A 72089-nucleotide genomic window follows, 5' to 3' on the forward strand; every position below is an offset into this window, starting at 1 on the left:
CTTGAATCACAACGTAGTAAACAAAATACAAGTATGAATAAAAAACTGTATGTATGGTATAATGTATAAGTAGGGTTTGTTATGAGCTGCTTCTCTCAAAGAGAGATTGTAGAGTTCCTGAATGATGCAGTCTGCATGAAAGATTTCAACCATCCAAACATCATCAGGTTGACTTGGAATTTAGCTCAGGACATTTTTCCAAGCCCATGCTCATCCCGCCATTCATTAATTACGGAGATCTGCATATCATACTTCTTCATTCACGCCTCGGAGAGAGTCAAATGTTTTTGCCCACTCAGACACTCTTAAAGTTAATTGTAATAAGCTGCATGCACAGATATATACGGTCGTATTTTCCACGGGACATTTTCCAATTGTTGCACAACCGTAGCCCTGTTTCTCACTGTGACATTGTGGATGAACCCGAAGATTTATATAACCAACCCACTGAACTGCAGGTCCATAAAGGACTTCTTCCCAATCCCTTCACAAGGAGACAGATTCAGATTGGTTCAGTGGTGACTGAATAGCTGAGCCTCCACTCTCTTTTCTTGTTATTATCACTATTACAATTAAAAATTTGCATTCTTATCACTGATACAAATCTATTTCTTGCTGTCTCTCCCACCACTCCTCATTAACTTTCTTTTCAACTCATTTCCCACCAAGGTTATGGTTAATTCTTAATCTTTTCACTTAATTTAAACTGTGTGCCAAAATCCTACTTTGTAATTATAGGGCATTAATTATATCTTATTCATTAATAGATCAAATACAGCCTCCTCATGCCAAAAAAAACCCCTTTTTTAATACTGAAAATTTGAAGCCAAGCCTTCACAACCTCTTTTTAATTAAAAAAGGGAAGAAAATGATTTTTGCTTTTGGGGCGAACATTCAAGTAGGACGAATGCCAAATTCTTTAAAAAAAAAAAATCTAATCTATTTGATGATTATGATAGAATAAGTTATAATATACACATTTTGGCACATTGTAAAGTCACATGAAACAGACACAGCTTTATTAAAGGGAAGACATTATAAGATTGTCTAATGAAGCAGGGTTGCCATGTCATGTGTTTTTTAACAGCTCTTTTTATGCAACAAAGTTACAGAAACAGTGAGACAGGTGTCAAATACTCATAATGCGTCAGGGCAAATATCCTCAGGTTGCTCATAGTGAAAAATATTGTCAAACAAATAGCAATGAAAAACCAAGGGGAAATGCAAGTCTGTCATACAACAATAGTGATGATGTGTTTTTTAGATATTGTGACAGACACTAAACCCTCACACAGTGTTTTTTTTTTTTTTTTGGTTTTTGTTTGAAGCACTCCCCAGAATCCTGCCAGAGAAAAACACAACAGCAGATGGATACATGCCCTAACACAGCACAGCCACCGGAATCATTACAGGAAAAATACATAACAATTGTGTTTATGAGGGCATTACATGGTCTGAACCATCAACATCACTCAGTGACTTTCAACCATGCTACATAATCACACTGCAAAAAAAAAGGGGGCTCATTTATATACACTATGAAAACTACAACACACCAGGACAGGAAAGCTTTTCAATGTCTCATTTAATGTTAGATAAGAGCATGGTGTAAGGTCTTGCTTTGGTGAATAGAAAGTTCAAACCCAGCAGGGTAAATTCAGATTGAAGTGAAATAGCCAGCCCTTATCTCCAGCTGCTGGATGGCGGAGAGGTCAGGCTGAGGTTGTGCTGGGCACCAGGTGTGAAAGTGCACGGCCTCTGTGGGATTGTGGGAGAAACTGTTTCCTTAGATTACCTCCTGTCTTGTGCTTAAAAGACCAAATGAAGAAATTCACTTGGCTGCATCGTGACGAGCAACGGTTTGTCGTCTTTTAAATTAAAACTGGGTCAGCACATGATCAGAAGTGTCAGTCTGTCCCTTCTAATTAAACATCAAAGCAGAATAAGTTAGATTCTCTCTCTGTGAGCAGAGTGAGAAACAACAGTGTCTCGCTGTTGCCCTCTATGCCCTTAAAGAAGAAAAGGCCGCCTTTACACACACACACACACACACACACGCACACACACACACCACACACACACACACACACACAAGCCGGCAATTACAACTGTTAGCTGATTCTTTTTCTGCTCTATCAACATGTCAGAGGTGGAGTCTGAGAGGGCTGAGGATGAAAGAAGACACACTGGACAGTTGGCAGAATGAAACAGCAGCAGCGCTGAGATGAATTAACAATTGGATTTTCTGTACGTTTCAAATATTGACTTTTTGTGGGGGAAAGAAATTGACGTTCAGTCCAACTTATCGGCATATAATTGAGAATTATTGATGCGCTGTTCAAACATATTGCACACGCGGCAAGACGACTTGTGGTTGAACTTTCTTCAGGCCCTGCCCCTAAAAGTGCCCGTAGATGCCCGCACGCAGCTTCAGTACCCAGACTTCTTTTCTTTTTTTTAATAGGATTTATGCAAAAATAATCTTCATACTCATTTGCACAGGCTGCTCACTGCCTCGCAAGTGAAAAAGTAACAATTCTCCCCTCCAACTCCCACCCCGTTTCTCTTTAATTGACTTTTTAATGAGGCTGTGTTCAAGTTGACCGGCTTCAGCCCCTCATTCCTTCATTCCCTACCACCACTCACAAACATATACACTTCTTTTATTGGCTGAGATGGAAACTCATTAAAAGTGTGCGCGTGTTTGTGCGATTGAAATGAGTATAAATACACAAACATGTTTATGTGCATGACAATGCCGACCTCTCCGTCTCTGTCAGGGATGGTCAAGCTCAATAACGTATTCTGACCAAGATGCACACATCCTCACGGGAGGATTTCATTATTTCAAGCCATTAAAGTCATAAAATATACCAGAGAGGTGTCTCTCATACAGTTTTAGGTCTTGTGAGTTATACATGTGAGCATTATAAATGATCATGCTAAGAAAACGCAAATAATACTGAGAGAGGAAGAATTATTTGAATTATTTTTAATGTTATTGACTTGAAAATGCATACGAAAACTAATTTTGTATACATTTAAATCCACGTTCAAAGTGTAGATTGAGAATATCTGGTTAAGGAGCTATTTGTTAGTTTGATAGTTTACCCCTCTAGTGAGACAGTGCTTTAACTATTTACATTTAAGTTATTTAACAACTTAAACAAATACCCATGTTCATTTTCAAGATTTTTTTTCCCCCTTCCCATCTTCTCCCTTTACTTATTAACCTGTTTGAGATGCTGCAATGCTGCAGGATAGAAACCAGCCCAAGGGGTAGGTTGTACGTCTAACACATGACTTCAGTGGGACTTAAGTGATGCTATCGTTTCCTCTGAAGTCTGTGCTCTCCCTTTGAACACACTTTATCTTCACATCTCTGTACTCGCCTGCCTGCAAATGTAGCCGCACACTGGGGGTGTTTCGAAATGAATTAACAATAGGAAGGTGCGCGAGTCACTTCTGGAGCGTACTTAACTTGTGTAACATAAAATTAATGTTCTAAAAATAAGAATCAGTCGTTGCAGCCTTCGAGTGAACTCACGGAGAGCTTGACACAATGGAATCCAGGACGGCATGCGAGATGACATTGACAAATTAACAAAATGTCACCTTCCATTCCCGAAGCGTGTCAGCCAAGAAACCATGACACAAGTACAGAAAAAGAAGATAACTGAACATACCTAGTGCTAAAGCATCCAAGCAGCCTGAGATCCCTACTGATGAAGGAAGCAGTGCAAAAAAGACTGACAGGCTTCAAAGGAGCTACGAGAGGCCCTTTTGCTTTTGTGTTGGTCCCCTTTGCTCCTTTCTGTAGTAGCTGGAGAAAGCAGTTGTCTGACACGTTGCTCCCATGGGCCCAGGCTGCTATAAGCCAGCAATGAAATGCAATGCCTTCTTGCCATGTCTGTGTACTCAAACTGGTGTTGTTTGGCTGTGGAGGAATCAGAGCGGGGACTCGAGGCTGCACTATACACCCAAAGGAGAGCAGATTTCATATTCCAGAGTGAAATGCCTTCTGGCACTTTTTCACCAGCCCTTGATTTGAATAGACAAAAGCTGCTAGGGAGGATTGAGGGATAAAAGAGGCTGAAGGAAATAAGTGACTGGAGCCTCAGGAACAGACACGGTCTATATGCTGTTTCAGCATTCACACGCGTGTGGATGTGGAGTGCTCAGTATGAAAGTGACAATAAAAATGAGAGTGTGTCTTGTAAAGCCTTGGCTAGAAAGTACCACAAATGTAATGTGGTGGAGTCTGTTGACACCCGTTTATGTGTAAACACGTCTTCTTTTGGGCTTGTGATACTGTGCTGTGTTCCCTATCAAAAGGTTATTTTAACAATATCCTTATTGTTATTAAAATAGAAACACAAAACACATACTCTGACTTAAACCCTAAACTGATCCAGGTTCTGAACCTGAACTGATTCTAGCTGCAGATTGTGTTCTCCAGTTTTGATGACATGTAAAATACTTTCATGTTGAGTGATGTGTAGATGTTTCCTACTGAAATGCACTTTGGGAGCTGTTACTTGATTTAAAGAAACAGATATTTACCACAGTGGGTTTTCTTTTTCTGAGTAAAATACAGAGATGAAGATAGGCTGGTTTAGGTTGAGCGCGGTCTATGAAATTAAATGCTAAAAGATTCCATGACTATTATGCAAGGCGTCAAGGGGACAACAGTCACCGAGATGTTAGACTCAAGGACAGCACAACCTGCAGCAGGTGATGTTACACTGTCAGGTGCAACAGGGAGCGATGCTGAACAAACACCTACCAAAACATCCTGAGAAAGCAGAGGGAAGGAGGGAGTTTTCCAACAGCTATTGATATGTAAAAATCTGCTGAAGACAAATTACATTTAAAATGCTAACCCACCAAATTTATCAAGAAAAGGCCACTGCAATGAAGTCTGTTGATGACAGAGTAACAAAAAACAAAAACGCCACCAAGTTGTTCCACTTACACCAAGCAGTATCTAGGTTTTCATCAGGGTTTGCATATACTTTGAGTTGTGTGGTTTGTGAAAAGCCTTGAGAGCTGTAAGTTGTATTTTACAGATAAAAAAAGGAAAAAAAAATCTGAGAACGGTCAGGAAATCAGTGATCCCACGTGATCCCGAAGTGTGTATTAGCATTTGCTTGTATGGAGACTTATAGCGTGAGTAAATTGGCTGTAAACGATATAGTACTTGTCAAGAAGAGCTCTGAATCTCTGCATCAGTGAATTTCTATTGACATCCTGTCTCCTGCAGAACGGCAAGAGGTCAGCTATTGAAGCACTTCAAGCAGCATCATCATGTAGGAGCTGCGCCTCATTTTACTCACTCACACATGCTGACCCAGACAGTTTTTACAATGAGCCTTGCATTTGTAGGGTTCATCTCACCACAGTTTTTTTTTTCCCACCTCGCCTCAAAGGATTAATCAGGGAGCTTTTATAATGCAGCTGCAAATAAGCAGACATGTCTTTCTCTCCTCCTTTTGACCCGAATGCTACAGCAGCAGCAGCAGCCTTCCTTCCTACTTTAGTAAAGACTGTCGTGGGAGCACATCAAGCACCTGCCCTCTGCACCTGAGGCAATGAAAAATAAATCAACAAACAAATGAATAAGTAATTACAAAGGGAAGAAACAAAGAGCCTTTAAAATATGCACAGAAACATGTTTATCTTCACAGTTCTTATATTACAGCCTTTTGTGTTTGTGATAATGCGACATTCATTTTAGGAATCACTAAACACATCACTTTCTCATTAGATTTATGCAATGTTATTATTTGTGCCGTTCCTGTCAAGCGACATGTAAAAAGGCTTCTGTGGCTTGTTTTTGTGCACAGCATTGTTAGCTATACATCACCTTCCACTGGCTTATTGCATTTAAGTCTCCAGAACAGAAGTAAAAACATTGTATTCCTTTTGGCTGATGTCTTGGCTGGAATCACTGAATGAGATACTTTTTTTTTTTGTATTATGCTGCAACATTTCAGGAAAAGCTTAGTGTTGTTTGCTAAGAGGTAATGTGTTTGACTGTGTGCACAGCTTTGTAGAAAAACTAATTTAATTAACAAAGATGCTCCTTCAGAAGTAAAGGACTGTATCACAGATCATGCAGATTCTGCAATGTTTTGTTTTTTTAAAAATGAAGAAATTGGCACCTGTATGCAACAATTCACTGACCCATGTTGTTAAGAGCACAAGTGCTGAGCCATCAGCCGACTGTTAATGTGGATTCGTTTGCGCCACTCATGTTGACACAGAAGTCATTAATTGAAATCCAGGACACTTCTGTAATAGACTTGTATCGCACAAATACAGTGGCTGTTAGTTTGCAAACAGCTTAGCAAGCAGCAATCGTTTCTTGTGCTTTGATTCGATGCTAAGTGCTTCATCAATCACACTCCCAGACAGATCATTAGAGGCTTCTCACGATGACAGGACCAGCCAAAACATCTACAGCAGTTCGCCCCAGACCACCCCTCAAACCTTTAATTACGCCTGACGTTGGCAGTTATCATAGACGTGTAGTGATAAGTGACTCACTCAATAACTGCAGCTATTAGTTCAAGCAACTTGTTAGTGTCAAGGGTTTTAAATGATTTACCTTGGAATAAAGTGGACCACAGCAACATGTTGTGTGTGTGTGTGTGTGTTCTGGAGGCTACGTGAGGAAAAATTAAAGGTCCAGTGTGTGGGATGGTGGGGTGTGCGTGTGTTATGTAAGCATATGGCACCACTATGCTATTTGCAGGTAGCATGGCTGTATGCTCGTGTTCACGCAAAGATCACAGTTTCCACACTGGTTTCGATACAAAGAGACACATGGTAGGACACAGTCATTGTAACTTCTTTGTTTTTATTATAATTAACAAATCTCATGAACAAACTAAAACTAACACTGTTAAATAAAAGCTTATGCCTACTGAACCCATAAAACATACTCTCGCTGCAATGAAGCAAAGATATGAACTTAAGGGGATTGGCTGATAAAAATAACCTTATCCTTAAACAACCCATTGCACCTCCTCAGAGTCCAACGTTAGACAGCTACATGTGCACTATGCAGCTCCCGGCGTTTCTGCAAACAGTAAGCAATATACATAGTCAACATAGCTGCAAATGAGGAGCACAGACATGGGAATTTGTTTAGTATGTACTCACTTACTGTAAGCAAAACATGCCCTTTTGTCCTTCCTGCCCACCTGCTTAATGGAAACACTGCTTCACAAATGTATCACCTTGGGAACGACTGGTGATGCGTGTGTGTGTGTGTGTGTGTGTGTGTGTGTGTGTTGTGGTGCAACGAGGCTGTGCCCTAGGACAGTTTGTTCTCTTCCAGATGAGCGGCTGGGTGATACATACCAGCGCAGACAGACGTCAGCCTGGGTCACGAGGTAACTGTCACGAGCCTTCACCTGTGTGTGCACCGACAGAGGGAATCCTAGAAAGGCTATGACTATGTCTAGACACATTTCCTCACCATTGCCTCATGAGTTACTCTGGGGTCCGAGTGCCCCCTGGTGAACAGAAGGGAGTAAAGTCCCTGAGCAAGTTCAACTCTGTGGGGGGGGGGGGTTACTAATGACATTAAGAGTGGCTACAGTTCAAATGTCCCAGTAAGACATGACAGTGAGCCAATGTGGACAAATTCCAGAGCACTAAAACTGCAACCATTTTTATTCATACCCTTCATTTGTGTCGTGTGATGAATATTCCTAATTAACACCACTTCTTATCCTACTGTGACATACCAAAATGTCTGCTGTGGAAAAAAAGGCCTACACGTGATTCAGTTAGCACTTAAAAAGAACTTGTGTATGTTTATAAAAAAATCACTCGTATGATTTCCCGTCTAATTACAATTAAAAACTGCAGATCACTTCACAATATCCATATAAACATTAAGCATATTTCTGTATGGCACACGGCTACAGTATATTACCCCCCCCTCTCATGTTTTGTTCTGGATATAGATCCAAAGTAGCATCAATGACTACTTGCCTCAGGAGAGTTATTGTGCTTATTCCACCAGACAGAGTGGGGAGATCAAATGAATATCAGTTCCCATTGGAGCTGTAGCTTTGGCTGCTGTTTAAAGCCAAATCAATGAAAGAAACATGACCCGTGTCTATCTGTTGTGTATAGACTAGAAGATGTTTCTGGGAAAGCTGCTTGCTATGTATGATTCTGGAAAAAAAAAAATCATTTGTAGGAAGAAAAAAAAAACAACATTTACACAGATACAGTATCATTTGTAAATGATTTACAACACTGTTGGGCATATATTTTAATGACTACATTTAACACCTGAGCAAACTGTTGGACAGCAGCAAAATGCAACAGAAGCTCTGCGGATTTGTGCTTGCTGACGATGGAGATTTGACTGATTTAGCTGCAGGCGCAGGCTACCTTCACTGTCTTTAGCCATTAGTGATTCTTGTACTGCTAAAGCGTTGCTTCAGGGTCCCTATTGCCTTGCATTAATGTCTAACTTTCACCACAGTATATCAAAGGCTTACTCTATGGCCTCTGTCCATCGTAGTATACTCCACCGAATAACAGGTTCGAAAGCTCGGGGGCTTTTGACGGCCAGAACAAAATGGAGAGAGATAGAAACACGCCATATTTCTGTTACATTTGAGAGCAGAATAATTTATTATCAAGAGAATGAGAATATCAAACAAGAGAGAGGAAAAAAAGTTCACCAGGTTCATAAACTTGTTTTTTTCGCTGATAACATAAACGCTTCCAGCAAAGAAAGAATGACTTATTAAGCTGTTTTGAGATTCTTCCAATCACTTTTATGCCTCTAGTTACTGCATTTGGTAACGTTTTAGATTAAGGCCCACAATTCACAGTGTAACCACTTTAAAGTCACAGTGTAAACTTCAGTATTAATGTGCACCAGTACAGTACTTACAAATACATTTTGTTTCCCAGCGTGTGCACTACACATGTATATTGGAACATACTGCACTGGAGTACCATTAGTACAAAAGATTACAGAATAACTGGAGTAGATGCTCTGTCTGCTGTGGACTGTAGTGTAAGGTGTTACCCTGTCTTTCATACTGTTCTGCCTTCTTGTGTAAATAGAACTGCATTCTGCCAAACAGAGATCACAACAGTAGCTGTGAAGAGGCTATTCAAAGGGGTCGTTAAATGTCAGTTCTCTAAAGTGCTTGGTGCCCCATTTTGTCCTCATCATGGAGAAGCTAGTAGTTCCTTGGAGTCTCAGTTGTGGTCTGGGTTTCTTATTGCCAGTCAAAGGTACGCTTCACCAGCCTGAAGAAGGTTCGGTTGTGTTCCTGTAGGAAAGAGCGGAGCTGCTGGAGCACAGTGCTATTGACAGGTGGGTGAGGACGTCCCTTAGACTCATGCAGACATCGCTCTCGACCGTCACTTCGGATACAGTAAAACCCCTTGGTCTGGTTGAAGTAGAAGTTGGAGGACACTATCCTTGGGGGCAAATTGAGGAAGAGCTCCACCTTCTGAAGCTCTGGCAGGGGGTCACGGATCAGGGCGTCCCCATCTACGATGTGTATTTGTTCCAGGGGGAAGTGACGCAGCCAGTTACGCAAGTGGATGTCATAGAGGCTCCTCTGGATTGCTTTGTATCGAATATTTAGGGCTCCATTGCGCACAAGCAGGTTCTCAATGGCTTGCACTGGCTTGTGGTTCTCTAGCCGGTTGAAGTAGACCTGGGTGTAATCAGATATGACCCGCTCAACCGGGTCTCGCAAGATCAACAGCAGCTTTATGGAGGAGTTCATGGCACAGATGCGTTCTGGTGCAAGGGCTGATGTAAAGTAACCTGGAGTTTTCTCCACTGTGATCTGGTGTGGGTAAGAGTAGGGCATCAACTCACGGTACCACTCAAAGCCCTTGGCATAGTTCTCATCCCAGTCAAAGAAGTGCACCTCAGTGGCAGCAGCAGCAACCTCAGGGTGTATGTCTAACATTTCCAACAGTGCTCGTGTGCCCCCTTTCCGTACCCCAATTATTATACTATGTGGGGCTCTTTTGCTAGTTCCTGGGGGTGGAGATGATGGCACATCTTCAGAGACATTTACTGGTAGCCCAGAATCCAGATCCATGGCATCCAATGTGACATCATACCCTGGCTGAACAAGCTCACGTGAAGCGGCATATGTCTGGAGAAACAGAAGAAAGGCTGATGACAGGAAACAAGCCATGACGTTGGACTGAAAAATGGTGGCGACAGAGGCAAGAAAAATAAAAACAGGTTTAGGTGTGGACCAGCTCTGTCTTTATGAGCTCAGGAGTAAATGGAAATGGAGAGCGCAGTCTTTGTCTGCCATTGAATTTGAACTGGAGGAGGCGGAGGAGGAGGAGAAATCGTCAGCAGTCCACAGCACATCTGTAGGGGAGAACAAAGACAAAAAAGAAGAAAAGGCTTTCAGGTTTCAGTCTTACAGAGCAGAATGACTGTTTGGATTATACTGAATTGCTCTTTTCTTATTCTACTGAAAAGGAATCCAGCCATAAATAAAATCCATGTCAGTGTAAGTGTCATGTATGTGTATGATTTCAAAAGGATCATTTCAATTCATCATTCTTTGAGTCACTTTTCATCTTTCCTCTTCTCATATGCTTTTTACTCTCACTCTATAAAGTCACTTCCAATTGATACTGTAATTCCTCCAGCTAAAAAACATATAGCCGGACAGCTCGTTAGAAAATGTGTTCGAGATATGCAAGTGTGGCTGGGGGCCAGGAGTCAAGGCCAGAGTGCTTTGTCTTCCTTTACCAGGTCCAGATCCACACCAGAATCAATATATATATATATATATATATATATACATATATATATATAAATATATATATATATATATATATATATATATAGAACACACATCTCAAGGCATAGACCTTGAGGTATTTGGAGATAAACAAAGACAAGTTTATTGCAGGAAATCACATAAGATCTCACTTCTATGTGACTTTGTTTTCCTATATGTGAGTGGATGTGTAAAAGTGGAAACAACAAACACGAAAAGAAAGACTTAGAGCTTTAAAACTATTCCTTCAAAACCAAAAGAACATCAAAAACCTTGTTGTCTTTTTTACTTTTTATATTTTGTTCTACAAGTGATATTTGATATGATCGCTTTGCTCCCTTCCATCCAATGGGCCTGTGATATATGGTTTACTTCTACTTAACTAAAAGAAAGAAAGAAAGAAAAAGAAACGTTCTTGTGCAGCCCTGAGTTAATGTCATAGAATTAATTTAAAAACATAAGTCCTCTCAACAGCCCGAGAAAGCCACTATAGTCACAACAACCAGGCCAGGCTTCCACACTCCACACTCAACAGCAAAGGTCACTCTTATGTATTCTAAACAAATGAGTATGGTTGCTGTGTAGGAACAGATTGCAGCATATGCAAAGAACTAACAGAACAGAGAGTATTATACTTTTATTGTATTATTGTATTAGTATTATTGCTGATGTGTCCAGCACAAACCTCACTTACCACTGTGAGACTACGATCAACCCTCCACCTGACCTCCAAATTTCGTTTCGTCATTCCAATAACAATCCTTTCCTTTATACACTGACATTGTATGCTATTGTACTGTATATTAGAGCTCACTTAAATACATTTTTGAACAGTTTGAAACATCTGTGGAGGACACTTGCAGGGGGTCATCATCTTTGACACTGAGACAGTGAATGTCTGCGCCACGTTTTGTGGTGTCATATGCTCACGAAAAGCACAATTCAATTCAAAATACTCATCTCTGCTTTTGTCTCAAACTAAATGTATTTACATAAGTTCTAATTCCCCCAATGAGGAATAGAATGACCACAGTGCATCGCACCTTTGTACAATGTGGCCTTTCCCTCACCTCACAGAGTCATTCAACCATATAAAGGCAATGACACATGCCCCTGTTATTCGTTACTCTCTGTGGCTGGAGTGTGAGGACATAGGCCTGTGAGATAAGCACAGGAGAGTTGACCTGCCCTACAGGGCTCGAGGTTGTGTAGGGAGGCATTTATGTGCTGTGACAGGCGCGCCTGCCTGTCAGCATGTCCCTCGCAGAGAGCTGCCAAGTCCAATGCTAACAGCCAGGCAGCCAGACGAGCTTTCTGTCTCCTCCAATTCCCCCCTCTCCTCTCACAGTACAACACCACCTGGAAAGAGCCATTGTTTCACATTCCACCGGGCCTTACTGCTTATTCAGCGTTTGATGCGTACCTTTCTAGCTTTTCATTTGGCACACAGCAGCCACACTACGTGGCAGACCGCTTAACCAAGACTATTTCCTCTATGGGAGGTTACACAACACAGGGTGGCAGGTCACAGTGAAACCTGGAAGGAGTACAGATCATCAGTGCGTGTGTCTCAGAGCAGCAAGAGAGTCTGCATTCAAATCTCTGCGGAATGCATTTGTATGTTTTGCCTCTCTGCATTTAGTCCTGGCTCTTCCTAGTCCTCCACAGCAGCATGAAGGTGCAGTCAGACCAAAAACTGACAAGATTAAATTCCACTGAGGCAAAATGCAAACAGAACTTCCAATGAACTTATTATTTCACTTGACAATTCCATAAATTCATTCACTTTATTCACACCAGTCTGACACTATATATTAGACATCCAATATCTACTCTAATGTGACTGATCCACTTTCTTTGTCAGTGTTGATATAGAATAAAATGTTGGATACACTCAATCACACATTTAGCAACCAGCTTTCTACCATAGCAATGGCTTCACGTTAAATGCCCCCAAAACATGGTGTTACAAGGTGTAAAATATTATAAATAAGTCTTCTGAATTCCACCTATTGCTATACATTACTAATATTTTTTGTAATTTTAGTTTCAAGTTAAATGAAGAAGTGAAGAACCCAGTTTTAATACATGTGTGTTTGCAATTAGGGCTGGGAGGTATAGCAAACAACCTTATCACAATTAAAAGGTTTCAAATTAATGTCGATAATTGTCGCGATAAAATGTCAAATCGTCGAAGAATGTGTTTTGCTCTTGAAGGAATGTTGAAGAAACCAGATAATTGTGGTTTTTAACTTCTTATCTACAGAAAAGAATCACAACATTGATAACAATTATTATATGTTATATATATGTACAGTATGTACAGTATTCTTTCTGCCCTGCATATAATCCAGCATCTCTTTGCCCCCTTTTATGAAGAATTAAAGAAACAGTATTCAGTACAGTCAGCCAAATTGCTGGATAAAAATAAATAAATAAATACATCTGTGCATTTCCACTTGAACTCACAATACAGAGACTCCACACATGAGAGCCGCACTTGCTGACCATTACGGTTTAGAACTTGTCTGGCACCAGAGCAAAAGTGCTGCCTACTGCTCGAGCTGACAGCACCGCCAACAGATCTGCACGAGTCATTATATCCCGCCAGGCTACGAGGAGAGCTACACAGGTTCTCGGCGGCATGGGAAACCAGGTTCCCGCTAATTAACCCAAACAGCCGCTTCTATGCATCAACAGAACAAACACTCATTCATATTCAGCAGGGGCCCCCCTGCCATTAACCGTGGTAGGTAGCAGGTATTATACAAGACGACTTTGTTTTTTATCGTACTCATTAAAGATATTAGTACAAAATAATTATTGCTGCAATAAAGCCTGATAGCAAAGGATGATTGTACTATAAAAAGGATAGATTACAAATGAGCAAGGTAAAAGTGTCTATCAGTCCTAATGTTTTTTTGGTTGTTCTTATATTTTTCAGAGTATACGTCCACAGCAGAGGTTGGGGACAAAAGATGTGTAATCTGAAGCAGAATAATTGTCTGCTTTTTTTTAAACCAATTTCAAGCTTCAGCATCTCAGTTCACTGGACCACAACTCTGTTATTTGATCTCTTGTAAAATGCACTGACCCTTCCTTTTCAAAAACTATCACCTGAAACGCAGAAACACACTCACCTTCATTCTATTTTCCTTAAGCACTTTCCTCTTTTGCATCTACTGTATGTCTCTTCCTCAGCTGTTCTCTTGCCCTCAGACACCAGTACAATATATTTTCCGCCCACAGACTTCCAACTGTAACTCTGTACTCCCACATGCAAGATGTGTTTTAAATTATGAATGCATTTTATTTCACTGTGGGATTACTGGATTTGTTTATTGATTCCTGTTACAACAATTTAAGGATTTAGCAAGTCACAGAGGAGCGAGATGTATCACTTCTTCCTTCCTTGACCTTATCCGTGGATCCCCCCCCAAACTCCCCAAGCCAACACAGCAACAAAGAAAATCATTCATGTCAAAAATCTTTCATTATCACGCGTGTGTTATGTTTCTAAAACCCTAAAAATACACTCTGCATCAGCATGGAGGGGGTTTTAAAGGGGCACCTTGAACCCTGCTGGGCATTTCAGTCCACTCACAAAGCTTGACCATGTTAAGAAGTAATGATCATGTAGTCCCCATCCATTTAAACAGCTGGTCTATTATGGTCATTTACTGGGGGAGTGTATAGGGTGGAGGCCTTGGTAACTTGAGAGTAGAGAGTTGCCACTTTCAATCTCTAAGCTGGTCAGGAAAGTGCGAGTGTGAGGAATGAACAATGTATTCCCTTCTCCAAAGCTCAAAATCATAGCATTTAACCTCCCTTTAGAGGTAAAGAGACATGACACTAGATGTTGAACGTTACTGCAATGGTTAACGAAAACCACCATCTTAGTTTTTTTTTCTCAAATTGTTTTTGCCAGTTGTTCTAAAAGTATGAACATGTCTTTATCTCGTACCCACACTACTTTATTATGTTTATGAGTATGTTTGGCGACCAGTGGAGATCCAAGGTGCTACTCAGTTCCTCAGTTAGGTACACTTAGATCAAATCATTCATCCTGCAGTAGTTTATGCTGCTGCTAATCATACATTTTTGCAGAGTGATGTCAATGTGGTGGTGGACAGCACAACAGAAACAACACGATACAATTAAACAAGCATGGAAAACTGCAGGTACTAGGTACTAGGCGTACCTAACCACTGCAATGCAACCAGCACCTGTATTACAGTGACACTCTCCTCTGGGGCCACCTGGTGGATGAGCATCTCAAAATAATACAGATTTTTATTTTTTTTTTCTCTGTTCAACATCAAAAACATTAACAGACCAGGACAGGTGCTTGTCTAATATTGATGCAGAAACTTCTATAGTTCAACACACTATGAGGATGGAGAGACATGATTTTCTTGTTTCGATAGGACATCACATTGCAGCTCAGATGGCGAGCGGTATTCTAGCTATTTCAGGAGCGTATGAGTAACACAATGACCTAATCCACACCCACATGTCAGTAAAGGCATTCATTAAAGACTTGAAGAGGATGTAATCTGTCATTTGCTAGTACATCCAGACACATGTGGCCTCAGGCACTAATTACATTCATTTTACTGTGATCCTCTGTACACTGAGTTAAACCTTCACAGTATAGCAGTCATTTCAGCTCATGTTTTCCCCCGCAGAGTGGTACACTGTGCATCGTAGAGTCTTCCTTCTGCCCACTGCCATCTGTGCCAGAGTAGAGCCTGAGCTGCACAACATGATGAAGGTCTGTGCCTCATAAACAAATATATGTTCTTGCTTACACTGGCAACCATTACATTAGGATTTGTCTCTACAAGCAACATCTCACACCATTTGACAATTTTGATTGGAGTTTATTGGTTTTCCTGATTGTTGTCGACATCCCATGTGTCAGACAACGCTGCATATTGCCAAAAAAAACTGTCATTTCACTATGACAATAAGCCTCCTGTTACCCAGCCTTAACACAACACAGTTCAACTAGTATGTCACTTAAGCTCTGGCCCTGGCTTCCTCCAGTTTATGTGTGACATTAGTCAATACTGTGAGATTTATTTCGAGCATCAAGTGGTATTTTCTGCAATCCCATGGGGCATTTTCGCAGATAAAATAGGCTGACTTTCTCATCACTCTTGGATGAGTACAGGCAACCAATGCCAGGGACGGTGACTCACTCGGGGAAGTGTCCTGCGGTCGGTCAGATACAAGAACAGCCCATGTGAAGGAATTCAATCAGCGAGGGGCCTGATGAGCCTCATTCAGACTGCCACTTCTGATAAAGCACCTGTGCCTTCCACAGAGTCAAGATCCTCCCACTGCAATATAGCGTCCTCGTGTAGCAGCACTACAATAAGGCTAATTCTGCTCAGCCAATTTAATGTTAATGTAATTCTTATCATGCTTTCCCCATCAAAACTTGCCTAGTTTTCACAATGAGTTTGATCTTCAGCATGTAAAGTAATTGCGCTGCAGTTCATCGCAGGGGGAAATGCAGACTTAATCAAAACAAATGCACCGACTTTACTCTCTCTTCATGCTCTCGTCTAAGCTTTTGGAAAGCCAGTGCAGTTCTCCAGTCTCGCAGGCATCCCGCAAGCTGCAATATACACATGCATTATGGATGAATTACTTTATCAAATAAAAAGCAGAGAATCTTGTAATGAACTGTAAGGATACTCTTAATCTTTGATGAGGCCAATCTGATGAATAGCTTAATGAGGAAAAAAAATATGAGCAGGCCGACTGCCTGCTGACAAAGAAATCAGAGCTCTGATGAGCAAGCTGCAGAGACTATGCACAATTTTTTTGAGAATGTTCCGCTCTTGTAGAGTTGTTTATTGAATGCTATCGATCTTGCGGCTCATGAACAGCGAGTGATCCCACCTCCCGCCTGTGTACTGTGCACAGCTGCACATTTCAAGTAAGGTGTGGCATTTTCTTATAGATCTTGTGCTTGTTTCCCCAAACTACAGCTGGTGTGTGCACTCTCACTGGCACACCAGCATCACATTGGAAGGCACCCGCTACAGACCTGCCAGTGTTTCCCTGCCATCACAAATATGTATTCAGCACTGCAGAACTTGAGGTTTTGTATTTGGACCTTCTCTGATGTGCTGTTGGCTGCCAAGCACTAAAGTGGTTCAACACCCTGCTGCAGTTGTTGAGTTGATAATAAAGCACTCATCTTTAAAAAAAACTGTTCCCGACAAGAGGTACTATATTTGTGCACAAATCAGAGGTCAATTGCATTACACTGTCAAGTGTCAGCAATGGTTACAGTGTCCCCTGCTGCATACACCAGTGTACATATATAAATACAGTAAACAAACAAGAGCAAGAACACTATGTAGCCAACCTGAATATACAATATAGTGAGCAGAACTAACTATTCCGAGGCTGAAGTACTGTCCAGCAACCTGCCTCGTAATTTCACTGGAGAAAGTCAGGGAACTTTCAGTTGACCTCATGGTTTGATTGTCATTAGTGCACAGCCTGCTGAGCATCATTTGTTTCTGCAGTATGTGTGAATGGCGAGTCTCGCCAAGCGTAACTGTTGGGGTATGCAGATCAGAAATGGATCAGCCAAACGTTTGCGTGAGTGAGTGACCTTGGACTCTAGCTTTCTCCTAATCTGCATAAGTAATTCGAGTTGTTGCATCATATGCCGGTCATTGATTGTAATGTAATCAGGTGGAACAGACTGTGTGGGTTGAGTCTTGTCTATATATCACACATGTGCCAAACTGAAAATTGCACACGCAGGAGAAATTGCTCACATTTCTGCCGATTGTTTGGTTCATATCATAAACGATCGCCCACGTGTTTCAGTACAGAGCTGCTGGTGATGTGAACACAAAAAGAAAAATGTGAATATTTTTGTTCTCCTAGACTTATTCACTTAGCTTCACTTTCACTTTGGGTTTAGTACTCCAATTAGAATTTCAGAGCTGAAGCACAACCTCTTTTTCCAAGTCGACAATTTTTCAAGTCACTCAATTTAGGAGGTGTTTATGTGCAAACTAAAACCCTTTCTGGTTTGTGTTAAGTGATACCTTACTCATGTGTTTCCCCATTTGAGTATATAAGGAAAGAATGTGTACTCAAGCTTGTAGCACACTGTGCCTTTAGAAGATATTGGGATCAATAAAAGGTACAATCAAATAAATGCCTTCTTGCATCTACAGTAACGCGGAAAAAAATATTATTAAATCAATTATTAAAATAGAAAAAACAGCCTAGTGGTCAAAGGTTATTTATGTAGCGCTTTTAAAAACACCCCTGTTGCCCATAGTGCTGCACATAGTGCAACCAATTTAAAATCCACATAAATTAATAACAAGTGGGATTAAAAGCCATGGGTCTGGATTAGGAGGTCTTTTTCTGTTTTGATATATTACCTTAAATTATACGAAACACACATCAACAAGCAGACAATTCTGAAAAAGTTCTAAATCCTTTTCTGTCAATCAACTCCTAAATGATTCAAAAGACTGTGTTTGTAAGTATTTAATCTGCGCACAGACCTTGTACAGCATCATTCGCTGAGCACAGTTTGCGACCATGTACAAACTGGATGTAAATGAAAGCCGTAGCCTCTCTGCTCTACTTTGAGCAACATTCTTGTAATTTCCCACTCGCAGGGTAAACTAAATTGTAAGAAAAAAAAACGTTTATCTATAATAAAAAATCTCCTGCTCTATTTCACCCTGCCGAGTTTCTGCCTCTCTTGCTGGGAGGTCTGTCTGGCAGAGAGGGAGGAGGAGGCGTAGAACATATAGCTCTATGTAGCCTTCGTATGTTCTATCATTGCAATGCATATGGCATCTCTTTACGCCATTGTGTATTGTTGCTGGTTGGTTTTTACCTCCGAGCAGAATCTCCACGCAGCCTGACAGGAGAGGAAAACTCATGTCAGCTGGGCTTTACATCTGTTTTTTCATCTTTTTTAAGCTGAGTTTCCAGCATGGATCTGTTGACTGTTGACATTTTCAAGGAAGGCTAACCACATGTCTTGGCATTGTCTGTTACTCTATGCTTTCTCCTCGTGTTCTTTCTGGTGAACATAACACTCAGCAGCGTTTTGGCTGCAGTCGCACCACACACTTCTTATGTTCAGCCTGCGTAGCGAGTTGGGATTTGCCATCAGTTTAAATCACTAGAGCATGCATGAACTGAGATGAGATGTGGGTTTTTAAAAAAATAAATCAAAATCTTGTATTTAACTGAATTTAATGCACATGCAAAGTAAAACAGAGCTCTTAAGAGAGGTACATGTAGAGAATTTAAAGGCTTTAAAATAGACCTGTCTGAGACTTAATGACAATTTTTTTTTGTGTAAGTGCAGCTCTGGGTATGTGACAGAATCAGGTTAAGAAGATAGGAGGAATAAAACATTGTGCATTCAGCAGGGCGACTCTTCTTTGCAGAGCAGAGCTTTGATTCTGTGAGATGGTAAAACCACAAGCTCCTTTTTGATCCCAGGTAAAGCTAATAATGTCATATCATGTTTAATTACACAGATTGTTTGAATACTCAATTCTATGGTTTGCTATTTCTGCGTGAAAGACTGCTTCTAAGTAAAAAAAAAACAAAAAAAAAAACATGGGATGTCAGGTGAATCTGTCAACATAAACTCACTGATCGACCCCCTGTGGCAAAACCATCTGGATAGAAACATGACTGCGACCAGGAACAACAACAGAACAAAAACTGATTGAACTAAGAAAATCTTCAGCTTATTCTAAGAATACACATACACACACACACACACACAGACTCTTATAAAGAAAACCAGCATTTTACGTCACAGGACACAGGAGTTGTTGGACCAGTGCCTCCATCACTAACTTCTGTTTACTCTGTGTCTTTGTTGTTTTAAAAGCTTTGAAGTACTTCACAACCTCGCTGAAAAATCACTATCAATTTAATTTCAATTCAAAAATCAAATCAATTTCCACCCTCAGCAAAAAGGAAAAAAAAGTAGACAGTGTGGACAGCACTGACACAGTTGCAGCCCCGTAGGTGGTAATATTTCATTTAGCAAAAAGCAACACAGTGTTTTGTCAACAATGAACATCATTTTTAAGTCAGTGTCGTGTCAAGATTACTTTTTAATAATTTAGAACATTTGTGGCATGTTTTTGCTTCATCCTGCATCATTCTTCACTCACTATCCATTAGTAACCTTCCCGACAAAGAAGAGAGCACATGCACGCTGTGTTTTATTCCCAATCACAACGCTGCATGTCCTTCTACATTGAAGCCCAGGCTGAAGATAAAAAAAAACAAAACACTTCTGTGAGACAACTGTGAGACAAGTTATGTCAGAACTACATAACAACTTAGTGCAAAGACCCACTGACAATTTCATCTGCGCTGCTCTTCATGAATAAATCATCCGTTCCCTGCACTGTTCCTCTTTGGCTTACTGCTCGCCCCCCCACCCCGTCCCCCCAGCCCTGTAAAACCTACTGAGGTGTTTATGAGAGACAAGAGGCAAAGGAGGTCACAGGCCCAATAACTCCCTTTATCACTCCACCTTCTGCAGTGAGGGCCATTTTATGGCGGTTTTTTTTTTTTTTGTTTGAAAAATAATTCTTAATTAAAGAAGTTTGTGGACCTAATTGAGAAATTAGGGAGAAAGCATCTGTAGCACTCCTTGTTGGTCTGCTATTTGATATAAAATGAGAAAACAACCATGTGTTCTCAAAGCAATATCACTAAAAAAACGGCCTGTTAAAATTTGGCCTGTGAGGCTTGTTTGGTATGGTGTAAATGTGGTGTTTGTCTAGACAAGTCTTTTTGAAATTAGTTCAGGTTATTGATTTACTTAGGGGCTTATCTTTATTAAAGAGTTCTACCTTGTCAAAGGAATTACTGCTTTAGCCATTAAGGTGAGCTGATTCTATTTCCCATTATTGTAAATTCCAGCTCAAGACACGGAAAAGGCTTAGGTTAATAGGAAATGAAATGTTTTGCCCTCAGCTTTCACAGAAGTCCAAAAGTTTGAAAGGAATTAAACTAACAAAATACAACTTATTTTCTGAACTTTTCAAAAGCACTAGAGACTTCCTCAATACTTGCCTGGTATTATTTGAATGTTGTCTGCAGTTCCTTTGGCTATGAAATCAACTTATGTATAGTTTTGTTAAGTTGTATGTTTGTACAACATATGCATTAGACCTTGACATTTGTGATGTTGGAAATGCATTTGAAAAACGTTTTTGTCTTGACATCATAAAGCACAGCCTTTAGTAGCTTGAACAGGATGTGAAAATGTGTTTAAAGGTTCAATATCCTGTGCACATCTTGTGCTCTGAGTCATCTGCATATTAACTGAAGGAAAAGGAGACAATTAATTACACTCTTTCCGAGATAGGGGAAGAGGTATCTTGTCCTTGATTGCATACTTTTAAAACTCCATAATTATCTCAACTCCATAGCAACAATGAAAGACACTGAAGCACATAAATTATATGTTCTACTGCGGACCCCTCAGTCCCAAAGCAGACTGGGACATTACTGTGTGTGTGTGTGTGTGTGAGAGAGAGCGTCTTGGAGACCAAATTCAGCTTAAAAACCCACCCAGAAAAGAAAGTGGCACAGTCCCTTTGGTTAGCCGAGTAAAATCAACTACATTCATAGAGAAACAACAGAACATTCGTCGATAAATGTGACGCAATCCCCCGCATTGTTCGCTTGTCAACCTCTGCTGAAACGCCTAGATTAAGCATCTATCGTTTAGCGAAAGGATTGTTTTGGGGTTTGTCTGATTATATCTGTCTTGAGCACACCCCCCGCTCCTACTGGTATTTAATGGAGATTAGCTTTAAATTGATGATTAACCTTTGTAATCCTGCGTGCATATTGAAAATGGCTTGCTTGTCTTTACCACAGCCACCCAGAAGCGAGGCTGCATTATCGTTCAGGGAAAATTGAGGCTAAAAAAGCAAATGAGGCAGTCTTATCTGCCTGGTGTTTGGCTGGATAATGAAGACCTATCTTCAGACTAGAGAGCATCTCATAATGAATCCCAGCAGATGATTTTTGTTTGGGTTTTTCCACACATGCACATCTTTTAATAAAACTTTGCTGTAACCACCACGCTTATCTCCAGACGCAGAATTTGCATGTGGTTGCTATTGTTTAGATGGCTGTATTAAAAACTAATCGGACATTAAATGAGTCGTTCAATATTTAACTCCAACTGGGGATGTAATGGTTTAATAGTTTGTGGGTGGGCATGTGGAGTGCTGCCTGCATGAAATGAAAGTCCAATGCAGTTGCATCTGTTAAATTCTCAATATGAAAATATAGATGCATAAACTTCCTTGTGCAGAATGCTAGAATATAATAAAATGTAATGCAACAATATAATACAAAGCAAGTGGAATGAGGGAATGTTTGACATCTTTGCATGAAAATTTCAATTACTACCAATTAATTTTCTGTCTTACTTCCTTTAATGATCTATAAACTAAGCGACATTGGCTGAAACCACCTCCTCCTCCTCTGTCCGCCTCTATACTGATGAATGATGAAATAAAGATGGTATATTATTCTTTTCAACCTTGGAAGATGACATCAAATGCCATCCCTTATCCCCCACTGTACTCCAGACCCCTGGGGCAGATGTACGCCAACAGCTTGTAATCCCATTGCAGTTTATTGAGAGGATATGATGATGTAAAAAGTAAAAGGTCTGATGAAAACAAATTTTCTTAGGTGAGAGCCAGATTCTATCCAATTCTGATTGGACTGAGCTGGCCTCCAGATATTCTGTTCAAGGAAACTATTACATATTCACACTTTGAACTAAATGAAATGTAGAAAAAAATAAATATATTCTAAAACCTGTGTCAAGGCATGGTACGGCTGTAATAAATAATACATGCTGTAAAAGAGAGAAAAGGATGAATCTGTTTGTCAGTTTGCTAGAAACTATGTTTCTGTATGTGGCATAACTTTGACAAAAAATTACAGATTAATCAGTAGGTAAATGCACAGTAATAATGGAACACATCGCAAATAATCCACTCTCAAATATACTTGAAAAATAAAACTTTTTTTACATTTCAGGTTGTGTATTATTTACTGTGTTTGAATCTACACATATATTACTGATATGAAATGCTATTAATCGTGCTTATTGTACAACATAAACTTTAATCTCGATATTTCCAATCAACAATAAGTTTTAAATCTGTGCGGCGATTTAGTGTTATGGTAGCAATAAAAGATGCATTGTGTTTCTGTCCACAGAAATGACAATATAGTCAGACACTTTCACATTTCCTCTCTTTAATATACAGGTCATTGAGTTTTGCTGTGATGACACAGATCAGGGCTGCAGCAAGCTGTGACTATAAGCCTTAATACAAAACCGCCAACAAAAGGGTAAAAATGACAAACGCTTGCTTGTTCTCCGCTACACTTTCACAGCGCTCTGTTTAAGGCCTTATCATTTAACATTTTATAACACATTGACTGTAATAAAACATCAAAATAAAGAATTAGGTGGAAAAATATGCAGAAGAGGTGCCGCTTTCTTCCCTCCTGCTTGTTACGTTTATAGCTACAAATGGAAATAGCCGACATTTGAGCGGAAAAGGGCAGAAAATGAAGATGATGACCTTGTTTTTTTAGTCAGCGGATGTGCAGCAGTAATTTAAAACATAATTAATTGGTCTACTGATAATTTGTCCACACCCAGATTTTTAATTATTCTGATGTCAGATAATAGTGAAAAGTTTGTGCCTTTGTCTTTTAGTAGTCTCAAACCCCAAACATTCCACTGACAAGCATTTACGTCAGACAAAATCACCTCGTCATTGCAGTTGTGAAGCTGGAAGAAGAGACGGATGTATGTAGTATGATGTGAAGCCACTTGTCTTTCAGCAGCCGCTGATTATTTTCAGTCAGTTAACTAAAGCTTTTTTGTTGACAGTGGTTTTGCAAATGCAGTTCTTGTCTTTGTGTCAAAACATTCAATGTGCCATCATTAATGAGAGGTACATGTGGTGCTTTGAATATTTTTGCCTCACATACAAATGATGTACAAACAATATTAGTTTTAAATATAAATGTACAAAGTATGTGCATGATGGCTGAAGACACACCAATGACCCTCATAGGGTGTCAGTGTCAGTACAGTGGTGACAGAATTGTCGTTTAAATTCCATTACACCATGCTGTGTTTCTGTTCACTGTGGAAGTCTCTCTGGTGAAATATGCCGAGTCATTTAATGAAAGGTAAAACTGCTATGCAGCATAAAAAAGGACAAGGGGCCACTGCTCTTATGACTTCAGAGTTTTTGTATATGGCATAGACTTGAAAGGATAGTCACCTTTATTCTCTTGCTGTAAGGTGACACCCAGATGCAGGGAAGAGAGTCAGCAGCAATGCCCATACTTAGTAGGGACAGGCATGAATATTGGACTTCTTTGATTGTAAAAAGTTGTTAAATTAATGTGTAAGAAAACTGAAAAATGTTTTTCTTTTCCACTGACTGCCTAATGTGTGGTGCATCTTTTATCAGAAAGTGGCATTGGACAGTTTGCAGAACTGATCAAATTTAAGAGGTTCCTTGAATGCATCTTGAAGCTGCTCCGCTTAGTTCACCAAGCAGTGAACCCTGCATTACTGTCACTAGCTCTATTACAATATTTGACAAAATAATTCCATTGAATATTCAACAGTTTTGCTGGGAAGGTTCATCCCTAATATTTAATTAAAGGTCCAGTGTGTAATACTATTTCCACCTAGCATGAAGTGAAGATAAACTGTACAATCACCTGATTATATTGTTGCTATTTTTTCACAACACCAGAAAAAGCATTTTATATTAATATCAGAAGCTGGGTCAGCTCTCATGTTTTTGCATTAGCCCACAATTGAAAACTAAACATCTTTTGAGTTTTGATACTAACTGAGAGCTACATAGGTTCTTCCACACACTTGGAAGAGAAGGGTGAACAAGCAACTTCACCAATAAATGTTGCTAAATGTATCTGGATAGCTAACTGTCAAATTTATCTTGTAAATACATCTGATTTTTTTCAGTTTGACATGCATCAGTTAGTTAGCACTTTGCCTTTAATATTGTTCAGTTTGGGAAGTATTTGAGTTGGGTAAAAAGGTTGGAATCCCCCCTTCCAACAGCAAAGAAACACTGTGTCATTCAGCACCAGGGACAGCTCCTAAACCCCTTATCAGTATTAACACTTGTCCGATAGTCGTTTTGTGACGTGCTTACTAACTGAAAACAGCATATTTACTTGGAGGAGCCCTGTTGGACCTTGTGGTGATGTTTCTTTTCCATCAACTACAGCTCATTTCTCTTGAAAGCTAAAAGGTTTGATCTGAAGGACACGGTGAGGTCATTTCTTTCCATCTACTGTGCGCTTAACTTGGAAATCAAAGCACAGATTGTCTGCACTGCATTTGCTCAGTATCTGACCTTCCCACAATAAACTTAAATCAATGTCCCTAAAGATCAAATTACACATCTAGACAAACCTAGCTCTTTGCTTTAAGAATAAATGTGAAAGGTTGCTTCTGGTGGTGGCAAGGGCATGAGCCAGGAGGACCAGTAGGTTGGCATTTAGTTCTCATAAGCATTCATCTGCTCCTGTGAAATTACAACCAGTGATGTGTAAAGAAAAGGAAGAGCAGACAAAAGATGAAAATGGCTTTATACCTCACAAAGTAAAGTTGATTTAACACTACACTGCCTGTGGTTATTTTCCAAATTACAGACCAAGAATTGATCGTTATTTACTCGGGTTACAACAATCAATCGGACACTCCTGAAAGTACAAAACATTCATAAAACCACGGTGAGATGATATCCCTCTTTAGCACATTTGTGAATATCTTGAAAAATAACTATATGGGTAGAGAAATTATTCCATTAGTGAGGAACATATTTCACACACAGAAATGTCAAATCACTATTGGTTACTTTCCCATCCTTAGCCGACAGAACTACAGACACCCACACACAATAAATTAGACACATATGGTGCAGCAGAGAGGCATGTAAAGAAAAGACATCACACTCCACATGATGGGATTGTGATCTCAGCTGCGCTGCTATTTATCTGACAAATACCACTGGACATTGGTATGATATATATATATATATATATATATATATATATATATATAAAAAATGCAATGTATGACATACAATCTGCAATAATGAGGGATGAGGCTGGCATGTGTCTACTCATCTGAGGCAAGCAGGGAACAAAGGTAATGAATAAATAACTTAGCCCTTCATGAAGAGGAATGATAAATCCACTTCATAACACTTGGCAATGATGGCAGCGTCAGGCTTCTCTCAGCGATATGTGCTCACTGGAAGGTGTCACCACCCCCACCTCGCTCCTTTTTCACCAATCCTGGTTTTTGTCCCATTATTTTAGAATTGTCTTAATTTATGCAGGGTAAAAAACCTCACGTCTGACTTAATGATCTGAATTTTCGTGCCTTTATTAAAGCTGAGTCGAGATTTTTTTTGGCTTTTGATGATGAAGATGCAGCTCCCAAGTGCCTGACAATGACAAAGTCCTTTTTCTGTTTTTTAACACTAGTGTTGTTGTTACACAGGAAAAGGTAGCAACAACGTAAATGCAGCATATGGACCAAGGTGGCTCTTCAAACCACTGCCTGCTGCATATTCATGAATTATGAAATTTGGCACGAATATGCAAATCTGGGCATTAGCCTAGTTATGCCCCTGTACTGTAAGTTACAGTGACTTATCTATTATGTATAAACCAAGGATTAGAGTGAAGAGGTCCTGGCAGCCAGCTCCATGGCCCTCAGTTGCTCAATTTCACATCATGAAAGAGAATGACTAGCAGGGGAGAAAGCTCCGAAACACTCGCTTTCTGCAGCCCCGTATCTTTGTACATGGAAGAATCAGAGTTGGCGTCCATGCTCTACTGCCAATCTACTTAGAACAACAATGACTTCCACAGTGTTTGGAAGCCTGGAGGACACGTAAGGGAAATCAGCATGTCAATGTTGCTAATCCTCTCATTTTCCCCCCACAAGGCTGATACGAAATGCAAGTATGATCAGTCTGAGGGGGAGGCAAACAAGGGATCCATGCAGCAAAATTTAACATGCACACACACAAAAATGTTTACTCCACTGACCCAATCATAGCACCATAATTGCCCCAAATCAAGAATGCAGCAGAAATGAGAAGCCACTGGGTCAAATGCTTTATTTTGAAATGATTCACTCATTCTGCTCAGGCCTGGAGCATAATGAACAATTCCTGCTGCTCTGAGATGAACACAGTAATCATTAGCTCAGATCAAAGCCAGTCATCAGGCACATGACAGCTGACAACTTCCATTTAAGCGGGTGAGCAGGATATAATAATACCTGGCCCCCATAATCCATAGTCACTACGGAAACAAGAGGAAACGCTCCTTCACATCCATTTTAGTCACCACCAGTTCTGTTCAGCGAATATTTACTAGAAATCTGAATTCAGGACATTAAAAATTGCAACAATGCTGTCGTGATTGAGCTCTTCTGTTTGTTTTAAGTGCAGTGTCCTGTATGTAACAACTAGTGACATCTAATGACAGAAAATATGTTATGCTTCTTCATTTGCATAGTAAGCTGATGTGTGGGCTGGATTCAATAACGTGATATGCGTCAGCTACATAAATAGGGTAACACAACAAGCATAGCTTGTCCATGAATTCCACAAAGAGGAAGGACCAGACACAGTAAACAGATGGTAACAATGGAGGACATCTAGTATGTTGTGTTATTTCTTCTTGGAAAGTGGCTGTAGTTTGATTCTGGGCTGCAGGCCGCACAAAAACACACCACTGTTGTTTCCCCTTCTGTTCTATGGAGACCAGGCAACAGGCTACAGTGTTTGTAGCTCCGCCCTTTAGGGTTATTTTGGTACCTTTCTTAACGTGTGACAATGGTAATCTATATCATTGCCATTTGATATCACTAAATGTAAGGGGCACTGGAAAAAGTTCACATTTTTGTCTAGGTAATATCTGGTAATTACGATTAAAAAGAAATAACAAGCCCAAAGAAAGAAAATCAAGAGATAATACTTCTGATGTCTTACCAAATATTTTAGTTGCACTGGAATAAGGCCTTGACATTGTATACAGCAAAACTATGAGCTCTTTCATAAAAGATTATTTATCTCCTAATGAGGGACAAACAACTCCCAACGCCCATTGACAAAAGAGAAAAATTCAGGGAATTCATTTGCATTTAAACCAAATACTCATCATTTAATTCAGCAAACATAACTTCATCAAATATTAATTCCGTTCCCTTGTTATGTTCTATCGCTTTTGCTGTAAAAAAAAAAAAAGTTGACGAACGGGAAATGCACTTTTGTTTTTTATGGTTTTCTCATCCTCCCCCTTCTTTACTCAAGTGGAGCCAACAGGATAAACTCCATCAAACAAAACACAATAATAGGAAATTGTAAAAAAGACACAGATTCTATCTGTACCATCACCTCCTCCTCCTCCTCCTCCTCCTCCTCCACTTTCTATCCCTCCCACACAAAAGCTCTCCACACATTATGATGTAACATCCCCTGACCCTGTATATTTGTTCAGTCAAACATCACGGAGACACCTTGAGTCTTCTTTGGGGGATTTAGAAATCATGAAATCTCAGCTGACCACTATCACCTTTACAGCCACATACGTCCAAAGTCACTGTCGCTAGCTTCATCCTCACATCTTGGTTCAAACACAAGTGAAAGAAAATCCACATGAGCTACCAATAAATGGTGGCACCTTTATTTTTCATAGCCAGGTATGAAAATAATGATCGTCATTCAAGTTACCCTTTTGGCCTTTGTTGTTCCTCTTTTTCTGACCAGTTTAATTCCCAGCTATAAAGACATCCTTTCACTATTGTGTGTGTGTGTGTGTGTGTTCATGCGTGCATGCCTGTGTGTGTTACATGACTGCTTTTAACACATCTGATTCAAAGAGCATTGCCATTTGTACTTTCACATTTTTTTAATACAATTACAAATGTATGATCTTAACACCGGCTGACTGTTGATTAAAAAAAAAAAATCTTGTGTGTGGTACTGTTTCCAGTGCTCCATACACACAAAGCAATTCTGAGGACATTGACGCCCCCCACCTCACTTCCAGGACCAAGTTTAAGTGCTGCCTGTCACTAATGCCTGCAATTAAACAGCCACTTTTTCACATGTGACTGGACGGCGCTGCTGCACCTGCTGCTGGAGGAAAACAATGTATTTTATTGGAATTTTATCACAGAAGTTACTGTAGTCAAATAACCGGCTCGCAACAAGAAGTACCAGCTCAAAGAGGCCAACACCCACATGCTCAGAATTAAAGGTGAATTGCACAGCCTGAGGCAATCTGCATCCTGTGACTATACTACGTGGCTGCTAGAATTTCACTTGGCAGGTCTGACACCAGACATTATAAAGGCAGAGGCGATGCAGAGAGGAGGACAACAATGCTACACCAAGAACTGCACTGTTTTCATTAGTTACCATTGTCTAGTCTGTGATTTATATATATATATATATATATATATTTAATATATATGTATTTATATGTATATTTAACTGTACAATACATATAGTGTATTGTAACATTAAACTCACCAAGCCAGTCTTCAGCAGCAGCAGGACTTTGTGTTTGAATCTTAAACTTTAAACATTTCAGCCAAAACTTTAACAAATTGTTCATGTTAATGTTTTCCATGTGCCATTGAACAAAAAAGATTGTTATCAGAGGATCTTCTAAGGTAAATTTGTTTGATGCAGCGTTTTAATGTTGTTTAATCAATACTATGTTGCAGATGATTTAAATGGCAACTGAAGGGGAAACACAAGGCATTTCAAAATGCCAGAGGTTCGCGTTGCTGCAAAGCCATGCCGGATTTATTCAAGCTTAATAATTGATCAATTAATCGCCCGTGAATTCAAACGCACGGGGCATCCATCCCTTTGTCAGACGCTGCAGATTCAAGAGTTGCATAAACGCAAAGTGTTGTTCAGGTAAATCTTTAGAGAAAATGTGGTTACCTCGCACAGGAGGGATCGGTGAGGAGGATCTCAGCGCGGCTCGTGGGTTCGGCTTGATCTCAGGAGCGGAGGAGGAGGAGGAGGAGGACGCTGAAGCATGGAGCGCACTTGTGCGCACCGACTGTCCACATTGAAGAAGAGCGTCGGTCTCTCCTCTTGGCCACTCGCTCTCGTCAGTGACTCATCTGAAAGCAGACACCAGAGGAAGGGAAACGCGAGTCTTTCATTATTCTGAGTGGATAACTCGACTCCGTCTCCTGCACACGCAGACGAGCCTGTGCACTGAAAAGCGGGGAGAGTTGTGTCCAAGCCTTTGCTTTGCATAGCAGAGTGGAGGGAGCGGGGGAGGAGCCATCTGCCGTCAGATGATCACGGAAAGGTGCTGCTGCTCAACAACACCCTGCAACCACCAGCAGCAGCACCAGCAGCAGCATCAGCATCACTTCAGACTTCAGACTATCACAGTGATTCCCATCAACTCATCTACACTCAACTCACTCTGTCACCTTTACTTCCATACTGCTTATGCATTAATAATGTACACTGTGCACACCTTATGACCAGGTGAAAAGGATTTACTGTTTAGCTGTAAATAAAAAAACCTGCTGTATGAGCGACACCACTGTACGACATCACTGTATATTAATATCAATAATAATCCTTCTCCTCCTGAGCTAATTTTTATGTACAAGGGTGATCTATGGTTGAATATGATGGTAATATGATGATAACATTTTGCATTTTATAACTGAATGCTCTTTAATCTGTATGATATCATTACGATTGATTCAACTAGATTTAATGTTAAAGACATGTTGCTACTTATATCAATACCTATTTGTGTAGCTTTCTTTTATTATTGCATTCAGAAAGGTATTCAACTCTAGATCTGTATGTCAAACTCTTTGCATTTTTACATCCTATTTTTTAAGCCTCTTGACTTTGTCTGATTAGTTTGATTATAAATCAAGTCTGATTGTTTGTTGATTTATTGATTTGTTCCCAAATAAAAAGCTGCCTGCAGAAAAAAAAGTGACAAAGGGAGAATTACACCAATACTAAAGCAATGTACTAACCTATGACTTTTTTTGTCACATTTTGGACGACATACTAACCTATGACTTTTCTGTCACATTTTGGACAACATACTAAAGTATGACTTTTTTGTGACATTTTGGACGACATACTAACCTATGACTTTTTTGTGACATTTTGGACAACATACTAAAGTATGACTTTTTTGTCACATTTTGGACAACATACTAAAGTATGACTTTTTTGTGACATTTTGGACAACATACTAACCTATGACTTTTCTGTCACATTTTGGACAACATACTAAAGTATGACTTTTTTGTCACATTTTGGACAACATACTAAAGTATGACTTTTTTGTCACATTTTGGACAACATACTAAAGTATGACTTTTTTGTCACATTTTGGACGACATACTAACCAATGACTTTTTTGTCACATTTTGGACAACATACTAACCTATGACTTCTTTTTGTCACATTTTGGACGACATACTAACCTATGACTTCTTTTTGTCACATTTTGGACGACATACTATAGTATGAGTTTTTGTTACATTTTGGACGACATACTAACCTATGACTTTTTTGTCACATTTTGGACAACATACTAAAGTATGACTTTTTGTCACATTTTGGACGATTTACTGACCTATGACTTTTTTATCACATTTTGGACGACATACTAACCAATGAGTTTTTTGTCACATTTTGGAAGACATACTAACCTATGACTTTTTTGTCACATTTTGGACGACATACTAACCTATGACTTTTTTGTCACATTTTGGACGACATACTAACCTATGACTTTTTTGTCACATTTTGGACGACATACTAACCTATGACTTTTTTGTCACATTTTGGACGACATACTAACCTATGACTTTTTTGTCACATTTTGGACAACATACTAAAGTATGACTTTTTTGGGCTGCCCAAAGAAATTCCTACAGATCGGAATTGAACCCATATTCCCTGGATTAGAAACCCTATGTCTTATCCATTACGCCACTTGGACCGAGTATACTTAGAGGAGTCTTTTTTTCACATTTTGGACGGCATACTAACCTATGACTTTTTCTTCACATTTTGGACGACATACTAACCTATGACTTTTTCTTCACATTTTGGACAACATACTAAAGTATGACTTTTTGTCACATTTTGGACGACATACTAAAGTATGACTTTTTTTCACATTTTGGACAACATACTAACCTATGACTTTTTTGTCACATTTTGGACCACATACTAACCTATGACTTTTTTGTCACATTTTGGACGACATACTAACCTATGATTTTTTGGTCGCATTTTGGACGACATACTAATCTATGACTTTTTTGTCACATTTTGGACGACATACTAATCTATGACTTTTTCTTCACATTTTGGACGACATACTAATCTATGACCTTTTAGTCACATTTTGGACGACATACTAACCTATGACTTTTTTGTCACATTTTGGACGACATACTAACCTATGACTTTTTTGTCACATTTTGGACAACATACTAAAGTATGCCTTTTTGGTCACATTTTGGACAACATACAAAAATATGCCTTTTTTGTCACATTTTGGACAACATACTAAAGTATGACTTTTTGTCACATTTTGGACGACATACTAACCTATGACTTTTTTGTCACATTTTGGACGACATATTAACCTATGACTTTTTAGTCACTTTTTGGACGACATACTAAAGTATGACTTTTTGTCACATTTTGGACGACTATGACTTTTTCTTCACATTTTGGACGACATACTAATCTATGACCTTTTAGTCACATTTTGGACGACATACTAACCTATGACTTTTTTGTCACATTTTGGACAACATACTAAAGTATGACTTTTTGTCACATTTTGGACGACTATGACTTTTTCTTCACATTTTGGACGACATACTAATCTATGACCTTTTAGTCACATTTTGGACGACATACTAACCTATGACTTTTTTGTCACATTTTGGACGACATACTAACCTATGACTTTTTTTGTCACATTTTGGACAACATAGTAAAGTATGCCTTTTTTGTCACATTTTGGACGACATACTAAAGTATGACTTTTTTGTCACATTTTGGACGACATACTAACCTATGACTTTTTTGTCACATTTTGGACAACATACTAAAGTATGACTTTTTTGGGCTGCCCCAAAGAAATTCCTACAGATGGGATTGAACATATATTCCCTGGAATAGAAGCCCTATGTCTTATCCATTACGCCACTTGGATCGAGTATACTCAAAGGAGTCTTTTTTTCACATTTTGGACGGCATACTAACCTATGACTTTTTCTTCACATTTTGGACGACATACTAACCTATGACTTTTTTGTCACATTTTGGACAACATACTAAAGTATGACTTTTTTGGGCTGCCCCAAAGAAATTCCTACAGATGGGATTGAACATATATTCCCTGGATTAGAAGCCCTATGTCTTATCCATTACGCCACTTGGATCGAGTATACTCAAAGGAGTCTTTTTTTCACATTTTGGACGGCATACTAACCTATGACTTTTTTGTCACATTTTGGACGACATACTAACCTATGACTTTTTTGTCACATTTTAGACGACATACTGACCTATGACTTTTTTGTCACATTTTGGACGACATACTGACCTATGACTTTTTTGTCACATTTTGGACGACATACTTAAGTATGACTTTTTGTCACATTTTGAAAGACATACTAAAGTATGACTTTTTTGTCACATTTTGGACAATGTACTAAAGTATGACTTTTTGTCACATTTTGGACGACATACTAACCTATGACTTTTTTGTCACATTTTGGACGACATACTAACCTATGACTTTTTTGTCACATTTTGGACAACATACTAAAGTATGACTTTTTTGTCACATTTTGGACGACATACTAACCTATGACTTTTTTGTCACATTTTGGACAACATACTAAAGTATGACTTTTTTGGGCTGCCCCAAAGAAATTCCTACAGATGGGATTGAACATATATTCCCTGGAATAGAAGCCCTATGTCTTATCCATTACGCCACTTGGATCGAGTATACTCAAAGGAGTCTTTTTTTCACATTTTGGACGGCATACTAACCTATGACTTTTTCTTCACATTTTGGACGACATACTAACCTATGACTTTTTTGTCACATTTTGGACAACATACTAAAGTATGACTTTTTTGGGCTGCCCCAAAGAAATTCCTACAGATGGGATTGAACATATATTCCCTGGATTAGAAGCCCTATGTCTTATCCATTACGCCACTTGGATCGAGTATACTCAAAGGAGTCTTTTTTTCACATTTTGGACGGCATACTAACCTATGACTTTTTTGTCACATTTTGGACGACATACTAACCTATGACTTTTTTGTCACATTTTAGACGACATACTGACCTATGACTTTTTTGTCACATTTTGGACGACATACTGACCTATGACTTTTTTGTCACATTTTGGACGACATACTTAAGTATGACTTTTTGTCACATTTTGAAAGACATACTAAAGTATGACTTTTTTGTCACATTTTGGACAATGTACTAAAGTATGACTTTTTGTCACATTTTGGACGACATACTAACCTATGACTTTTTTGTCACATTTTGGACGACATACTAACCTATGACTTTTTTGTCACATTTTGGACAACATACTAAAGTATGACTTTTTTGTCACATTTTGGACGACATACTAACCTGTGACCTTTTTGTCACATTTTGGACGACAAACTAACCTATGACTTTTTTGTCACATTTTGGACGACATACGAACCTATGCCTATTTGTCACATTTTGGACGACATACTAACCTATGACTTTTTGTCACATTTTGAAAGACATACTAAAGTATGACTTTTTTGTCACATTTGGACAATGTACTAAAGTATGACTTTTTGTCACATTTTGGACGACATACTAACCTATGACTTTTTTGTCACATTTTGGACGACAAACTAACCTATGAGTTTTTTGTCACATTTTGGACGACAAACGAACCTATGCCTATTTGTCACATTTTGGACGACATACTAACCTATGACTTTTTTGTCACATTTTGGACGACATACTAACCTATGACTTTTTTGTCACATTTTGGACAACATACTAAAGTATGACTTTTTTGTCACATTTTGGACGACATACTTACCTAAGACCTTTTTGTCACATTTTGGACGACAAACTAACCTATGACTTTTTGTCACATTTTGGACGACATACTAACCTATGACTTTTTTGTCACATTTTGGACAACATAGTAAAGTATGCCTTTTTTGTCACATTTTGGACAACATACTAACCTATGACTTTTTTGTCACATTTTGGACGACATACTAACCTATGACTTTTTTGTCACATTTTGGACGACTTACTGACCTTTGACTTTTTTGTCACATTTTGGACGACATACTAACCTATGACTTTTTTGTCACATTTTGGACGACATACTGACCTATGACTTTTTTGTCACATTTTGGACGACATACTAAAGTATGACTTTTTGTTACATTTTGGACGACATACTAACCTATGACTTTTTTGTCACATTTTGGACGACATACTGACCTATGACTTTTTTGTTCACATTTTGGACGACATACTAAAGTATGACTTTTTGTTACATTTTGGACGACATACTAACCTATGACTTTTTTGTCACATTTTGGACAACATACTAAAGTATGACTTTTTTGTCACATTTTGGACGACATACTAACCTATGACTTTTTTGTCGCATTTTGGACGACATACTATAGTATGACTTTTGTGTGACATTTTGGACGACATACTAAAGTATGACTTTTTGTCACATTTTGAAAGACATACTAAAGTATGACTTTTTTGTCACATTTTGGACGACATACTGACCTATGACTTTTTTGTCACATTTTGGACGACATACTAAAGTATGACTTTTTGTCACATTTTGAAAGACATACTAAAGTATGACTTTTTTGTCACATTTTGGACAACATACTAAAGTATGACTTTTTTGTCACATTTTGGACGACATACTAACCTATGACCTTTTTGTCACATTTTGGACGACATACTGACCTATGACTTTTTTGTCACATTTTGGACGACATACTAAAGTATGACTTTTTGTCACATTTTGAAAGACATACTAAAGTATGACTTTTTTGTCACATTTTGGACGACATACTGACCTATGACTTTTTTGTCACATTTTGGACGACATACTAAAGTATGACTTTTTGTCACATTTTGAAAGACATACTAAAGTATGACTTTTTTGTCACATCTTGGACAACATACTAAAGTATGACTTTTTTGTATAGTAAAGTATGCCTTTTTTGTCACATTTTGGACAACATACTAACCTATGACTTTTTTGTCACATTTTGGACGACATACTAACCTATGACTTTTTTGTCACATTTTGGACGACTTACTGACCTTTGACTTTTTTGTCACATTTTGGACGACATACTAACCTATGACTTTTTTGTCACATTTTGGACGACATACTGACCTATGACTTTTTTGTCACATTTTGGACGACATACTAAAGTATGACTTTTTGTTACATTTTGGACGACATACTAACCTATGACTTTTTTGTCACATTTTGGACGACATACTGACCTATGACTTTTTTGTTCACATTTTGGACGACATACTAAAGTATGACTTTTTGTTACATTTTGGACGACATACTAACCTATGACTTTTTTGTCACATTTTGGACAACATACTAAAGTATGACTTTTTTGTCACATTTTGGACGACATACTAACCTATGACTTTTTTGTCGCATTTTGGACGACATACTAAAGTATGACTTTTTGTTACATTTTGGACGACATACTAACCTATGACTTTTTTGTCACATTTTGGACAACATACTAAAGTATGACTTTTTTGTCACATTTTGGACGACATACTAACCTATGACTTTTTTGTCGCATTTTGGACGACATACTATAGTATGACTTTTGTGTGACATTTTGGACGGCATACTATAGTATGACTTTTTGTTACATTTTGGACGACATACTAACCTATGACTTTTTTGTCACATTTTGGACGACATACTAACCTATGACTTTTTTGTCACATTTTGGACAGCATACTAACCTATGACTTTTTTGTCACATTTTGGACGACATACTAACCTATGACTTTTTTGTCACATTTTGGACGACATACTAACCTATGACTTTTTTGTCACATTTTGGACGACATACTAACCTTTGACTTTTTTGTCACATTTTGGACGACATACTAACCTATGACTTTTTTGTCACATTTTGGACGACATACTAACCTATGACTTTTTTGTCACATTTTGGACAGCATACTAACCTATGACTTTTTTGTCACATTTTGGACAGCATACTAACCTATGACTTTTGTGTCACATTTTGGACGGCATACTATAGTATGACTTTTTGTTACATTTTGGACGACATACTAACCTATGACTTTTTTGTCGCATTTTGGACGACATACTATAGTATGACTTTTGTGTCACATTTTGGACGACATACTGACCTATGACTTTTTTGTCACATTTTGGACGACATACTAAAGTATGACTTTTTGTCACATTTTGAAAGACATACTAAAGTATGACTTTTTTGTCACATTTTGGACGACATACTGACCTATGACTTTTTTGTCACATTTTGGACAACATACTAAAGTATGACTTTTTGTCACATTTTGAAAGACATACTAAAGTATGACTTTTTTGTCACATTTTGGACAACATACTAAAGTATGACTTTTTTGTCACATTTTGGACGACATACTAACCTATGACCTTTTTGTCACATTTTGGACGACAAACTAACCTATGACTTTTTTGTCACATTTTGGACGACATACTAACCTATGACTTTTTTTGTCACATTTTGGACAACATAGTAAAGTATGCCTTTTTTTCACATTTTGGACAACATACTAACCTATGACTTTTTTGTCACATTTTGGACAACATACTAACCTATGACTTTTTTGTCACATTTTGGACGACATACTAACCTTTGACTTTTTTGTCACATTTTGGACGACATACTAACCTATGACTTTTTTGTCACATTTTGGACGCCATACTAACCTATGACTTTTTTGTCACATTTTGGACGACATACTGACCTATGACTTTTTTGTCACATTTTGGACGACATACTAAAGTATGACTTTTTGTCACATTTTGAAAGACATACTAAAGTATGACTTTTTTGTCACATTTTGGACAATGTACTAAAGTATGACTTTTTGTCACATTTTGGACGACATACTAACCTATGACTTTTTTGTCACATTTTGGACGACATACTAACCTATGACTTTTTTGTCATATCTTGGACGACATACTAACCTATGATTTTTTTGTCACATTTTGGACGACATACTATAGTATGACTTTTGTGTCACATTTTGGACGGCATACTATAGTATGACTTTTTGTTACATTTTGGACGACATACTAACCTATGACTTTTTTGTCACATTTTGGACGACATACTTACCTATGACTTTTTTGTCACATTTTGGACGACATACTAACCTATGACTTTTTTGTCGCATTTTGGACGACATACTATAGTATGACTTTTGTGTGACATTTTGGACGACATACTAAAGTATGACTTATCCCATTTTTTTCTTTGCTAAATAATGACATCGTTGTTGGCAGGATTTGAACCTGCGCGGGGAGACCCCAATGGATTTCTAATCCATCGCCTTAACCACTCGGCCACAACAACACATTTGACAGTGATTCTATGTCAAATTTTGTTCGATATACTATAGTATGACATTTTAGTCACATTTTGGACGATATACTATAGTATGACTTTTTTGTCACATTTTGGACGACATAGTATAGTATGACTTTTTTGTCACATTTTGGACGACATACTAACCTATGACTTTTTTGTCACATTTTGGACGACATACTATAGTATGACTTTTATTCACATTTTGGACGACATACTATAGTATGACTTATATTCACATTTTGGACGACATACTATAGTATAACTTTTTTGTCACATTTTGGACGACATACTAACCTATGACTTTTTTGTGACATTTTGGACAACATACTAACCTATGACTTTTTTGTCATATTTTTGGACGACATACTAACCTATGGCTTTTTTGTGACATTTTGGACAACATACTAACCTATGACTTTTTTGTGACATTTTGGACAACATACTAAAGTATGACTTTTTTGGGCTGCCCCAAAGAAACTCCTACAGATGGGAATTGAACCCATATTCCCTGGATTAGAAGTCCTATGTCTTATCCATTACGCCACTTGGACCGAGTATACTTAGAGAAGTCTTTTTTTCACATTTTGGACGGCATACTAACCTATGACTTTTTCTTCACATTTTGGACGACATACTAACCTATGACTTTTTCTTCACATTTTGGACGACATACTAATCTATGACCTTTTAGTCACATTTTGGACGACATACTAACCTATGACTTTTTTGTCTCATTTTGGACGACATACTAACCTATGACTTTTTTTGTCACATTTTGGACAACATACTAAAGTATGCCTTTTTTGTCACATTTTGGACGACATACTAACCTATGACTTGTTTTGTCACATTTTGGACGACATACTAACCTATGACTTTTTTGTCACATTTTGGACAACATACTAACCTATGACTTATTTGTCAAATTTTGGGCAACATACTAAAGTATGACTTTTTTGGGCTGCCCCAAAGAAATTCATACAGATTGGGATTGAACCCATTATCCCTGGATTAGAAGCCCTATGTTTATCCAGTACACCACTTGGACGAAGTACAATTAGAAAAATCTTTTTTTCACATTTTGGACGAGATACTCACCTATGACTTTTCTTAACATTTTGGGCGACATACTAACCTATGACTTTTTTGTCACATTTTGGACGACATACTAACCTATGACTTTTTTGTCACATTTTGGACGACATACTAACCTATGACTTTTTTGTCACATTTTGGACGACATACTTACTATGACTTTTTTGTCACATTTTGGACGACATACTAACCTATGACTTTTTTGTCACATTTTGGACGACATACTGACCTATGACTTTTTTGTCACATTTTGGACGACATACTAAAGTATGACTTTTTTTCACATTTTGGACAACATACTAACCTATGCCTATTTGTCACATTTTGGACAACATACGAAAGTATGACTTTTTGTCACATTTTGAAAGACATACTAAAGTATGACTTTTTTGTCACATTTTGGACAATGTACCAAAGTATGACTTTTTGTCACATTTTGGACGACATACTAACCTATGACTTTTTGTCACATTTTGGACGACTATGACTTTTTTGTCACATTTTGGACAACATACTAAAGTATGACTTTTTTGTCACATTTGGACAACATACTAACCTATGACCTTTTTGTCACATTTTGGACGACAAACTAACCTATGACTTTTTTGTCACATTTTGGACGACATACTAACCTAGGACTTTTTTGTCACATTTTGGACGACTTACTAAAGTATGCCTTTTTTGTCACATTTTGGACGACATACTAACCTATGACTTTTCTTAACATTTTGGACGACATACTAACCTATGACTTTTCTTAACATTTTGGACGACATACTTACCTATGACTTTTTTGTCACATTTTGGACAACATACTAACCTATGTTGGAAGACATACTAACCTATGACTTTTTTGTCACATTTTGTACGACTTACTAACCTATGACTTTTTTTGTCATATTTTGGATGACTTGCTAACAGATGACTTTGTTGTCACATTTTGGACGACATACTAAAATTTTACCTTTTTTTCACATTTTGTGACTTTTTTTCCACATTTTGGATGACATACTTACCTATGACTTTTTCTCACAATTTTGGACGACATACTAAACACCTAAGCCTCCAAAAGTCTGGACGTTTTTGTTTATTTTAACCTTTAAAGTGCCAGAAATACTGTTTTAACAATTTAAAATGTAGAAAAACAAAAGGTTTCTTTAAAAAAAAAAAAAAAAATACTGTAGTTGTACCAGATTTTGCATGTTAAATTTGAAATTTGAACAGTATAAAATATATTTAAAATAACATTTGTTTCAGTCTTTGTCTCATTGTCCAAAAACAGGCGTATACATGTTAACTATGTACAGGCGTTCTTCCAATTCTTTCCTCTCTGGTGGCTAAAACTCTGATTCATCAGTTTCCTGAAACAGCACAAGTGAAATTACCACGATAACCATATTGGCAACTTCTTTGTGCAACTTCTCAGCTTTCAGAAACTGTTGGAATGTTTCCGATAGCACAAACTGCGCATAATTAAGGTAATGCAAAGTGTACTTGGTGCTAAAGGGTTGAAAACATCCATATGACACATCAAAAACATTACATTCAGACATTTTATTCTGACAATGACCAAATGTAACATTTCCTATAGTTTGCAGAAAAGTAATGTTTTCCAAGGAGACCAGGAATTTTACTAATAAAATTAAATTTGCCTAACAACCCTGCATAATGTCATCAGTGTCAACGACCGTCATTGTAAGAAGAATTTGTCAGCTCGTACAAAAAGTGCCACAAGTATAGGCACAAAAAAAATTAGAGCGAGTAAGGAGAGAAAAGAGAGAAGTTGAGTCCAACTTATTTTCTCAACTTAGCAGTCATGGTGTGAAGACAGCATGACTGCTGGACTGTCAGTTTTGGAAAGAAATGGTCCAACCAGTGGGGTGCCATCAACACATGACAAGAAGTGCTTTAACCACTGAAGATAAAAATAAACACTGAGTAGACAATATCAAAGTGAAAATGATATCTGTCCTTACACACGATCTTTGCAGCTGGTGTGTTTCAAGGGGATTTTGGGGTGCCAGGTGAAAGGGACCTGGGGGGCCCCTACATTGGAACAAATGCAAAAAACACAAGTGGCACTGGCCCCAGTTAGGTTTGTTTTGAACCACGGTGCAATTGCAACTAGATATATCATAGAATTTAGGGGTTTTTCACAAAGTTGCTGTTGCTGTAGCCTAATGTAATCAGCGTTAGTTGTGGGTTCCTTCTCAGTTGGGGCCCCCAGGATATTAGTGGCTTTGACTACTATGTTGCTGCACTTCTACTCAGAACACAATTCCAGGATCTGGTACTGTGTTTTTGCAGTCATTCTGTACTGTAATTTACTGCCTACTCGTGGTAGCACCAGGCTATTGTCTTAAATTGAATATTAGCCGATGTTACTCACTTTTTTTTTTATAATTTTCATGCTTGTGATTAATCATCTTCTACCGCTTTGTCCTCAGGCCCATGGACTGTGGGTGATGCTGGTGACAATCCCAGTCAATTTAGAGTGTTCATTTTGCCTAATCCCCAAATCTGCATGTTTTTGGACTGTGGGAAGAAAACAGAACATGCAAGTTCCATGCAGAAAGGCCCTTCTTGCTGCAAAGGCAAGAGTGCCAACCACTACACCAACCATGTGGTCCATGGTTGTGATCATATCTCATTGAAAAGTCTCAGGCTGGACAATGAGAGGGCAGACCATCATTTTATTAAATCTAACCCGAGCTCTCCAAAGGCTGACATATTATAGCTAGCCACATACAATCATACCTAAAAAGCAGGTGTTTTGCATCCATTACTGTACACATGTGCAGAAGCACATGCTTCAGCAATCTTTTCTTTCAAACATTAAGAGGCACTAGTACCAGGTAAACAAGCACATTACACTAATTATTCATCACTGTGCAACAACTGCAGTGAGTTTGAGACAGCGTACCACACGTGTGTGTATTCTGAAGCTATTCAACCACCTGACAAGCAGGTCTTGCGGTGTACCTGCTCTTTGGATGCTTTCTGTATACACTAACCAAAGTGCCTGCCAGATGCACTTTTCCACTCTAAAATAAAAAGGTTCTTTGCAGTTTTTACACACCCAGTTGTGTCACTTTTAACGTGTACAAATACAACATTATACATGCCTTCCAAGAAAGATTCATGAAAGGTTTGGGATGCAATCCTATAGGATTATCATGTCTTACTCATCTTTTGGACAAGACCATTTGTACAGCTGTAAAGACATGGTCTCTAAAAGCATTCCCAGTGCAGTGCAAAACAGTGCAGAAATCCCCACCAGGAAAGAAATAAGACATTAGTAAGACTCATCTGATAGAAACTGTATTGATCATTTGATTTTCACATCTAAGGGGGAAAATGCCAGAACAAATGCAAAACACCTGGAACCATGTTGATTTTTTACTTCCATTACATCACCAGTCACTGTGAATACAGATATTTCACGTGAATTTATGTTATTGTGTGGAATTACCAGGCACTGGTAGGTTCTTAGTTCCATCCCCGATATGTTTTGTCCTTTTTTATATTTTTTATATTTTCTGCATCCAAAAGCTCCTCGTTTTATTTAGTAGTCTGCTTCTATGTTTAACCCACACACATTGGCACGAGCTCATTACCAACCAAGTCAGTCCCTTACCCTCTAAAAACAGTCTCATTACCTCACAGGTGGGACATGATGTCTGATGAAGACAAAGCTCTTCAACACAGGAAACAGTCAGATATGCCTGGGAGCAACGTGTGAATCAGAAATCTCCATTTCTAATGGAAGGGTACAGCATGTGTGTCTTACATCCCACCTGACTACACTGGCTACTCTCTACAGGATTCTGTCTCGGAGTCCTGGCTGCTGTAGCCAGATGCCTCAAGCAAGTGCCAAAGAGAGGGCAAGCAATGGGCACATTTATATTTCAGCAGCTCAGTCCACCGTAGGCGACATAGAAAAAAAGAGAGATCATATTTGGTTGTTATAAACTGCATGATGTTTGTAGAACAAAAGATGGCAACTGTGTTTAGACCGTAATGGTGAGAAATTGGCACACAACAATTTTCAGCCTTGTCAGCGGCGCTGACATCTCAGTCTGGAAAAACTGTCAGTTGTGGCGTTAACTTAGCACAAAAATCACTTTGAAGCGATGAGATAACAGTTTGGGGAGTGGAAACTAAAATTCTGTCCTTCTCAATAAAATATGTTGCTGTGCCAGATAAAAATGTTGGGATATAGGAAATCTAGGACCCGGAGGGCTTCTGACCCTTCTTTGAGGAGTACTGTGGTGTGAGAGTTGGGAATAGTGCAGGGCCTAGTTTGCAGTCATATTTGATAATTTATCAGGCGCCTGTTCTCCAAGAAGCAGGGTTAACCTGCAGCCCTCTGCCTGCAGGACACCTTGAGACAGAGATCATATAGACTTTGCATGCTGACACAATCATACTTCAGTACTTCTTCCAAATATAATATGCCTAACATTGTTAACTCTTTACAGGGGCTTAAAGATTAGGTCTGCGGTGTAAGCTGTTATTTTACATGCTTGTTCTTTCCCTATTTGATCATAATAAAATGGATTATACATGACACTGACCCTTACATGCATTGAATCATTCACCAAAAGCTCCTCTATTATCTCTTTTGAGCATGCTGTGACTGGCGTGGCTGTATGTTGTGTAATCTGCCTTCATGGTACAGCCAGAAACCTGCAACAGTGACTATCTTATAGCCAGATGGAGACTCCCTGCTGATGAAATTTTCATTGAGCAGATGAGGCTGAGTGTGGTTTCATAAGTCTCCTGTGAGTTACATCAGCTTGTAGTTTTATCCCTCTATCAAGACCCACTATAGGCAGATTTTGATGTCTTGATCGCTGAGAGGACCTGCACTGCTGTTCCAGTGTTCGAGGTGGCACTTACTAACTAATTGTCAATACAATGACGCTTTCAGGCTGAAGTAACAAGAGGATGACCAACTCAAACTGCAGACACATGCAGAGTGAAATGTATAATATCTATGTTTAACCCCAGGGTTAAACGTTATTTAAAGATAATTTTGATACTGCTGTGGCTACATAAATAAACCAACCTATCTTCCTACCCATTTACACAACCCTACCAACCCACTTATACAAAATATAGCCCCATAGGCCACTTTATTATGTACACCTAATAAAATGGCAGGAGTGGTCTTCAGTTGCTGTTGCCCATCTGCTTCAAGGTTCTTTTGTGCCCTCCGTTTTTTTAACCCAGTCTGTTTTTTTGAGCTGCTGCTCACTGGATATTTTCCATTATCTGACTAATCTATGTAAACTCTATTGTGTGTGAAAATCCAAGTAGGTCAGGGGTTTCTCTTGTACCTCATACAGTGTCCAGTTAGTGTATATATACATATTTAAAAATGTAGATTGACTCATTTTGATGATGAAGTATAATTTCCCATGAATCAGTCAAGTTAGAATATCTTTCACCACTTCAAACATGTTCACACACGATGCTAAATGGTTTGTATTGATATATCGGTTTTCTAGTCTTGATGACACTTAAAGCTGCTTCACACTTCAGTTTTGCCATTCACCCATTCCCTCACACTTTCATACAGCGCATCTATGTGTGGCACATTTCCTGTCACTCATCTTTCATACCCATTCACACACTGCCGGCACAGCCGTCGAGGGCAACACAGGGTTATGTTTCTTGCCCTAGGACACAGGCAGAACTAGGAATGGAACCTGCAACCTTCTAGTTGAAAGACAACTTGCTCTACCACTGAGTTACCTTCACCCACACAATGATAATCACAATGAAATGTTTCTGTTTGTATTGAAAGTGTGGCAATTGCTCCATGTTCATTTAAGCAGTTTGAAAATCAGAGAAAGTTAATGCCAGTTAATGAAAATATCACATATTTTCCATTTCATGTCCATAAAAACGGGACTGTTTCCCATTTAAAAAACAATTTAATCTTTAACCTTGATTTTTGACGTTTTACCTTGCTGCCAGGATGATGTGATGAGTTATAACATATTTCTTTTACTTGCTGCATGATAGAAAAAAATCTAAAGTATACCAGTGTAAAGGTGTGTTCCAATGTCAGATATGTGCCAAAAAAGCAAAGTAAATCTACACTCATGTTTTTCCAGCCTGTGTTTATTCACCCCAAACCGCCAATGTACCATCTGTACTGGGTTTAGCTCTCCCTAGCTAACAACATCCACCGACTGTGTGTGTGTGCCTGCGTGTGTGACATTCACACAGCCTGGTCTCATAATTGTTTTATCACTCACCAGCAACTCCATTTCTTCCCGTTATATTCCCCTAGTTTCCCTCCCTTTTTTCCTCTTGTCTGAATACATTTATCAGGTGGAACCATGTAACCCCCATTGCACAGGCTAAATGAGTTTTAAGTCACAATTGGCTGCATCTGCAACTTAGTGGTGCATCCATAATTTTGGTCACCTGGGTGTGGAAGGCATATTATAACGTTGACTTGGTGAGCATGGAAATCACTACTCAGAGCAACATTAGCATTCATTTGAAGCTGCATTCAGTCCAATATTGACTCTCTTGACCTCTGTTATTTTCTACTCCAACTCGTGATCCTGTCGAAATGCTTCATTAGGTTCCCGGGCTATTTGCAAATTCTTATCTGCTGCATAGTGTACTTTGGGATAATCATATTTTGTTTTCGTGGAAAACAATTAGTAAGAGTTTTCGCTCATAATAATGAGATAAAGGTCACAACAACGAAAATCGAGGGCCTGGTTGAAAAGACATATGCTGTATATCTCTGGATTCATGACTACTAAGTGTTTACAACAAATGCTGTTTATTTAATTAATTACCTTTAAATGAACTCAATTATTGGTGCAGGTTTCACCCATTGAGGTATTTTTGCACATTCTTCTATAATTTTTTATAGTCTTATTGTTAAATCTTTCCATATTGTACTTCTTGGAAATGCATGTTTATTATTTATTATCTTTATCTTTATTGTCTTTGCTGCTGTGACAATGTAAATTTCCCGGGAATATCTTATCTTGTCTTATCTTATCTTATTTGAATGCTCATTTTCTATACAATGTCACCCCTTGTAAAATGTATTTTATGTCTATGATTTTCAAATACTTCTCAGTCTTAAAATCTCATGAGAGGACATTCTGTTCGACTCATAGCTCCACTTGTGGCACTGTGACGACTAGATTGCAGTGTCTGGCTTGGCTCTCCCTGTAATATTTAGTGAAAGGAAAAAGCCAACTTTACTCGCTGAATATGAGGAGAATGATCTTGGAAGTACCAGAAACTGTGAGGTGACTCAACCACCTCGGTCAAAGAAGATGCCAGGCCCATCAATTCCACGCAGGGTGTTGAAATTCCTTACTTTTGCTGGAGGCGGAAGGATCAAGAGCTGTGACCTCACTTTCTGCTGCTCATTCAAAATGCAGAGAGCTCCAATTTTGAATCACGGAGGAGTGTCAAGTGTTGACCTACCATGTATGTTTGAGGAGGCGCTGAAGAAGCATCCACACAGATGAACCAGTGACCATGAATATTGCTTCACATTAATTGGATATTAGGTTTGAAGTGTTTGGCAGTTATTCCTCCTGTGTATATGTTTTTCTTGCAGCAGCTAAAATGGTGAGACATAGTGTACTACTAAAATGTGTACATTTTTCATGTAATAAAAGTATGAGCAAAACACTTCCCTAAGCATGTTCTTCTTTAACTTGGCGCTTTATGTTCCGTGACATCGTTTTATCAGCAGCAGGACAATGAAAAATGAAGACATGTCTGGGTTTAAATTACTCTCTTGTGTGTGTGACAGGAAGATTTTCCAAGCTGTCATTTTCTCTCCGTGTCCAGCGCCGAGGCTGAATCCGTGGAATCGGGCTGAGCTAATTTGGAGCAGGTGATGTGGGGAAGTTATAATTACGCTTTGTTCACACTTTCACAGCTGACAATGTGCCACCTGCGACTGTGTGAATCAGGCACTGATAATACACTGCCTGTGTTTGCCATGTGGTTTTCGCACAGAAGGTGGGTTACACATCGCCTAGACTTCCATAATAGTTCAGAAACGTGTTCGAGATTCAGAGCAGAAGCTTCTTAATTTTCCCCGATATCAACATTAAGTGCACATATTTAAAAGTGATTAGCAGTAGAAGCAAGGGGTTTCACATCTGAACTGGAGGTTTTACTGTGTATATCATTTCATTGTAATGTGAAATGTGGCCTGGCTGCTATACAGAGATCATTATCTGGTCTTGGCCTGGTGCCAGTTAGAGAACAAAGCTCTGAGAGGGTTTGCAGATCAGTGAATGTGCAAACAGATGACCACGCGTTTCTTTAGCTCTATCACTTGCCCGGGAAGCTCCTCCACATGAGCTGTAATGTGTAACAGGCAGGCCTTTTTTTGACACGGTCTTTGGAAGTGAGTGAGGTACGCGGCTGTCGTGTATCTCAAAGCTTTCCTGTCAACTGTGACAGGCCTACCTTGAAGGCCCTGAACTTATCACTCATATATTGTCACCTGACTCAAGCAAAGTTGAAAGGTATTTTGTTTTGCGTCCCCAAAACATACATCCTACAGGTTATTTCTGCTCAGAACAACTTCAGCCCGTCATCACACTTAAAGACGATGACAGGAGTGAAAAAATCCAACAGGGCTATAACAAATGTCTCCTGGCTGACTTATTAGCATCTTGAAAAGTAGATAAATCAAGGCAGGAGATGAGGGACACATATATACATATATAGGAACATGTATATATAGATATATACTGTACATATATATTCTCTGAGAAGTCAGAAATGAAATCAAGCATAACATTCGACCATGCAATAAAACAACTTGTTCTGTTCATTAATGGAAATAAATAGCTATAATTTGACATCTAAATCAAGAAATAATAATGTACTTTACAATTTGTTTCTGGGGTAAAACAGTACATTTGAAAAGTCATAATAATTATACGTCAGTGTTACACATTTTGATAAATCCCAATGGTGTTAATTTAATCTAGCAACTGTGGTATAAACCTAACATTGGGTGGTGGTCTATGTATGTAACATTTAGAGACAGGAAAACTGACAGAATTGTGAAATAAAAAAATTAATAACAACTTGTGGGAGGCATTTGAGAGCCGTCTCTAAATTAGTAGTTGTTGCTCATTAGCGCTATATCTTCTGCATTGGCGACGACCATTCTTTACAAGCTAAATTTGCCAATTAATTTATGTAAGAGCATTCTTCACACTTATTCCCTACAGGCAGGGAATGGCGCTCCGTTTTCTATTGTGGTTGACAGAGAGAGCCGGTATCATTGCATGATGACATTTAATCCGCTGTCATTGCAATTGGAGGGAAAAATCTCCACTTCCCTGCTGAAAATGTATAATTCCTATGTTATTAATAGTGAGAGTCAATCCCGCACATATGAATATACTGCATGTGTGTTGGGCTCCATTGCTTATATCATCAATTATTATTTTATGCAGAGCATCTAAATATTTAATGGCATGTAAAGGTTGTTTTTTTTCCATTCTGGATATGCTGTGTTTGCATCTTTATTTGCTTTTAAAGCTCAGCAAACAACTGTGTTGATGGCTCACGGTGGATCCAATAAAGTTGTGATTATGGCAGAGTATGGCCTTTCACACATGGACTCATTGTACATTTATCACTCATTTCACTGGGACTATAATTCACTCTCTGGCCCGTATTTAAAATAAAAACACGGTGCACAGCACATATTGCAAAATGCACATATAGAGAATGGGGGGCCTTTGATGGATTTGTCCTCTAATATGTGCATGCAACATCCTAATTATCCTGGCTGCTGGGAAGGCAGGGTTGCCGAGGAAATGGAAAGCACAAGTGTCTTAGTATAGATAACACATTTGCAGACGGCTCTAGGTAAAATTGCATTTTCTTGCATTCTTTGCAGTCCACTTCATGTTACTGCCGGTATCTGTCCAGACTAACCTATTCACTTCTATAATCATGAGGAATGAGCCTGATACCGTCAAGCAGGGATGACCAGGAATAGTATTGTACCACACTCTGCTCTACCTTCATCTCTAGAAAGAAAAAGAAAAGAAGACAGGGCCATGATTTTAGGTGGAAATTATTGTTTTCTCCACCTTTGCCTTTTTTTCTCTGACTGAACTTTGGATGTGTCCTCGGGCAAAACAAAAGTACCGAGTGTGATAGTTTCTTATTTGTGGTATAGTTGGCTTTTGTTTTCTTTCTTTCTTTGCTCAACTTTTTGTGATGCAGTGTAGCATATTTTAGATGCGCTGATGGCAGCTGAGCCTCAGGGAGTTACAGACTGTTTGCATGTAGAGTGCACTTGTTAGGGTCGCTGGGTTCTAGCAGTAGAGTTTGAAATAACACTGTGTGAACAGAGAGATGGTGAAGTGCTGGAAGAAGGTGGCAAATCTTCACAAGGAAGATGAATAGGCCTGTTTTTACTACACTGTGTTACTGGGCCAAAACTGAGGAGCATGGAGTCGTAGATGGAGATCGATTTGTGTTTATTAAGTGTATTATTATTATTATTATTATTATTGTTGTTATTGTTATTACTAAACAGCAACAGAAGACAGATGTAACCAGCAGAGTAGTCTTGCAGTCGACCACTAAGCAGCCATTTCCTCCTCCACACAAAAGATGATTTCCTCTCTTTCTTCGACACAGACTCAGCTTCTTGCACAATCATTTTAAAGTCCTGATGTTAATGATAATGTGGTGCTGATGTGTGAAGTATTTCCTTATCTGTGAAGCCCAAACCAAGAGATAGCTTCACAAAATGCTCCACGTTCCTCCTCTTGACGCAGGTTGCAGTCGAGCATCTGCGATTTTGCAGTTTCTTCAGTTTGGCTCTAATACTCTGTCTTATGTTTTGCTTTTTGTATCCAAACCGTTTGTCTTGACAGTACAGCAATGCCAGTCTTTAATTCTAGCACATACCTACAACAGTTCAAAACATCTAACTACGGTATCATTAAAATACCACATTAAGAAATCCAAAACTTTGCAAACAAGGCTGAGGAAATTTAACTGGACCCAGAGGAAACATATGATATTACATCTCTTTTCACATATTGCACATCCCCACTAACAGAAGCAGTCAAGATGACAAGGAAATGACTGGAAAACTGGAAAACACTACCCTCCCTAGTGGTACCAACCTCACATCATCCTGCATATAATATATAGCGCTTGTGTTGGGTTGTTAGGTTTGCAATAATTCAAAGAAAATCCACTTCACACTAGAAGCTTTTCGCACGTTTGACACAGCAGTGTGAGCTTAATTCTTACATCATTAAATTGACGCGCTAACAATAAAAAAAAGGGGTTTTTCAATTCGTGCGGGTTTAGGTGTGATACTGCAATGACACATATTTCATTACATGTTCTGCTGCATTACTAATAATATCATCATTTGACACAATGTCATGTTTTTATTGTGTGAGCCATTACAATGTATCATCTCCGTATGACATCATCTCTTTTGCATGAGGATACAGGTGTAGTATTGTTTTAAAAGGTGAGCGACCTGCAGTGTTTTTCATATGCAAATCCAGTGGGAAGCCAGTGGACACAAGCTGGCACCACATCAGACACCATATTCAACAGACAGAGTTATTCTGGGTGAGCAGAGACTATTGTTCAATAGTGCTCACTAAAGCAGCCAGTAAAAGACTTTTATGCCGTCAATGTCGGTTAGGTGGAAATGCAAATAAAATCAAATTACTTACTCGTGACAAAAAAAATTCCATATGTATTAGGTGTAACATCCTTAATCAAGGGTGAGTGAAGTTATGTGAGTGCCCACTAAACTGTGTATATTATGTTCTCCAGGTCTGAATGATTGAAGTAAAGTTGAGGTGTAGTTGTCTTTCATTCATAGCAGCACACGAGGATATGGTGCACCAGAAAGATGTGACTGACAGAGACAGAAAAGAAAAAACAGACAAGAACGACGACAAAGGGACAGAAAACTAAAACACCCAGACAGTGAGAGTCTTGCTCATTTTAGCAGCTCATTTTTACATGTGTGTCTAACCATGGGCTCATTTTCTCTTGATCCAAACTGAGGCAAGTGTTAGGTATCACTTGTGGGGGGGGGGGGGGGTGGTTACTGGAGTTACCAACTAACTCCAGTATGGCTGACCACCATATTCGGCACACCTTAGCATTTATTTATTCTCATATTTCTGCTCCAAAGCATCCAAGAGTATATAATTACTTTATAAAATAATCAGGGGGCCAATCTATAATGTTATAGCCAAGGTTTAAACTATAAAACTGCACATGCATGGCCTTGATGGAAGGGATTCATTTAATTTTGAGATACTTTGGAGCCATATATAGCTTCACATATGAAGCTCAAGCTTAAATTGAGGTGACTACTTCAATCATAGTTTTGTCATCATTTCTCTACCAATTCCTATCTGTCATTTCCCATCAGCTGGTCTTGTTTTTCCTGATAGCACTGCAACTAACCTTGTTAGTCGATCATCTGGTTGCTGTCTCTTTTGTTGCCTTGGTTCGCTCATAGGCTGTTGTTCTCACCCATTGCTGCCCAGGGTCTGGACTACGAGAGACCTTTGAAGTTGCTGCTCAGAGGCTCTTAAATGACTATGAACACAATATTCTGTTCAATCTGTGATGAATTCATTTTGCATTCACTGGCCTCTCCTGATTGAACTGTTATTTATTCAAGGCTAATAGACATGCCAGGGTCACAGCTTTGTTCTACTTGTCAGCTCTGCTCATATTCAAAGCTGTTGAGTTGACTGGGTGCAGGAAAACACCCACAGAACAGGTTGAACATTCGTGGAAACTGTGGGAGCAGTCTTTGTAACAGCTGAGGATTTTCAAATCATTGGAATTAGTACATTTATAAAGTTAGATTTCAAAAAGAAATGTATACACCGGCTGTGGAAAACCAAGCTGTGGTCTGCAGAGAAATGGACTGTCGTGAAGATCTCATCAACTCCCACAGATTATAATCCACTTGATTAGAGTGTGATTGTTGAACAACTACAAACAAATCAAAATCATCTGAAGTGTCACTCTGTTGTACAACCACAAGTGACTTGATTAAATTAACCGTGTGCATGTTGCTAAAATTAAACCTCATCAGTCAACTGATTTTCTGCATCCTCATTATTTCCTCTCACTGTGCACGAAATGCAATATTTGTCGAATGAATTGAAACAGTATAGTGGGTAATGTATTATGAACCCCATTACAGTTATAGCTGAGTCAGTGGAAGTTCCCTGAAAGTGTTGATAAAACTTTAAATACAAGCTTATCCAATTGTTAATTAAAAGGGAATTTAGTGGTTTCTTATGCCTTCATTAATTCATAGCTGTTAGGATTCTTTGATTAAAACACGGGGCTTTGTCACCAAGCAAGTGAATATTGGGAAATTATCAATTTTAATGTTAATTTAACTTTGTAAATGTAAACGTAATGACCCTTGTGCCAAATAGAATCAAACGTGGAGAATATATCTTGAAAATAGATAGTGAGTCCAAATTTGAGCAAAAGTAATGTGAGCAAATGTATGGGAACAGTTAGATTTAAATTAGATTTAAACACATTTACATTATTGGCAAATCCTTTGCTGTACGTCATGTTGTTTCTTTAGATTTTTCAGTATTTGCTCGTGTTTAAAGTGTTACCTTTGCCTCCTTCTCTTGACACCTGAGCACAGGTTGCAGTCTGCTCTATTTTTGTCGCCATTGCTTCTCTTAAAGCATTTTTAATGTGTTGACATTGCGACACATCCGCTCATTGCCTAACCCTAACCCTGAGCAGGTGCTCAGCTCACGTGAAGATACGCAAAGTGGCATTGGATGCAGCAGCATCGGAGTAGTTTAATGAATACAAATATGAGTACATAAGGGCAGCATTGGTCCTGATACCCCATACTATCAGTGCATCACTAAAAAAAACAGTCTATAGGTCATTATTAACCTTTTTGAAGTGACAAATTAGGGCAATCTATCATAAAACAAACTAACACACAAATAATAACATAACATAATGAAAGGAGACGATCTCCAATCTCCAATCCACTGTGTCCACACATTCATGTTGGAGAAAGGGGGCAGAGGAGTCTGTATTAATATTGAATTGAATTGAATTGAATTGAATTGAATTGAATTGAATTGAATTGAATTGAATTGAATTGAATTGAATCCTTTTATTGTCATTTATACCAAGGTACAAACGAAATTTAAAATGCAAACCTCCATGTGGTTTAAAAAGACATACACACAATCAACAACAATAAGACAGTAAAATTCAATATTGCACAGCTTCCTAAAGTGCACAGTCAATTTTTAAAGTGCAGTCAGTGTTTTCAGTGTCAGTCAGTGTGGGCAGACAACTATGTGCAAGAGTTCAGTTGCCTGATGGCGCTGGGGTAGAAGCTGTTGGTCAGCCTGGATGTGTGGGACCGTGATGATCTGTAGCGCCTCCCGGAGGGCAGCAGCGAGAACAAGGAGTGGCCTGGGTGGAAACTGTCCTTGATTATGTTTTGTGCTCGTTGTTGGCATCTGGTGTGGTGTATGTCAAAAAGTGACGGCAGTTGTGTGTGTGTTATTTTCTGGGCTGACTTCCTGACTCTGTCCAGGGCTTTTCTGTCAGCCGCAGTACAACTGTTGAACCACACTATGATGTTGTATGTGATGATGCTTTGTATGGCACAGGTGTAAAATGTCTGGAGCAGTTTCTGAGGCAGATTGGCTTTCCTCATTGTTCTTAGAAAGTACAGGCGCTGTTGACCTTTCTTCGCCAGGGCAGAGATGTTAGTGGACCAGGTGAGGTCACAGGAGATGTGTGTTCCGAGGAACTTGAAGTCACTGACCCTCTCCACTACATCTCCTCTGATGTGGACAGGGGCAGGGTCTGTTCTTTTCCTGCGGAAGTCAATCAACATTTCCTTGGTTTTGGAGGAGTTGAGGGCCAGGTTGTTTGTGGAGCACCAGGTGATGAGTTTATGGATGTCGTCTCTGTAAGCAGACTCATCGTTGTTGTGGATGAGCCCCACTACTGTAGTGTCGTCAGCAAATTTGACAAAGATGTTGTTGTTGTGTGACGGTGTACAGTCGTAGGTGTACAGTATGTACAGTAGCGGACTCAGCACACAGCCCTGGGGGGCCCCTGTGCTGAGTGTGAGGACTGATGAGTGGTGAGGGCCCATCCGCACTGACTGAGGGCGGTCTGTCAGAAAGTCTCTGATCCAGCTGCAGATGTTCTGGTTGATGCCCAGGCTGAGTAACTTGGACACCAGCTGGCTGGGGATGATGCAGTTGAATGCAGAGCTGAAGTCCAGAAACAGCAGTCTTGCGTAGGTGCCAGGGTGTTCAAGGTGTGTCAGTATGTTGTGGAGGGCTGTGTTGATGGCATCTGCGGTGGATCTGTTAGCCCTGTACGCAAACTGGTGCCGGTCAAGGCTGGGGGGGAGAGAGGCTTTGATGTTTTTTAGCAACAGTCTTTCAAAACACTTCATCACAGTGGAAGTGAGCGCCACAGGTCTGTAGTCATTTAGGCTGCTCATAACTGTTTTCTTGGGGACCGGGACTATGGTGGCAGATTTCAGGCATTTTGGGACAGTGCAGGTGGAAAGGGAGAGGTTAAAGATGGGGGTAAGAGCGTCTGCCAGCTGGTAAGCGCAGTCTCTCAGTACTCTCCCTGGAATCCTGTCCGGGCCAGCTGCTTTCCTGGGATTTACCCTGCAGAACACCTGCCTTACCTCCTCTGTGCTAACAGAGAGTGTTGGGGTGTTTGTGCATGGGGGTGGTGTGGGGTCAGTCTCATTCCTGCTCACCTCATAGCGTGTGAAGAAGTGGTTGAGCTCCTCAGCCAGGTTGCTGCTGGTGCTGATGTCATGATCCCTTGTTCCCCTGTAGTTTGTTATTTGTTGAATGCCCTGCCAGACACGCCGGGGGTCCCCCTCGTTGAAGTGTTCCTCGATCTTCCTCCTGTATGCTGCTTTTGCCTCTTTGATTCCCTTCTTTAGGTTGGATCTGGCAACATTGTATAGCTCCCTGTTGCCAGAGCGAAAGGCAGTATCTCGATCCCTCAGCAGCAGCTTGACATCTCTGTTCATCCACACTTTGTTGTTTTGATAATGCCTGGTCTGCTTCTCAACAGTAACATTATCAATACAGAATGATATATAATGCAGTACAGTGGATGTATACCCTTCAAGATCCTGCTGTGAGAACAGTGTCCAGTCAGTGAGCTCAAAGCAGTCCTGCAGTTGTAAGATGGCATCAGTAGGCCAGGACTTTATGGTTCTCACTGTAGGCACAGATGTTTTGATGACAGGTCTGTAAGCCGGGGTAAGCAGGAGAGAGAGGTGGTCAGACTGGCCGAGGTGGGGCAGGGCAGAGACTTTATATGCTCCTTTAACATTGCTGTACACATGGTCCAGTGTTTTGCCCTCCCTAGTTGGACATGTAACGTGCTGATGGAAATTGGGGAGGACGGACCGCATGTTTACATGATTAAAGTCTCCTGCCACAATAAAAATCCCATCCGGGTGTACAGACTGAAGATCTCCAATAGTTTTTAGCAGAATGCTCAAAGCTGCGCTGGCATTTGCGCTTGGTGGAATATAGACTGCCAAAACAAAAACAACAGTAAACTCACGTGGCAAGTAAAATGGTCGGCATCTCAGGGTAACAAACTCCAGATCTGGTGAGCAGTGTCTTTCAGTCACTGTGGCGTTTGTGCACCATCTGTTGTTAGAGTAGATGCAGACTCCTCCACCCCTGCTTTTACCGGAGTTACGGTTCCTGTCAGCCCGGTGCGCTGTGCGTCCTGCCAGAATAATGGCCTCGTCTGGGATCCCCGCATGTAGCCAGGTCTCTGCTATTGCTTTAATGTTTAACAGTGCATGATCTCAGAGTCCACTGACTTTAACTGACATTGGAGTTTGGTGGTAAAGGCATCCATGAGGGCTAAGATATAAGTATGTTGATAAATAATATTATATTAGCCAGACAGAAATTGCAATTAATACAGCAGGACCCATTCTAGAGCAATCAAACACTTCTTACCATAGTTTATTACTGTTTTAATAAAGTCAATAATGAACTTTCTCCATCTATTTTCATGCTTCACATCATGAGTCAGTGCAAACATCTGTCACAGATACAGTACATGTTTTTTTTTCAACAGCCACTCTTTTGTCACTTGAATGCTTTTGATATGAGCAGAAATTATACCTGCTCTCAAAATGAATGTTTGATTGCATGAGAATCTTGTGGGGATAGACAATTTAAACATCTTCAAGTAAACGTCACACAAACAAATGAGACTATCAAAAAAAGGGGACTCTGTACACACTGACCACTAACACTTTAAGGCCCCTTCGTGCAAACGCCCACATTCAAATTTAAAATAACAGGTTTCACTCTATCTTCTGTCAAACCTGAGCAGAGCAGCTAGGTTGTGAGTGCTGTGTGACACCCGTGTGTGAATGTGCAACCCTCTGTGTTCATCCCTGACTCATTTGTGGGCTCCTGCCATTTAAACCAGGTTAAATGGGGTTCTTCAGAAATACCATCCACTCTGTAATCTCAACTGGTCCACATTTCATTTTTCTCCATGCCAAAAAACAACAAGGTCACAGAGTGTGGGGGGGGGGGGGTTGCATAGCATATTTCTCAAATAGGTATGTATGATTCCACAGATATTTTCCAAACTGGCATTTGACTGACATGGAATGACACACTTTTCCGATTAAAATAGTAGCTTGCCAACAGACACCTGCCTAAAGACATGTCATTTCCCTCCTGCTGCCACTGAAGCTAAGACATCAGAAGAGTCATACTATATATTACTGTGCCCGCTGCTCTTGTATGTAAAGAACCCTGTAATCCTGCGTCACGACTCATGTTATACCATCTACAGTATATGAAGTTACACAGCTGCACAGCACAAATCAATTATAAACATGATCAAAGAGTGACGATGTTCTGCAGACATCTGACAAACCATGAAGCATCAACAAATCACAAATTATGTTATGCTGCTGTGTGGTGCTGGGCAGCACACAACGGGATTACAGAGAGTTTTCAATGAAAAAAGCGGAAAACTAGGTTAATACTAGGCGAGGTGAACAAAAACAACAACATTAGTATGTATGGGTGCTTCATTAAGAATAAACAGTAAGCAACATGCTACAAAGCCCAGTAGAGCTGAGGGAAAGACAGTAGCAGTTCATAATTCTCTGTGGGCTTGTGTAGGCGTCAAGCTGCACAGGTTGTGAAATCCATCCATCCATTTTCTACCGCTTTATCCTCCACACGGTATGTGCCAACCTCAGCTGACATAGGGCGATAGGCGGGGTACGCCCTGGACAGTTTGCCAGTCCATCGCAGGGCCACATATAGAGACAAGCAACCATTCACTCTCACCTGCGGTCAATATATTGCATGTTTTTTGGACTGTGGGAGGAAGCCGGAGAAAACCCACGCACACACGGTGCAAATGTTTTTGAACATAAATTGCAATCTGGATTTCAAAACGGGTGCTCAGCACCAGTGCAGCCAAGACACACACTCACACACACACTGGTACATACGAAGTGCTTAGTCAGTGAATGATTTTGAATTATTAATGCAATGTTATTGCAATATTCCCTTGAAAGAATAAGAGCAATAATGTCAGGGAGGTGTGGAGAGAGAAAAAAAAAATCACAGGAGAAATTACTGATGCATATGATGAATAGTTATCAGAAGATTTAGCTGCCCAATGAGACATAACTCCAGAAGACTATAACCACAGTCAGTTCCATTTCCACTGAGTGTACATCACAAAGACGTAAAAGGCTGGTGCATTAATTGCGAGGGCTTTTCTCCGCTGAGATTACGGAGTCATGCCTGACCAAGGAGGAACAATAGGGATATCAATTAAAAGAGTGGCTCACCCACCTGTCGGGCAGGCTGCTGAGGCCGTCTCACACGTAGATCTTTAAAGGAGCCTAAACCAAGAGGAAAGTGTTGGATTCACACCCCATTTAGCCCAGTACAAACATAACTCTTTTTGGAAAAAACTATTTTAAATCTACACTGAGTTTATGTTTTCCCACTTTAGGATTTCTGTTTTCCATTTCTTTCTTAACAATGACAGACAGACAGACAGACGACTTTATTAATCCCTTTGGGAGGTTCCCTCGGGGAAATTAACAGCTCCAGCATCCACACACAGCACTGTTAAAAATAGAGAATAGAATAAAACAAGATAAGAATAAAAATAAAAATATAAAAATAAAAATGAAGGTGACCCATGCTATATATATGTATGTATACCTACATACACACAACACCTGTGTGTGTATATATATATATATATATACATACATACACACATACATGTATACATACGCACACATACATACATATATATGCATACATACACATACACATATATACACATACATACATACATATACACATACACACATATATATACACACACATAGGTACACACACACCTACAGTTACCCCGTAATGCCCAGGGTTTTTATTGCACATGTCTATGGTTTTATTGCACATGTTATTATGTTATTGTTGTGGTTGTACTGTTTTTTTTGTTTGCCCTCCTCCCCCCAGTGAGGAGTTGTACAGTTTGATGGCCCGGGGGACAAACGAGTCCCCCAGCCTGTTGGTCCTGTACTTAGGGAGGAGCAGCCTGTTGCTGAGGCTTCTGTGGCTCCTCTGGCTGCTGATGACAGTGTGCAGAGCAATGTGCAGAGCAATGATGTATTATAAATTATAACAACTCATTTAATTCTCTTCTTTCTTTCTTTTTTTTTTGCTTCATAAGCAATAAAAACACGACAATTTAGTTCCACCTCATCTGCTGTCCTCTAAGGTAACTTTGCGTATTCAAGCTCTATCCTGTACACACAAACATAGCTGTAAGTGAGGTTTGAACACCTCCTTCATTGCCTCAAGCGTTGCAGTTGTCATTCACTGTGAATAGGGGGAAAAAATGCTAACAGCACACAGTATCCTCTACTAGAAGCCCCACTTTTGGTTTCTATTACAAATCTTTACAAAGATCTGGGAAGAACCATGGCCTTTGCCTTATTTGGAAAAAAACTGATTGTGAAATTAATCAACTCAATGCCATCCATCCATCCGCTTTATCCTCCTCATGAGTGTCGCGGGGGTGCTGTGCCAATCTCAGCTGACAGGGCGATAGACGAGGAACACCCTGGACAGTTCGCCAGTCCATCACAGGGACACATAAAGAGACAAACAACCATTCACTCTCACACTCACACCTATGGTCAATTTAGAGTGTCCAATTTACCTAATCTCCATATTGCATGTTTTTGGACTGTGGGAGGAAATCGGACAACCCGGAGAAAACCCACGCACACATGGGGAGACCATGCAAACTCCATGCAGAAAGGCCCTTGTTGTGCCCTGTGTCGTGTAAAATGAGCAATTTCGCCAGTGGGAACTGATAGTGATGTCACCCATAAGAATCTGAACTTTTAGAGCTTGTTATAAACATTGTAAATCAATACAGGTTCATCTTCCCATAGACCTCCACTTCTCGGCTATTCAATATATTCTCATAAACTGGTTGTCTTCAGGAGGAAACCAGAAGACTGTGTCCATTTTATTATATACCTGACTTAAAATATTCCACCAACCTGCAACCTAGAAAAATATGAATTATAAAAGCTATAATCATCTATGATACAGTGACTACAAAGCAAATGCATTTCTACAGTTAATTTATTCGATTTGTCGCTTCTTTTCCTCTGTGGCATGGCATTGAAAATAGAGGACAGAGAAAGACAGCCTTCCATTAAAGATAAATGGTCGTCCGATTCAGTTAAAAAAGAGACGGAGACAGGCAGAGTTAGACCACAACAGGTCCAACTTATAAATCTGCACTTCTCCCTCACTTCTTTTTATTTTAGACAAGAAGTGCAAAAAGCTTAAAAAAAAGTGTCAACTGTGGCTGAAATGTAACTGAGACAACTACAGCAGATTTGCTTTGTGTCTCTTCCAGTTCTTAAAAATGTCCCACAGCCAAGTTAACTTCATATTAAGATTAAGACCTGCAACGATTGCCACATTCTGTATTGTCAACGAGACAGAAATAGATCAGACACTGTGCCGATTAATAAAATCTTCATGATATCAATATAGACCATTTCACTTGGGTTTAAGGTTGTGGTCATAGCTAAAGTCTATAATATTGTCATTACTACATCCACTACAGGACTTCATATGATCAATGACTGATGGACTAATGCTGATTTTGTTTTTCTTTTCCTTTGATGGTCAGAGTTTCTGACACAAATCAGATATTTTTATGTTGTATGGCTAGTTTTCTACAAAGTGTTTGGGTGGTAGTTGTACCACAGGGATCTATTCTTGGTCCACTACGTTTTTATCACATTATTGTCGGTTTCAGCTTTTGAGACACTGGTATCTTAGCCCTTAGATACCACATAAAACCACATACTGCTGGTGAAAAAAGTCACAGTATTGGATTTGAGCATTGACATTTTAATAGTATGCTGAGAAAAGACATAAAGACTGTTAAAACCCAAATGAGCACATTTTTCAAGTTATATAAAATTGTCTTCATGCAACTTCAAAACATGCCAACTTTAGTCTGAATTACCTTAATTAATTCAATTAAAGTTTCAAGTTCAAGTTTGGCCCTTTTTTTAAAGTGTATCCAAGGATGTTTTTATTCTAACCTTGATTTCTTATTATTTATTCATGACTATGTAGTCTTAAGTTTTTCTGGTGCAGAGGTTTTATAGTTTCCAGAAGCATTCAAATTTAAATATGATACAGCACTATACTGCATGTTCACCCTCTGAATCATCCTCGATTGTTTTGAATCCATAAAGAGCTCTATACAATAAACACAAGTCCTCACATTTACATACACACACGCTCAGCCCGTAAACATCCATATAATGACAATGACATGCTGCTGAATAATTCATACAATGTATTTGTGAAGATTTAATGATGTGCGCTTGTTGACGATGAGTATTCCTGGTCAGTTAAGATTTCATGCACTGTCTGTTTCAGCAGCAGAATGCCTCACACGAGCCTCACACGAGTGATCCGCTGATTCGCCGGCTTCCTGCAACAGTGCAAGTGAAATTACCGTAATAACCCCATGTTGGTTTTGATTTGCAACTTCTTTCACAACACAGATGGATTTTGTAGGATGGCACAAATCTGTGATACACTCGGTGTTACAGGGTTAACAGGCTTTTTGAGGATTAAGACCTGGTTTTAGGGCTAGGGTTAGAAGGGGGTTATGTCTACTGAGTTAGTAAAGAAGTCTACATCCTCACCTTGAATGCTGCACAAACGCCTGTGTGTGTGTGTGTGTGTGTGTGTGTGTGTGTGTGTGCTGCCCTGAGATCATATGGTGAAGGCCACGAGCAAATTGCATCTTTAATTCCAATGTTGTTTATCTTTCCTCCTAAGTAGTAAACCTCAGCAATAATTACACTCAACTCACTACAGTCGATGCACTGAGGAAGCAGTCCTGCGTAAATCTTGACAACAATCTTTAACAGCTTCAGAGAAGAGTGTTTACATCAAAGTGCCGTCAGTAATTCCACACTGAGGCTCACTTTTTATTGTTTAATCTCATCTTTCTCTGATGCTATCAGTCAAGATGGTACATCATGTAAACCTGATCCAATAATTTTAAGTATTGGGTTATTTTCTTCACCTTGTTTGTTGAAAGGAGTGCAAAGGCTACACTACTAAACCGGGTTTTTGCTGCATTTGCATGAGCCTTTTCTACATTAAATTAAGCAGAAAGTGGAGACCTAATATTATGTGCCCCATCTTTTACCACAGCGACGAGCTCATTTCAGCCATTACCCTTGAGAAATCTCAGTTATTACCTGTAGAGAGTTTGCTGAGCAGGCACAGTATCTTTCAGTGAAGTTCTGCCACGGGATTCACAGACTGGCAACTAACTGGTAAAAGCACAACCTGGAGTTTAAACACAGATATCGTGTTCATACAAAGTGTTGATGATCACATCTGTGATGACCACATCAACACTTTGTATGATCACATTTTGCTTTGTAGAGCGATGACTGTCAAGAACACAATTTAATAACGTACACTTAATTCACTCTAGTCTTGGGAGTGCAAATTGCACATCCCTGACCCAAGCTGACTTAGGCAGTGGTTTGTGCATGAGAGTTTACAAGGTAGGGAGGGTGTAATGCAAAAATATGAATGAATATACTGTACTTGTGTTTGTCTGATGGTACTGTATATATGTCTATACATACTGTATAGTGTATATACTGTATATATGTTGTGTTCTTTCAGTGGTCACAGCTTCTCTGTCATCATCAGGCGAAGGATTAGAGTGGAAATGGAGCTGATAGGAATGAGACCAAAGTAGCTTGATGAATGAAAGTAGTTCTTTAAACAAACTCAGCAACTGACAGATTAAAACGATGTTCACTGTTGATTGAATTGGTGTAATGGTAGCTAATGAGATCCAGAAATGCACTTATCTTTATTCACTTTGTGTCTAATAATTGTATCATCGCACACCATCTGTTAGTGCTAATGGAAATCAAAAGAGCTCTGCATTTTTAGGTGTATAACTAACTACCTTGTAATTCCTGAAAAGTGTTTGCTTGATACCGTTTCATTCAGACGGGATTAGTTCCACAGGTAGAGGTGGGGTGATGTAATTGTTGCCACAGCATGTCTGCGAATTCTATCCTGTCTGAATCAGTGGTGGCAATAATTTTTATGGACTGTTTATGCCTGTACTGGACAAAAAAAAAAACGTCTGTCCCCTTTTAGCTTTTTTATGATATCCAGAGAAAATAACCTTAGGAAATACAAGTCCACTCCAAACTGACATCTGTGAGATTGTTGCCAAATATTGGATCATTTCCTTTGGGAAAGCACTCCTTCTCTATATAGTAGTGGACCATCTGCTCACGCTGCAGTTAACAGCAGGATTTTGCCCGAAAAGAAATGTAAACCATAGTCTGAGCTCTGGCCTAGTGGTGACAGGCATTTATCATCGTAAAGACATTTGAGGTCCTCAGTTGACACTTGATTTAAGTTGGTATTGTGTCTAAACAGCTGACAAAACTGCATATCTGAAGCCATACAAGTCTCATGTGAAATACCATGTGATAAAAACACATAAAAGTATCATTTAATATTTCTGATGCCTATTATTTTTTTCAATTTGAGCTTTGCATGCACCCCCCCCCCCCCCCCCCCATTCCCCCTCTTGACTCTCAGAAGAAACTAAATGACTTTAGGGGTTTTAATGACGACAGCAATCAGATCGAATTTAATTCAAAGCGAGCAGGGGACCTTAAGAGGTTTGAAGCTATTTAATCTCACACTGTGATCTACACAATGTAGTGAATGTTCAGTAAACAGATATGCTCGCTATTAAAATAATGCCATTAGTTGCATTTCTCTCACCTTAATTTGAGCTGGGGTTTTTTCTACACCGGCCCAGAAGAGAAATGGCTGTGGAGAATTGAGTGCCTGCTACACTGAGAGCCAAATACGTAATTACTCCACTCACACAGCATACTGCAGTCGAATTAAACTCATAATAGACGAGGACTACTGAAGAGGCCTTCCTGTCACACATTAACATCAGATAAGCACAGTGAGAGAGAGAGAGGTTAGTGTTGTTTATCAGTATTTCCTCTGGGAGGCCTTGTGTCAGCAACAATAGAATTACAGTCTTGCTACTGAACATAGTTCAATCAAGAGAGATTGGAGGTTGAACCAAAGTTTTATTGCCATGCACACTGCCGAAAAAGTAATGTGATAAAAAAAAAAGGTCTTTTGGCACTAAGACCCCTTGTAATATCGATGTGATTTGGCTGCTCGTAGACTAGTAAACCCCCCAGGGTCCAGACACTGGAGAGATGCTGAGAATTGGACAGACGAGGACAAATCTGCTTGGCTCAGTCCTGATATGGAGACTGGATATGAAAGGGGGTGGTGTAGGGTCGCAGCACAATCATAAATGAACATTTCCAAAGATGCCCACAGTTAGCTGGGTGAGTTAGTAAAGAAGCCTTCCTGGTTACAGTTTACGCTAAGTTTCCTTTCACTCAGTGATCAAAAATTGCTTTGTAGTAGGAATATTTATGAGAATGTGCTCCTCCATGTCCAATATAGTACTTTGTTTGTGATGAATTCTTTTCATGCCTACATGTGGTGATAATGCATCAAGCATAACGTCATCATAAACATAAAGCAACACCAACTATTATATTTTGTCCTATTTGTTTTGTGCATGCTTTCTGATGCACTGCAAACAAAACGAAATCTGTCAGAGTTTGGAAAAGTACATGGTGGAAAAAATCTTGCTCATGACTATTTGTCATTTTATTCTTAAAAAGATGGAAATGAACACAAAAGGGGGGGGGGGGGGGGGCTTGGGACAGTTATCTTCTTGCAAAGGTGGCACTAGAAATAATGCTGTGATGAGAATGGCTGTTTCATTAATGGCCAGGAGAACTGCACGAACACTGCAAATACCATAATGCTAACCTGCATACAGTACTTGTATAATATCCAAAGTTGAAAGGACACACTGAAGTTCATGTGATTTTCTAAAGTCTAAGGTCAATGAATCGTCTTGATTAAACATTGAACATTTCTTACCAAAATGACTGTTTCTTGCAAAAATAAATTAGCCTCTTAATTGTAGCCTCCACCTCGCTCCCACAAAGATGTCAGATTAAGTTGGATAATCTATAAGACTGCACTATGTTTAATTAATCATAGTGCAATCATAGTGCAGTCCCCAACTCTAAACTACAGTATATACTGAGATATATACCTACCTGTTTTTGAGGTAGGAGATTATCATAACATCCACCTCATGTCATTAGACTTTTATCAACAGCTTTACCCAGAAATGGTATTCATCCACAGTGATGTGGGTGCAGAAGCATGAGGGTATTAGGGCTAAATATTTGTCTCTGTTATCTCTGTTTGTTGAAGATTATGAATCTGCTATATCAAACACTCCATGAACAAGGTCGTGTCTTCTTCCACTCTCCAGGGACCTCAAAGAACAAAATGCATGGGATCTGTAGTAACCCGAGTGGTGTAACTTACAGTTAATAACAGCCACAACGGAGCCGAACAACACACAGTGTCACACACAAAGAAGAAGCCCGAGAACAAAGGACCTATATCACTAAGGTTCCGGGGACGGAAACAATCAGTGACACCACATTCACTCTGTAACAGGATTCATAATTATAGTGCTCACAACAGTGAATGGTTGTCTCTATTTGGCTCTGTGATGGACTGGAGAACTGGGATTGGCCCCAGTGCACCCCACAACCCTCATGTGGAGGATAAAGCCTTAAACGATGAATGAATGAACAACAACAGGGCATTCCCACACATAAAACACACACAATTTCACTCAATCACAATCAACCTGAAAATTGGCACAGGTGTTATGCTCCGCCCCAAACTCTCTCTCATGACGAACCATTAAATGATGTATACTGTATATTCCTCCTGTAGAAAATGTAGTTAAGTCATGAGCTGGTGGCTGCAGCGTTTATGACATCAAACAAACTAATCAGACACCAATCAATTCAATTTGTTTTATCGGAGGATGGCTGTAGTTTCCACACCAGTTTGTACACCCATGTCTCCCATCCAGCTACTGTGTACAGAATCTAACTTTTGCATGGGAAATCGCACACACACACCACATTTTAGCACTGTGCAATGTTTATTAATGAGGCACTTAGCACTGCTATTCCATAAATATGACCGTAAACACACCTCTGCATTCCTGAGACTTCACATAGTGACTGTGCGTGTGTGGACGAGAGACACAAGAGCGGTTTGATTAACACCTTTGGAGCAGAGACGTCATTTATTAGCACAGACAGACACTAGAGGAATGTTAAGTGGATACATGTAATCCCAAAGCTGAAGATAAATCTAAAAAAACTTTGCACATATTAACACACATATGAAATCCATCTGTTTCACTATTACCAGTGGCATGATTATCACTGTCACTATTATCTCTCTTGGTGCCGGAATCATCTGTTAAAGATCCATCGCAGCGGAATTGTTGAAGACAGGTATAATGATGTGATAAGTGTGCTGAACTGTGCACTGCATTGCTCTGGTTTTTTTTTTATGAATTAATCGAAATGTTTTTTTTTTTTTTTTTTTTTTTTAAATATTTTTATTGAGAAATATGGCACATTTGGAAAAACAACACTATAAGCCACAGTTGTGAAAACAGAAAAAAAAAACAACCAAAAAAATACTTGTAATGTAATGTGCATCACAAAGGAGTAGTAAAAGAACCATATTACTTTTTTGTTTTTTTTCCCCTCCCTCAAAGTGAACAAAATCCAAACAAATATTCATAAAACTTATACATTTTTTATAAAAAACAAAAGGAGAAAATGAAAAATAAATAAATAAACTAACACAAAACATAATCAAACTAACTACCTACAGGGGGATCCGTCAATCGAGAGATAAGGATGGAAGAGACCTGAAAAAATCTAAGAGAGACTGCCATTTAGAATAAAATTTAGTGGAATCAGATCTCAGTGAATATTTAATTTTTTCAAGCTTCAGAAAAGACATAACGTCCTGGAGCCATTGGGTACTGGAAGGAGCTGTAGTAGATTTCCAGTAAAAAAGAAGATGTCGCCTTGCCAATAAAGAAGTGAAAGCAATAATATCTAATTGCACAGAGTTGTATCTACTATAATCCTCTGGACATCCAAATATGGCAGTATAGGGAGAAGCCTTTACAGTTATTAAAATTATTTTGGAAATGATGTTGCACAACTTCTGCCAGAAAGATAACACTAATGGGCAAGAATAGAACATGTGAGTCAGATTGCAGGGAGAGGTATGACATTTGTCACAAATGTCATTGACAGTATGATAAATTCGTGACAGACGGGCCTTGGAAAAATGAACTCTGTACACAACCTTGAACTGTATGAGTGAGAGACGGGCACAGGATGAGCTTGTGTGGATCTTTTTTAGAGCTGCATCCCACCAATTGTCACCAAAGATCAGACCCAGCTCAGTTTCCCAGGCAGCCTTGATTTTAGAGATAGGCGAGCTGTCGTAAGATAGAAGGTTAGTATAAATTCTAGAAATTAAACCCTTCTGAATGGAATCAGAGCAAAAGAGCGTGTCCCATGGTTGAGCTGGGGGTAGAAACGGAAAAGCTGGAAACAGAGATTTGACACAATGTCTAATTTGAAAATATCGGAAAAGATGAGAAGGTGGGAGTTCAAACTCCAATGCTAAATCAGAGAAACTACGAAAAATTCCATTCTTATAGAGAGCTTTAAAATTGTCCAGGCCTTTGTGAAACCATATTGAAAAAGTGGGATCAGCTAGAGCAGGTTTAAATAAGTGATTCCTCAGTAACGGAGCCGAGGTGGAAGCGGACACAAACTGAAAATGTTTTCTGAATTGGTACCAGATTTTAAGGGTGGAATTCACCAATGGGTTATCTGGGAGGCCAGGGAGGGTAGAAGAAACAGAAGAGGTAAGAAAAGCCAATAAAGAGGGTGTGTTGAAAGACTTTACCTCAAACTTACACCAGGGGGGGTGGGATGATCCTGTCCAAAATGAGATTTTATGTATATGTGAAGCCCAATAATACAATTGAAAATTAGGGAGGGAAAGTCCAGCATCTAGCTTACATCTCTGAAGGATGGACTTGCGTATTCTTGGGACCTTCCCACACCATAAAAAACCAGAAATATCCTGATCAATGGTCTTAAAAAAGCGCTTAGGTAGAAAAAGAGGAAGACATTGAAAAAAGAACAGAAATTTGGGCAGGATATTCATTTTAACTGTATTAATTCTTCCCACAAGCGATAAAGGCAAACTTTTCCATCTTTGCAGGTCAGATTTAATTTTAGCCATTAAGGGGCCGAAGTTAGCAGATGAAAGAGTGGTTAATGATCTAGTTACATTGATCCCTAAATACTTAAAGCCAGAGGGGCTCAATCTGAAAGGGACGTCAGCTTGATCCAGTTGTAGTGCTGAGGCATTAACAGGATAACAGTCACTTTTAGCAGTATTAACCTTATAGCCAGAAAAAGACCCAAATTTATGTAGAAAGGATAAAATTGCTGGTAATGATCGGCCAGGGTCAGAGACATATAACAGCAAATCATCAGCATAAAGGGATAATTTGAATTCCATTCCTAATCTGGATATCCCAGTAAAAATAGAGGAAGACCTCAAATGCAATGACAAAGGCTCTATAGCGAGAGCAAAAAGTAAGGGAGATAAAGGACACCCTTGCCGAGTGCCACGAGACAGAGTAAAATATCTGGACTGAATGCCATTGGTGAAAATACTGGCCTGTGGGGATGTGTAAAGAAGCCGTATCCATGAAATAAAACCATTGCCAAACCCAAATTTACGCAGTACAGCAAGCAGGTAGTCCCATTCAACCCTATCGAATGCCTTCTCAGCATCAATAGAAATAGCAACTTCAGGGGTTGAAGCAGTAGTTTTGGAATAGATGATGTTTAGCAAAGTGCGCACATTGTAAAAAAGCTGACGTCCCTTAATAAATCCAGTCTGCTCCTCTGAAATTATGTATGGGAGAACATTTTCTAGACGACGGGCAAGAGCCTTAGCAAGGATCTTAGCATCAACATTTATCAGAGAGATAGGTCTGTAAGAACTGCAGAGATATGGATCTTTATCTTTTTTCAAAAGCAGACTTATGGAAGCTTGTTTTAAAGTAGGAGGAAGAAAGCCATTCTCCAATGATTCCATATATACAGAGTGCAACAGTGGGGCCAATTGAAATTTAAATCTTTTAAAAAATTCTACCGGATAACCATCTGGGCCAGGAGCCTTATTATTCTGCATAGTACTGATGGCAAAATTAATTTCCTCCAAGGTTAATGGTGCATCAAGTTTTTCCGCATAGTCTTGGCTTACGTTGGGAAAATTAAGACTATCTAAGAAATCACCCATTTCTGAGGCATCAGGTGGAGATTCAGACTCGTATAACGAAGAATAGAATGAACAGAAGACAGAATTAATAGCATTAGGGTCTTCATGTAGCAAGCCCGAAGAGTCTTTAATCTGAGGAATCATGCGAGAGGCGGTTTGGCGACGCAATTGGTGGGCTAGGAGCCGGCTCGCTTTGTCGCCATGTTCATAATATGTAGCACGAGAGCGTAATAAAAGGCGCTCTGCTTCACTGGTTGATGTGAGATCAAAGTCAGTTTGTAATTCAACACGATCTTTAAGTAAGACAGGAGAGGGGTTAATAGAAAGTTGTTTATCAATGTCACCAATTTTATTCAAGAGCTCCTTAAGTTTGGCAGCACGAGCTTTATTTAAGTGTGCAGAATAGGAAATAATTTGGCCCCGTAAGAATGCTTTCAGTGATTCCCACAATAGAGAATAAGAAACAGGTTCAGCCTCATTTCGGTTGGTGACCATAAAGTCCTCAATTGAGGTTGCAATAAACTTATTGAATCCGGCATCAGACAATAACAAAGTGTTAAGCCTCCATGGTGTTCGGTACCGGGGTTGTGGGGAAAATTGTATATCCAAAGAAACGAGGGCATGATCTGAAATCACAATAGGGTGATACTTAACTGCTGAGACTTTAGAGATTATTTTGGCATCGATGAAGAAATAATCAATTCGAGAAAAAGACTTGTGCATCTGTGAGAAAAAAGAATATTCTCTAGAATCGGGGTTATTAAATCTCCAGGGATCAACACAGCCATTCTTAAACATAAAATCAGAAAGCGCCTTCGACATTTGTGATGGATTCAAAGTTTTGGGAGAGGAACGATCTAATTTTGGATCAATAACACAGTTCATGTCCCCACCAAATATGAGGAGAGAATTGTGTAAAGGAGGAAGATTTTCAAATAGCTTATGCATAAAGTGAGGGTCATCGAAATTTGGAGCATAAATATTGACTAATAATACCTTGACCTGAAATAATTTGCCTGAGAGTATTAAGTATCTGCCATTAGTATCAGATATGCATTTAATAGGTGAAAATGGAATAGACTTACTGATTAAAATTGCAACCCCCCTGGCCTTAGAATTGAAGTTTGAATGAAATATCTCAGATACCCACGGACATTTAAGCCTAACTTGATCTTTAGTACGCATGTGGGTTTCTTGTAGAAACACTATATCCGCATTAAGTCGTTTCAGATGGGCAAGTACCCGAGACCGCTTAATGGGGCTCCCCATACCTTTAATATTCCAGCTCACAAGCCTCACAGATGAACCAGTACAAGTGACTCCAAAATTATTAGTACTGTTAGACATACACTAAGTGCTTGGTATCGGATAAAGATGAACATGACGGACCACCCCTGAGAGAAAACAAAACGCAAAAAATAAAAAAATAAAAATAAATAAATAAATAAAAAACAGTGAAGAAAAACAAACACACCGCCCCACCCACCCCCTAGGCACTTACAACGACTCCATCCCCAAACGATGAAGAACCCAGTGCTGACTCCACAGGAAGTCAAATCCCTAACAGAGACACTAGCGGCTATTGACCTCATAGAGCTAACCTAACCCAGTCGGGCTCCTGCAAACTTAACAATATGAAGCGAGGCACATATCAACATTAACTTCAACCTCAGTCACAGAACACAAATTACTAAATGTCCGTATTACTCACAAATGACAGTTCACTTGATCAGAGTCTTAACGAATGCAGCGGCGTCCTCCGGTGATTTAAACTCCTTCGTGGAGCCATCATGCGTAACCCGGAGGCGCGCCGGGTAGAGCAGACCAAACCGTATCCCTGGTATTCCACGGAGTTGGCGACGGATGTCAGTGAAGGCGGCCCGGGCCCGGGCCGTCTTTGCAGTATGATCGGGAAAGATGGATATAGACATTTCACCAATTTCGATCCGTTGTTGAGCTCTGGCGCGCTGCAAGATATCGAAACAGTCTGCATAGTAATGCAGTCGGGCGATAATAGGACGCGGGCGCTCTCCGGGCTTCGGTTTCGGCTGGAGGGTGCGATGAGCGCGGTCCAGAGTAGGCTCTTTCTCCAGCTTGAGAGCGTTTTTGAGCAGAGTGGAGACAGCAGCCGTGGAGGAAGAACAGGTAGAGTCCTCAGGTACACCCACGATCCGAATATTGTTGCGTCTTGATCTGGCCTCCAGATCCTCACACTTATTATCCACTCTCGCCAGTTCAGC

The 72089-nt window shown here is 39.4% G+C and overlaps 1 protein-coding gene and 1 non-coding gene across 2 annotated transcripts; both read right to left on the bottom strand.

The window, feature by feature from the left end:
• Positions 1–6861: 6861 nt before the first annotated feature.
• Positions 6862–30231, bottom strand: LOC131474514 (heparan sulfate glucosamine 3-O-sulfotransferase 1-like). Its single transcript, XM_058652420.1, has 2 exons — positions 29924–30231; positions 6862–10387 (listed from the first exon to the last, which is right to left on the bottom strand). The coding sequence occupies exon 2, from the start codon at positions 10200–10202 to the stop codon at positions 9261–9263; it is 942 nt and encodes a 313-aa protein (XP_058508403.1). The 5' UTR covers positions 10203–10387; positions 29924–30231; the 3' UTR covers positions 6862–9260.
• Positions 30232–38625: 8394 nt separating this feature from the next.
• trnas-aga (transfer RNA serine (anticodon AGA)) lies at positions 38626–38707 on the bottom strand. The gene has a single exon. It is a non-coding gene; the product is annotated as a tRNA-Ser (tRNA).
• Positions 38708–72089: the final 33382 nt, after the last annotated feature.

This window comes from Solea solea, chromosome 15 (genome assembly GCF_958295425.1).
Source record: "Solea solea chromosome 15, fSolSol10.1, whole genome shotgun sequence".
In the NCBI taxonomy this organism is placed as follows: Eukaryota; Metazoa; Chordata; class Actinopteri; order Pleuronectiformes; family Soleidae; genus Solea; species Solea solea.

Excerpts from the sequence above, each read along its gene's own strand:
- LOC131474514 (XM_058652420.1), bottom strand. The coding sequence starts at position 10,202 with ATGGCTTGTTTCCTGTCATCAGCCTTTCTTCTGTTTCTCCAGACATAT.